We start from the raw sequence: 69,849 nt of genomic DNA, 5'->3' as shown, positions 1-69,849 counted from the left end.
CACAAACAGCACCAGAGGGATGGCCGTGTCCCATGCCAACTGTCTGCCTGCATGAAATAGAGGAAGGATAGTTTGTAAAGAGATAGGATGACCACATGAAAAAGAAACAACTCCGTAGCTGCAGAGTGTCCCCAAATCCCTACTCCAATAGTAACAGCATGATGCCTCAGGCAAGTCAGGGGTATCTTTGAGCCTTAGTTTTCTCTATAGCGAGCATAGCATTCTCTGCCTTTGAGGACTATAATAAGATCATGGGTAGCAATGGTCTCCTCATCTGTCCTAAATCATCTTCAAAGAACAGAAGGAAGGGAGAGGGAGTGAAAACAAAAGACAGATGTGTCTCCCAAAGCCAAGGGTAAGGATGGGACACATGGGTAGAAGTGAGAGGTGCTTGCTGAGGGGCAGGGTGTCTTCTTCAAGGATATGCTATAAAACCTCATGGAATTGGGTTCTATTCAGTGCTGCTAGCAGAAGCTACTGTACAGACAGCCTCTTAGCGTATGATCCAGCCTGACTGACATGTTGTTGTCCTCTTCCCTCTGTCCTCCACAGCCTCACTGAGCAACCTAGGCTCAGCACATCAGTCCTAGTCCCAGTGTCCTTATCTAGGAATGATTTGTTGAGCTCTTTTGACCCCAAGGCAGAGGATAGGGCTCCAGACAGGCTTGAGGCTGCTAAGAAGAAAGGGTTTACAACTTCCCTCATACCATACCTAGCCTATCTTGATATCACTTCAGAGAATTTTCTGGAATGTGCTTCCCTGCTAAAGATAGGTTTGAGGACTCACATCCAAGTGCTGACACTATAATTTCCAGTGCGATGGTTGAAGGTAGGACTTTGGGAGCTCATTAATCATGAAGGGGGAGTCCCTGGGTGAGATTAGTGCTCCTTTAGTATGGTTCTCCCTGGGCTTCAACGTGATCCACAGCTCTCATATTCTTAGAGAAAAAGACGTGAGAGCAATGAGCGTGCTCTCTTCCATGTAAAGATATACCTTGGTGAACATCTGCAGGTTGGAAATGCACCAAGACCAGACCATTCTGGCACACTGATCTCAGATTTGAGAGAAATAAATTTGTATTGTTTAAACCATCTACTCTTTGATGGTTTGTTATAGTAACCCCGGCATCCTCTACTCCAACAGAGAGCATGGTAATTAATATCCAACTTGGCCCAAGTGTGAAAAAAAAAACCTTTTTGATTGAAAAATATGTCCATGCCGGGCGGTGGTGGCGCACGCCTTTAATCCCAGCACTTGGGAGGCAGAGGCAGGCGGATTTCTGAGTTCAAGAGTTCGAGGCTAGCCTGGTCTACAGAGTGAGTTCCAGGACAGCCAGGGCCACACAGAGAAACCCTGTCTCAAAAAAACAAAAAAACAAAACAAAAAAAAAACAAAAAAAACAACAAAAAAAAATATGTCCAAGATAGAATGTTTGCTGCCACCCATTAATGGAACAGAGGAGCCTGGCCCTCCTCTTCCTTCTTCCTTATCTCCATGATTCTCTGCTCCACCCTCCAGAACACAAAGGGATTTGATGTGAAGGCTTGGTGGGACTGGAAGTTAATTGCAGAGATGTTTGTGACTATTAGAAAAGATGCCCCCCTCCCTCCCTCCCCCCTTCCCTCCCCCCCCTCCCCCCCCCCGTGTGTGTGTGTGTGTGTGTGTGTGTGTGTGTGTGTGTGTGTGTGTGAGAGAGAGAGAGAGAGAGAGAGAGAGAGAGATCGATCCTGGGGATATTTCGAATAGGTGCTAGGATGAAAGCAGTAAAAGGTATCCCTAAGGCCATGTTGACAGGAAAAGCTAACATACCGTTCAGAATAAGAGCAAGGCATTTTCCCAATGGATAAAGGCTTTTGATGTCTAAAGGTTAGGTTATGGGGGTCACAGACCCAACAGGAGCCTTCACACTGATAAAATCCACTGCACATGACTTGGATGTCAGTTGGGAAGGGGAACAACAACTTCTGGAAACTTCCTGGCCATACTCAGTGCCAGCCATAATCCTACCTACCATATGACACAGGTCAAGTTGTTTGCCTTCTCTATGACTGTTTCTTAGGCTGCACACTGGAGGTTTCCTGTGTAGGTCAGTTGAAACACAGCTCCTCACAGTATGTCTATGTGCCTCTCTCTGATGAGAATAATGTCACATATTTAAATATGTAATGAGATTTAAGTATATTTACACATCTGATTTTACAGATATTACTTAGAGTAAGAAATAAAGAAGAATAAAAATTTTTTGAGACAAGATCTCATGTATCTCAGTTGGCCTTGAATTCACTAAGTAGCTTCACTAAGTAGCTAAAAATGGCCTCCGGCCTCTGTCCCCTAAGTGCTGGCATTGTAGGCAAGGCCTCACTATGCCAGGGTTATGTGATACTGAGGGCTAGATCTAAGACCTTATAAATGGTAAGTAAGAACCCTGCCAATTGAGCTATATAACCAGACCTTAAATTAAGTTCTAAAGAGAAGTGAGCAGGGCACAGTGATACACACTTGTAATACCTAGTTCTTGGGAAATGGAGACAAAAGAACCAGGGCTTCAAGGTCACCCTGCCTACATATAGAATGTAAGACCAGCCTGAGCTGTGTGAGACTGTTACAAAATGAAACTTACAAAATAAGACAAAACCCATAAGCCTAAAAGAAAAGCTTTTAAAATGTTAAAGTAACTCATTTGTTGGGGGAAAAATAACAAGCAAAGGTTAGGGACATAGCTCATTTAGTCCAATGCTTACACTGCTTGCATAAATCACTAGGTAAATCCCTACCACTGCATAAAACAGTCAGGAAAGTGCACACTAGTAATCCCAGCACTCAGAGGAAGTCTAAAGCCAGCTTGGGATACATGAATCCCTTCCTTAAAACAAAATAAGACAAACAAAAAATAGCAAGCAACCACAGAGCAGGTAGCACACTGATAACAAAATCTAACAACAAGGCTTGTGGAATCCAGACCTGGATTCATCCTAGTGCCTCTCTGCCATGGGCACACACCCAGACCCACCACCACGTCTGTGCCTGTGTGCATGTGCGTGAACATACATTCGCCCTCCTTTTGTCCCCCAACTGTACCTGATTACCAGGAAATTTTCTATATCCATGATCTCATTTGATTTTCAAAATGAATCTGAGATTGTTTTTTTTAAACAACCTTGCAGAGAAAACCAAGGTTCAAACTCTTGAGTCACCAAGACTGCAGGAAAGGCAAACTCAGTCTTTCTAACGTGCTTCTCAAAGCAGGCATTCTGCTGACTTGTCCACCCTCCCACTTTTTCCAAAATGAGTGTCTACATGTTGTATGCATGGACCCTCCCTCTCACACACACTCTCTTGCTTGAAAAACATTGAGTGGAATTGAATACTGACCACTCACTCTATCTTATCCTCATATACTCAGAAGTGTTGTTACAGTTGGTGGGGGGAGGGATTTGGGGACACATACGGGTGCAGTAGTGGTGATAGCGTCCCCAGGCAATGGCTGCACTGCCACAGATGCTGGCCAGTGCTGTTGCAAATCCCTGGAAACCATGAACCTGGCAGCCCTCTGAACCATGTGGCCAGCGCCTATGGGAAACAATGAGCAAGATGACCCTCCCCTCCATCCCTCCCAACCCCCACACCTGCCCAGGGGAACCTAGAAGTTTCCTGGATATTAGTCCTGCTCATACAGGGAGGATGTTATTATCAAAGTCTTCCCACTGTGGAACTGAGGTCTTAGAGTTTACGTTGGTGGGCTAAAAAAGATCTATCTACTGGATGCAGGATAAAAGGACGCAGGTCTTTTAGGTTCAGTGACTCTTTGAAACCACCAGTGCACCAAAGGGTCTTTCTGAATGATCATACGCCTCCATTGCAGAAGGGGAAACTGAGGCCAAGAGAAAAATTACTGATCCATAGTAGCACAACAGATGAAGGCAAAGTTAGAGGAAAAACTCCCAAATCTCTAGATTCTCAGCAGGTAGTGCTAGTTCATAGAGAGGAAGAATGGTTACTGATTCAGGCCCCAAAGGCAACTTTGCAGGCCACATGACAAGACCCTGGTGTGCACATGACATATTAGATGCTGATCTAAACCCTGTTTGCTTTAACAAGCATTTATTTAGGGCTTATCAGGCAGTATTAGTTCATGTTATTTGTAAATAATTAAACCAATACATCTAACAACATGTGTGAATTAGGTTATAATATGTAATTGACATAAGTATCCCAGGATTGGAAATAATGGAGAAGAGACGCAAGGCTAGACCACCTGAATACAGGGCTCGGGCTCTGAATCCTTCTAGCCCACTGTCTCTTTGGTCAGGTCTGAGCAGCTCCTGCATTCCAGATATTGGCTATTTCTTCAGCAATAATCAGACATTGCAGTTTAACTTAGTCTGCCTAATCTCTGACCTTGGGATGGTTTTCTATAGGTAGAAAGAAAGACTCTGGTCTGCTTGCCCATGACTCTAAGGTGAAGCCCCTAGCAAGACCCCAGAGGCTGGGGAAGGGGAAGGGGGAGCGGGAGGTACTGGTACCGGAGGAGGCTTGATACAGCAGCAACAAGGGCATTCAGGCTGATCCCAGTGTCTGCCAGGGCCAGGCTCAGTACCAGCAGGTTGATGGGAGTCTGCAGATCTGGAGTCTTGCAGAAAGAGAAGATGGTCAGGCCATTGAGGCTGATGCCAGAGAGTGCTGAAAGGAAGGGTGAGGGCTGGTATCAAGGCTGGTGAGACCCATATGGTGTCAGGAGCAGGGTCTGGGGTTGATGGAGTTCCAGTAACCTTCCAGAATCCACATCAGTGAGTGACCTCTCAGCACAGCTTTTTGAATGCTGCTCTGGTGGGATGACCCTCAGGTACTAAAACCTGCTCACTACCTACTGCCCATCTAACAGAAATGTAGAAGACTACACAGCCCAGTGTGGCCCATGCTGCGACAGTCACTGACAAGTGCTGAACAAACAGGTGCCAGGTACCCCGAAGATCACTTTACATGGATTCTTTCATTCAGTCTTCTCCCCATGCCTCAGAGATGCTAGACAGCATGCTCTAAGTGCAGTTAGCAGGTAGCAGGGCTGGGGACAATCTCGTCTTTCAGACTTTAAAATGCCGTCTTCAAAGGCTGCGGGACAATGTCGGGGATGGCTCTGGAAAAGAGGATCCAACTTAGGGCCCAGGGGTAACTCAGGACACCAGGCAATGTGAAACTGCAGGAGAGGTTCTCCAGCAGGAGACCTGACCTCGAATTTCAGCTTGACCACTCCCTTGCTGTTCCTTGAACTTTCTTTACCTTGGTTTCTTGTTTCAAAGCTGAAGAACAAGAGTTGGGCCTGATGGCCACATTACTCAAGAAGATGAGGCAAGAGGATTAAAAGTCCAAAGTCAGCCTGTATAACCCACCTCAAAACTAAAATGTAAACACAGGAGTAAGGATGTAATTAGTGGTAGAGAACTTAACCTAGCTTGCACACAGTCCTATCTCACAGCCTCAGTAACATCCTGCTCTCACTAGAAAAGGGGAAAATGATGGAGAGGGAAAGATTTCTCCTTTAAAACTGTGGAGGCCAATGCATGGAAAAGGATTCAGAAAAAAAGAGAAGCATATGCACAGACATAAATTAAAATTTCACAGCATATTAGAGGACCAGATATTAGGGTAAGTTTCAGTGGTTCTCAGAAAACGGGGCCCACTCAATGGTGTCCACGATCTTCAGAACAGTCCTGGTGGCTGTCACTTCTTCCATATTGTCAGTTTTCACCAAGTGAAAGAATGTACAGATTACTTTTCTGGGCTTGATCTGAATAAAGACTGCACCCCATCAGCCTGGAATCAGAACTAACCGTTTCTGCACTCACTAAGCATCTTAGTGAGTCTAGCTTGAGGCAGGTATCTCTTGGGCCTAAGTTGCTGCTGCTGGAGAAGTGCCTTTGGTGATAGGAATAGACCAGGTAGAAGTAGTGGCAGATGTAGGCAGAAGGGGCAGAAGGATAATGAACTTAAATTCCCTGTATGTCTATTTAGACAATTATTTTATACCAACAATTGTACTTAGCCTCTGCAGACACCCATTTATAATGACATGGCTCTTAGAGTCGGAGAGATGAAATAACTTGATCAAGTTCCACAGAGAGCAGGTGGATGAGTTGTCTGTCTCTGGAGACTTCTGAGGCCTGGTTTTATACGAGATTCTTAGCAAAATCTCTTAGGAGTAGAATAAATTTTTCTCTTGACTTGGGGGATATGAAAAACCTAGACTGGGCCCAGTCACCTCCTGAGCAGATAGCATCTGTCCAAGCCAGTCTCCCCCCCACCCTCTCTCTGACTTCTCTCTCTTGACTCCTATGCAGCATACTACATCCTATGGGGGCTGTCATGAGAAGACCTCCTGGATCCAGACACAGAGGAGAGGCAGCCAAGATGACATGAAACCCAGTCTTCTGCCCACTCTATAGTTGTGGTGTGGGTTGTGGGAACCACTGGGACCTTGGTTCACCCAATGTCTCACCTTCCATCAGCAGGACTGTTCCTACAGCCAGTACCTCGAGTTCCCCAAAACCAGCAGGCAGGGCCCTGGTTGCTGCCATCCTTGGGCTCCCTCTGTCAGCTACCCAGCTCTTTTCTGGCTCTCTGAAGCCAGGTTCCTCCTTTTAAATGGTCACTCCACTTGCTGGCACATGGAGATTATTTTGGTGGACTAAGAACTCCTTCTTTATTTCTTACCCTTCTAAGTCTTCCTCTTGGCTCCCATAGAAGGAATCCATTCAGTAGATGGATAGTGCAGCCTTTGTGAAGCTGGAATGAGCTCTATCTCGTTCATTTCAGCCCACTAGGCAGGATTAAGGTCTCGGATCCAAATGGTGTGCGAGTGAAAGCTGAATTGGGAAAGGGTTGCATAACTAAGGGAGGGAAGTGGAAGAAAGGATTTGAGCTGCAGCTGTCCCTGAGAATTGGACAGTAGCCAGGTCCTTCTATGTGCACAGTTGCTGACAAGCTGCCAGTGTGTGTGTGCATGTGTTCCTGTGAGTGTGTGTGTGAGTGTGCGTTGTGTGTTCATTCACAGGCTCATAGACACATGCAGGCAAGAATTTGTGGGGAGGATGAGGTTTGTGAACACCTGCTGTCTTCAAACAAATGTTGCCTAGGACCTGACCCTCAGCTTCTGGTACCGAGTCTGCCGTGACGGGCTGTCTGCTCTGCAATGCTGCTATTGAATCGTTTTTCTATTCAACTGAGGCATTTTCACTCCATGTCTTATTTTAGTCAAGTGCTGGTTGAAATCCATCTTGGATTTAGACTTTAGGGCTTCACTTCCTGTCTCACATACAGCTGTTGGGCTACACAGTCATAAAATATCCCCCAGGATAAAGAATGGCTTGCATTCTTTTTGAAAGTACCTCATGACCCACTAAGAACTTCAGCTTCTATAAACAAGGTCTTGGTACAACCTTTGTACTGGCTCATGCTGAAATACACAACAGGAAACAATGATCTATGTAATGACTAATTTTCAAATGGAAAAACCAAGTTCCAGAGGGTTATTAGCAAAAGAGCTCAGGACTATTAAAGTTAGGGACTGCACTAATGGATGACCATCCAAAGACTCCTAAAAACAACCGCACGGATGAGATGCCAGTACATCTTTTTTTCAGACGAGGACATTGGAGAGAAGTTGTTTACAAATCAGTCCAAGGCCATGTAGCGAGCGGTGGGCAGAATTGCAACAATGCCTCTCCTTCCATCATGTAGGCCCTGGTACCTCCCATTGCTCCCTGTCTTAGGTAGAGTTTCCATTGCTGTGAGCAGATGCCATGACTAAGGCAACTCTTTTTTTTTTTTTTTAAGGTTTTTTGAGACAGGGTTTCTCTGTGTAGCCCTGGCTGTCCTGGAACTCACTCTGTAGACCAAGCTGGCCTCAAACTCAGAAATCTGCCTGCCTCTGCCTCTCAAGTGCTAGGATTAAAGGCGTGCACCACCACTGCCCAGCAAGGCAATTCTTATAAAACACAATTTATTTAATGAGGGCTGGCTTACACGTTCAGAGTTTCAGTCCATTATCATCAAGATATGAGTGTGAGAGAGTCCAACCAGGCATGGTGCTGGGGTCACTGAGAGTTCTCCATCTTGTTCTGAAGGCAGATTTGTCTCAAATGGCTAGGAGAAAAATCACAAAGCACTTCCCCACAGTGACACACTTCCTCCAATAAGTCCATACCTCCTAATAGTACCACTTCCTGGGCCAAGCATATTCAACCACTACATTCCACTCTTTGGCCTCCATAGACTTTTTCAAACACATATGTCTATGAGGGCCATACCTAGCCATAGCATCATGCAAAATACATTTATTCCCAACTTCAAAAGTCCCCATAGTCTATGACATTCCCAATAATGTTAAAAGTCTAAAGGTCAAAATCTTTTCTGAGATTCATTCAATCACTTAACTGTAATCCCCTATAAAGTCAAATCAAAAAATGGATCATGTACCTCAAATATCACAGTATATACATTGCCACTCTAAAATGTCATTGTGAGGAGATACTGAACCAAACAAGACCAAAAAAATAAAAATAAAAAGTAACTAGAGAAACTCCAAACTTTTCATCTCCATTTCTGATGTCAAAGTGCTTCTCAGATCTCCAGTTCTATTCATTCATTTTTTTGACTGTAACAAACTTCTTTCTCTCGCTCTGGTTCCACTCTCTGTTAGCAGCTTTCCTCAGCAGGTATCCCATAGTTCTGGCATCTCTTAAAGTCTTGAGCTCTTCAATGAAACTTCAGCATTACAGCCTCTTGTCCCAGTGTCTAGGAACCACATATGATCTTCTGGGCTCCTCCAAAGGGCTTCAGTCACATCCAGCTCTGCTCGTTGTAACACTCCAAGGTCTGGTTGACTCCACTCCATTGGTGCTTCTGTTCTTGGTGGTCATCCCATTGTACTGGCATCTCTAACATACTGGGGTTTTTCACTGCAACTTGACTTCACCAACAGCCTCTCATAGGCTTCCTTTATGCTGTCAAACCTCAATTTCTTTGCATGATCCCTTCAGTCCTACATGGTCAACTGCAAGCTGCCACTTCACCAGTGACCTTCCATGGCCTCTTACAATTCCAAACCTCAGCTGCTCTCCATGACCTCTTCATGTCTTCAAAATCAGTACTACCTGGGTGACTCTTACACATTACCAAGTCCTGCTGCAGCACAAGGTCCAACTTGGTTATCTCTGGAACACAACTACTTTGTGCACTCAGGAAACATTTCCCAGAAGATTCACCTCAGTGATGCTGCTCTCTTATTAATCACAGATAATTTCTTAGCTCCAGCTAATGAGCATCAATTGTCCCAGTAATTTAAGGCATTAATTACATGGCTTTCTAAATCCAAAGTCCCCAAATCCACATTCCTCCAAACAAAAGCATGGTCAGGCCTACCACAGTGATACCTCAGGCCCTGGTACCCACTTCTGTCTTAGTTAGGGTTTCCATTGCTGTAAAGAGATACCATGAGCAAGACAACCCTTATAAAAAATAACATTTACTTGGAGCTGGCTTACAAGCTCAGATGGTCAGTCTATTAGAATCAAGGTGGGAGCATGGCAGAGTCTGGGCAGGCATGGTGCTGGAGGAGCTGATAGTTCTCCATTTTGTTCTAAAGGCAGACAGAAGACGGTCTCGAACATGGCTAGGAGGAGGGTCTCAAAGCCCACCCCCACAGTGACATACTTCCTACAACAAGGCCACACCTACTCCAACAAGGCCACATCTTCTTATAGTGCCACTCCATGGGCCAAGCACATAAACACCAACCTCTGATTCCCTCTAAAAAGCAATTCCTTCTATTCTGAAGATGTCCAGGTCACAAATCTTCCCTTTTCTCAATACCTACTTAAGTATGAACTTAATGATTCCTAGAGTCCAAAGTTCCAGCTATATCCTCCAGGACTTTCCCTGCTCTTTTCTGATTTCTAACCTGCTGGTTAACACCTGCAGCTGTCTTTCCCATGCCCATAAGATCACCAAAGACATCAGGAAACAAGAGAAGGGACAAGGTTAGGAATAACATATAAGGTCAGCTAGATAAAGTCATAGTGGAGACATTCCAGACAAGAGGGAAGGACAGCCTGGGTGTAGCAGCATGTAGAGAAGACTTTGATTTATAGAGGAAAGTAACAGGTACTGTCCTAGCACTGAGATAACACTATTGGTAGGATACGAAGAGAAGATATGAGAAGTATCATCTTTCAAAAGCTAATATTGTCCAACATGCTTGTCATTGAATTAGGCACTGTATGTATATGCCCTGGGTCTCTGTCTGAGGGTTATTTAGACTGCAACAAAACACCATGACCAAAGCAACTTGTTGAGGAAAAGAGTTTATTTGGCTTATACTTCAACACTACTATTCATCATCAAAGGAAGTCAGGATAGAAACTTAAACAGAGCAGGAACCTGGAGGCAAGAACTGATGCAGAAGCCATGGAAGGGTGCTGCTTGCTGGCTTGCCCCATATGGCATTCTCAGCCTGATTTCTTATAGATTCCAGAACTACCAGCCCAGGGATGGCACCTCCCACAATGGGCTGGACACTTCCCCATCAATCACTAACTTTAAAATGCCATACAGGCTTGTGTACAGCCCAGTTTTATAGAGGCATTATCTCAGTTGGGATTTCCTCCTCTCAGACTTCAGTTTGTGTCAACTTGACATAAAAATATCCAGCACAGTCCCCAGGCATCTTCCTTGGCTGGATCTAAACAATCTAGGCTTGACCAACCTCCTGACTGTAGAACCTACTGGAATCCAGAGGACCAAGTATTCTGAGACAGCAGATAAAGCCAGCAAATGGAAGACTTAAGGAAGTCTAGTATTCAGTCCTGTCTGGCATCTTGAGAAGGTATTTTGCAAGATGGGGTTAGATAAGAGAAAACAAATTCTCCAAAAACTCTGTAAGATCTACAGCTAGGACCCTGCCTAGTATATGATACTTGAGGAGGGGAGACCTCTCTTCTCTTGCAATGATTCCTTTTGTTTTCAGTGTGAGTGGAAACTCCTCAAAAGGTCACCCATTGACATCCCAGGGTTCTCTCACTGGGTGCCCATGGGGCACTGAGGGAACGCAGATGTTTGTCTATGTTCATGAGAATATGTGGACACCTCTAATGTCTCCCTTCAATGTCAGAACCTTCCCAGCTTCTCTGTGAACAAGTGCCAGAAATGGACAGTTTTCAGAAAGGTTCTGTCCCCATGATAGTCAAGGATGGGCAAGCCTGGGCTAATTTTCACCAGTACTGCAGGTGGAAAAGCTTTGTTTCCTTTTGTGCCTGATGATCTGAGCTCTGAATACAGGTGTCAGGCCCAGAAGCATGGACTCGTTCTAATGCCTCCACCACCTTCAGAAGGCCTTGCTTCATGCCACTCTTCCTTTTTAGAGCCTATCATAGGGCACAATCTTTAGAGGGTCTTATTTAGAGGCCACAGTTCTGTTTCCATTTTTTCCTGAGCCTAGCACCCCAAGCACACAGATTTATTACCCCTGACTTGGTTGAAAAGGAGTTCTTTGCAAACAGACAGCTCATTCAGCCAGTCACTAGTCACTTGCCTCTGGGTAGCTGCCCATCTGCCTTATCTTGCTGTGCCCCAGCTTCTTCTGGCCTGGGGTGGTTGCCATAGAGGGATTCTCTCCCTCCCCTCAAGATTGGGTGATTCAGGCAGCAATAAGCTGCTGAGTGCTGGAGCTGGGGCTCCCTCCCTAATCCCCAGCCTGTGTTTATCCCACAGCCTTGGATGGGGGTTGCTGAGTGATGAGCAAGTGGGTAGCTGCTGGACTTACTGGACAAGCAGGACAGAGCAATCCTGGGTCAGGCCCCTGCCTGGGCCCAAGAGGAGCCAGAAGTCATGTGGGTGGCCCTGGGCATGCTCTGGCTCCTGGTACTTGGGGGACCTCACCAGGCCTGGAGCTTCTGCCCTTCTCAATGCAGCTGCAGTCTGCACATCCTGAGTGATGGCAGCAAGGCCAGGTATGACACTAACTAATGTGGGGGTGGGTCACCAAGCATTCTTAGGTCCATCGGCTAGTCAGGGTTGGGAGGGGTTGGATACCCAGCAATTGTCCACAAACAAGTCTCAGGCTCTCTCTTGACATGCTGGATCTGGGACCGTTGAAACCTGAGATGGAGAGAAAGCAGTCTGTTCTGGGTCATCCTCAGGATGTGGGGAGTTTACTCTGCCCAGGAGGGTATGGGACATGCACCTGCCAGGTTCCAGATGTTCTTCGTGAGCCTTCCTTCATGTTTTTTTGTAGGGAGAGGCCCTCCTTTAAGGTCCAGAAGTTTCTTCCTTGACTCCTTTGTTCTCTGTTTGCTTTCTTCCTTTGTCTTTGTATCTCCCAGCTTCTTCTTCTCAGGCATCTCCCACGCTCATGCCTGACCTCCACAACACACAGTCATATTCAGGTGATTTTTTTGCCTCCTAACTCATGGTGGGATACCTGTCCCCATACTCCATGGACTTCCCCTACTTCCAGCTCCCTCAGCCCAGTTCTGGATTTTCCCTCCTGCTTTCTTCTCCTCTTCACGGATCTTTGATGTCAAAGCCACAGTGGTTGGTAGACGTTGCTTTTCTCGTGTTGCTCATTCTTCCACTTGCCAGCTAACTTTAAGGCACCTTTTTAAAAACTTCTTTTGCTTAGTCATTGGGAAACTTGTTTTCTAACTTGCACAAGGACTTCAGTCAGGGCTTTTCCTACCAATTTTCCAACCTCCTGGAATCTGTCATCCTTTCTTCTTTATCTTACGTGAATCCTGGAGAACCACGGATGTTTTCTGATCATGGAAATAATACTATTGGAACTACCCATTTCCCATGATCCTAGTAATGCTGGGTGGATCGGGCATGATGACTGCTGATAAGGAAGCAGAACCCCCAGAAAAAAAAAATACCTTGTATATTCTAGAGAAAAGAAAGCATCCCATCTTTGATATGTTTGATGATTTAACTCATATGGAAAGTAAATTTCCCATTAAGTAAGACAGGCTGGTACATAATCAGCCTGGGAACTGGCTGATGACTAAGGATAGTATGGTGTGATTGGTTTTTGTCACCTTGGTCACAAAGGTGACACTATCCTCAGAGAGCAAATGCCTTGAAGTCACATGCCATTGGTGATGGAACCAGTGCCAGAATCCATGGACCTAATTGTTAGACTCTGGAAATTCTGCCATGGGTGGGAAACAGGAAAATCAGTCATCCTTTGAGGGCAGTGAGACCATGAGAGGCTGTAGGCAAGCCCAAAATCTCTAGTCGCCAAAGGCATGGACTGTACACTGAGATCAAGGCTCCTTTTGTATGTAAGATGCCTTCCTCAGATCCAGCTCTGACTTTTCAGAGTGTCATCCTAATACCTTTCTGGTTTACATTCTGATCCTTAACATAGTATGTGCTCCTCTGGGGATTACAGTTGCAGATGTGTGTGCTGGGAGGTGGCTGGTAGGAGCGATATGTGCGTCTAAATAGATGTTTCCTCCTTTCTCTTAGTGCCCAGTTTTTTAGCCTCTTAAAACCCTTTAAGTCCTCCCTTGGCCACCCTCCATCCCTGTTTAGGAACAATTTCCCTATCAGTTTCCTTCCTTTACCTGAATCCAAACCTTCTTCCTTGTTGACATCTGTATTAGGGTCCTTCGTCCTTGGCTAGATTATCAACAGTGGTGGACAGGCACTGTGATTTTGTTCTGGAGGGCTCTCTCTCTTCGAGTTCCGGAGCTCATCTATGAGACACCACAGTTGGTGTCTGTGTTAACAGGCAGATCTGGGAACTCATAAGGGAAGGATCTTTGCTCAAATATTGCCCATTTCTGTGACTAGGACAGTGGTGTGCAGCGACCCTGACTTGACTCTGCCCCCAGCTTCGATTCCTCCAGACACCTGCAGACTGCGCTTAGAAAGAACAGCCATCCGCAGGGTGCCAGGAGAGACCTTCAAGCCTCTCAGTCGCCTGGAGCAGCTATGGCTACCCTACAATGCTCTCAGTGAGCTTAGTGCCCTCATGCTCAGGGGCCTGAGACGCCTACGAGAGCTACGGCTGCCTGGGAACCGCCTGGTCACTTTCCCCTGGGCTGCACTCAGGGACACTCCACAACTGCAGCTGCTGGACCTGCAGGCCAATCGTCTCTCGACCTTGCCACCTGAGGCTGCACACTTCCTGGAGAACCTTACTTTCCTGGACCTCTCCAACAACCAGCTGATGAGGCTTCCGGAGGAGCTACTAGACACGTGGGCTCACCTGAAGACCGGGCCCTTCCTTTCCGGCCATCATGCCAAGCTTATCTTAGGTAATCAAGGCAGCATCTTTCACCAGAAGCCACTCAGGTCATCCTGGGATCTTGGGCAACTCTCTAAGCTCTTTCAGTCTGAATGACATCATTCTCACCTTCTACACCTGAGGGAAGATGGAATCATGCTAGCATTAATCGTAGGTTTATCAAGAAAAATAGAGACAGCTCATACTCCAGCATTAGAAATAAGAAATCTGAGACTCGAGAGGTCTCCAGTCACACAACCAGTGTGTGGCCCTGTTAAACTCAGTTTCCCAGTTCAGGATGGGATGAGTTAGTAAAATATATCAGCTAGACCCCTTTTCTCTTCTATCCCTCATTAAAACAAAGTTTTACCAAATAAACAAGCAAGCCTTTGCCGCCCAGGACACCTGCTTGCTCATGGAGCTAACAGACACAGTGTAATTGGAAAAGACTGGAAAAGCCATTAGAAACAAAACAAAGAGGCTAATGATTACTTTGTTCCTTTTCCTACTCTAATCTCTTCTCTCAAGGGCAGCTACAAATGATCACATTTATTTATAAGTTAATTATCTTTTACAAGAGATTTACATGTGCATACAAATACACACACACACAGACACACAAAGAAAAGCTGTGTGGTGTTACAATGTTTTATTTGTTTGCCACCACATGTTTCTGGTGCCCTCACAAGCCAGAAGAGGGTGTTGTGTCCCCTGTACCTGGAGTTACAGGTGGCTGTGGGCCTCCATGTGGGTGCCAGATTTTCTGGAAGAGCATCAAGTGCTCTTAACCAGAGAGCCATCTCCAGCCCCAGGTGTTAAATTTTTAAAAAGCATATTGTATGCATTAATTGGCACCAACTTTTTCATCCAAACAATACATCTCAGAGATCTAAGTAACTGCAAATGAGACAAGCCCATGTATTAAATATTTCACAGTAAAGCAGCCACCCACCCCAAGGCCTTTACATTGTTTCCACTGACTCAGTAACACCTTTGGTGCCACAAAAAGTATTCTCAGCGTGTATTCTTTCATTTAATTAATTAGTTAAGTTTTTACATCCTGATCACAGTTCCCTCCTCCTCTGAGTCCCTCCTCCCACCTCCCCACTCTACCCTTCATCCACTCTTCTTCCATTTCTCTTCAGAAAAGTGCAGGCCTCCCATGGATATCATCCAACCATGGCATATTAAGTTGCAGTAGACATTTCCTCTTTTATTAAGTCTAGACAAGCCAATTTAGTAGGAGGAAGGTTCCCAAGGATAGGCAACAGAGACAGAGACAACCACTGCTCCCACTGTTAAGAATCCCACAAGAACACCCAGCTACACAACTCTAACATATGTACAGAGAACCTGAGTCAATCCCATGCAGGCTCCCTGGTTGAAGGTTCAGTTTCTGTGAGCCCCTATGGGCTAAATAAAGTTAGCTTATTCTCTGGTTTTTTTTCTTTGTTATTTTGTGTGTGTGTGTGTGTGTACGTGTGTGTGTGATGTCCTTGACCTCTCTGTCAGCCACGTATCCTTACTATATGTGTGCAAATGTCTCTGAAGGCTAGAAGGTGAAGAGTGAGTCTGCCAGATAAAACACTACATATGTTAAATTTTACAATCAATTTGATTGCTTCTAAAAAGGCTGGTATAATCTTCAGTCTTCGTCACTTGAATGTGAGACCAACCATTCGTATGGTCACTAAGTAAGGTTGTTTTGCATATCTATGTGTATGTGGCACGTGTGTTTGCATGCTTACATGTGTATGGGCATATGTGTGTGCAGGTACCCATGCATGTGTGTAGCAACCTGAAGTTGATGTCAATTATCTTCCATAATCTCCATTTTGATTATTGAGGCAGGTTCTCCCTCTGAATGGAGAGATCACTGATTCAGCTAGTCTAACTACAGCTTGCCCTAGAAATTTCCTGCCTTTGCCTTTGTAGTGCTAGGAATACAGCCTTCTGCAATGCCTGCCTGACTTTTATATGTATTAGAAAATCCAAACTCTGGCCCTCGTGCTCATCCAGATAGTTTTAGTCACCAAGCCAGTGAGTACGTTTGAGTGACTGTGCATCCTTGATACTGTGAGTCCTTTAAACAAATGAAGAAAGGAATTGTGAGGGAAACCAATGCTGTCACTGAGAATGAAAAACAAGTCTCAGGTCATATATCTGGCAAGCCAAGGAGTGACTCTGAGTGGGAAAACTGCCTCATCTTCCCAGAGGCGAAATGGAGCTGGTCCTGAAGACCTAAGGCTAACCTCTTGCTTATTCTCACTTCTACAGGGCTTCAGGACAACCCCTGGGTGTGTGATTGTCGGCTCTATGATCTGGTTCATCTCCTAGATGGCTGGGTTTCAAACCTGATCTTCATTGAGTCTAGACTGAGGTGTGCCAGCCCACGCAGCCTGGCTGGAGTGGCCTTCAGCCAGCTGGAGCTGAGAAAGTGTCAGAGCCCAGAGCTCCGTCCAGGGGTGACCAGCATCATATCCCCTTTGGGTAGCACAGTACTGTTACGTTGTGGAGCAACTGGGATCCCAGGACCTGAGATGAGCTGGAGGAGGGCCAACGGACGACCACTCAATGGCACAGGTGTGTGAGCAAAAGACTTCTGTGTTGAGTGCTGGATTGATACAGCTGAGTTAGCTTCCCAAATGAAGAATGGGCAGTATTAGCAGGAACTGGTGCAATCCAGGCTGGGCTCTCATCTGCATAAATATAATTGGATAAAATGTGCTCATATGCTGGACATCACTTATAACAATGGCTCTCAATCCATCCTGTTATAGCTCATTAGCTATTTTATTATCAGAAACGCCCATGTTGGGAGCAAGACAAAGTTGACTTTTAGCGAGAAAATAACCCTAGTTTACTTAACATTGTAGCAAGTTTTTCTTTTTAAAATAGTAACTCAGAATCATCAGGAATAATTAATGATGGAATTGCCATATGATCTTCATATGGGTCCAATCTTATGTCCATCATGACATTGAAAGCAGGTAAGGTTGGGCATGGTGATCTGTGTCTTATAACCCTAGCATTTGGGAGGCAGGAAGATTAGAAGTTCAAGGGCAATCTTAGCTACATTAGGGGTTAGTAGACTGAACTATATGGGACTGTCTCTTGGAACCATCCCAACTCTTAGCCAAGACAAAGCTGTAAAAGACAACTGGATTACCTTTGTTCATTAAAAAAATGCCGAGAGGTAAATGCTCACCCCACGTCGCACAGCTCACATATGAAGAAGCTGGGACTCTAGTCAACCTGGGTCTGGCTTCATAGTGTGTGTGAAATATCTATTCTGGCTGAGTTGTGTGGGCAGAGGGATCATCTCTCTTATGGTGGCAGCAGGGACAAGGATGACAGCCATATACAGGCAGAAGATAAGTTGAGGAGAAATAATTTCTTGCATCTAACTGGCAAATTTCACATCATACCCAGCTTTCCTCTGTCTCCCTCAACAAGACTGACAAGTGTTGCCCTAGAGTAGGGAGTTTGGACTAGTTTGCAAATCAGTGTAAAAGGCTCCACTGTGTAAAAACACAAAGGTGAAGGTGCTCGTGAGACATGTCTGCTGGGGTATGCAGGGGTGAGCATAGCACTTCCAGATTATCCTCTGCCTCATGCTCACTCCTGAACCTACCTACCCCCAGTGCACTTGCTTGCTTCCCTGAAGGGACACCTTTGCAACTCTCTAGGACCTGAAGGATAAACTTTGGGCACCTCAGGCTTAGAAAGTAATTTATTCTTAGGCAGTTTGTTCTTTAGTAAGGTGGGCCTTGAATGACTCAATATTTCAGTGCACGCCAGTATTTTCTTGAGATGACTGGTATTCACTACAGTGTATGTAGACCAGGAGCTGTGACCTTGGCCTCAGAAGAGAGGCTGTGAAGACAACACATTGACTCCTCCATATCTGCCTTTTCTTTCCTTAGTACACCAGGAAATCTCCAGTGATGGCTCAAGTTGGACTTTGCTGGATCTGCCTGTTGTGTCTCTCTTTGACTCTGGGGACTATATCTGCCAAGCCAAGAACTTTCTGGGAGCTTCTGAAACTCTTATCTCCTTGATTGTCACTGAGCCACAGACTTCTACAGAATATAGTGGGATTCCAGGGGTCCTGTGGGCAAGGACAGGGGATGGGGAAGAAGCTGCTGCTTACAACAACAAGATGGTGGCTAGGCATGTTCCTCATATTCCCGAGCATGTAGCCCTGGCTACCAAGCCCTCAATGCCCAGCATAAAGGAAGAGTTGGCTCTCCAGAACTTTCAGATGGATGTCCCAGGAGAGTTCTCCAGAGAGCCTTCAGAACACCAGGAGTCACAGATGGTCAGGTCTCTCAAGGTGGTAGGAGATACTTACCACAGTGTGTCTTTGGTGTGGAAGGCCCCTCAAGCTGGGAACAAAACTGCCTTTAGTGTCCTTTATGCAGTCTTTGGGCAGCGAGACATGCGAAGGGTGACTGTGGAGCCTGGGAAGACGAGTGTCACTATCGAGGGACTGGCTCCAAAGACCAAGTATGTGGCATGTGTCTGTGTGCGGGGCCTGGTGCCTACAAAGGAACAGTGTGTCATCTTCTCTACTGATGAGGTGGTGGATGCAGAGGGCACCCAGCGACTCATCAACATGGTGGTGATCAGCGTGGCCGCCATCATCGCTCTGCCTCCCACTCTGCTGGTTTGCTGCGGGGCTCTCCGAAGACGCTGCCACAAGTGCCGGGCTGGGAGCTCTGCAGAGGCGTCAGGGGCCTATGTTAATCTGGAAAGACTGGGCCACAGTGAGGACGGCTCAGAGGAGCTGTCCAGGAGCAGCTTCAGCGAGGCAGATAGACTTCTCTCAGCGCGTTCCAGCCTGGACTCCCAGGTCTTGGGTGTCAGGGGCGGCAGACGCATCAATGAGTACTTCTGCTGAGTCTGAGTCCCCACTCACACCTGCCCTCCCTCTTCGGTCTCATATTTTTTTACACCTGACTGTGTGCTCAGCCACCCTGACCATTTGGGTACTGGGCTACTTGTACATTTACATCAACAATAGTTAATGCAGTGTTTTAAGCACTTACTGTGTGCCACCAAGCAGCCAAAGTACTTCATAGTTATTTACTCTCTTAACTTTCATAATAACCATTCACAGCAAGCATCATTTTTCACTCCTGGAGAAGAAACAGGTGTTCAGTATTTTGCCTGTATCAGTCAGTTTCTGCTGTCTAACAAGTAAAAGCAAAAACTCTCTGGTATGCAGCATTTAGAAATGTATTTTTACACTATGTGTCTGTAGGTTGACTGGCATGGCTCTGCTACGTGTGTTCCATTGGGCCTCAGAGGTGGAGAGCAACAATGGCTAGCGGGGGCAGACTTTTCTCAGATGACGTAAGAGGGAAGAGCAAAATCCTGCAATGTCTGTGAATGTCTTTGTGTGAGACTGGCACGTTGCTGCTGCTCATGCCCATATTGTACCTGCCAAAGACAGTCTCATGGCCAAAGGCAACATTAACAAGACAAGCAGAGATACTAATCCTCTGAAGATGATGATGGGAGACAAAACATTTTCGAAACAAATTTACTATATGGCCCGCTATAGTACTGCCATGGGGAAGTGGCAGCTCTAGCTTTGGACCAGGCAGTTGGACAGTTGGTTCTACTGAAAAGTCCTTACCACCCTCTATACAGTTTCATCATGCTTGCACTTATACCAGCTCATGCACACATGCACACAGTTTCTCTATACATTAGTCATGTTTTTGAACACATGTGCCCCCTCATTGAATTCTAATTGGGGTTCTTGGAGATAATCTTGGAGAAATTCTTGGAGAATTTATTTGTATTAAATTCTGAAGACTACTGCTCTTTTGTTCTCAGTATGCCAGACTGGAGAGAGCCAAGAGGCTTCTACAACAGAGGGCACCATCACAGTCAGTCTTGTCTCACACCCAGCCCATCCCCGCGGAGGACCCTTTGCAATGTTTTCTAAAATATAAGTGGTTTTGGAGAGCATCTAGAAGCGATTCTGCTCACCCAGCAGGCAATTAGGAGGAGAATTCTTGCTAAGTTTCTCCTAAGGCAGAGACTGCTGAGATGCTTGTGCACAGGAGTGAGTGAATGTTTCCACTGAAAACTCCATGTATTACTTGCCTACAGAGAAGATGGGTATCAAGTCCTTTGGAGTTTCACAGTCAGAAGTGATCCAAGGAAATTATTTAACTAGTACCACAAGAGATAATTGAAATCATGTGAATGCTGACTAGATATAAATCTTCTTCCTATTTCCAAAGGACCTACATGCCCCTAACAGCCCATTCTGGAGGTTAAGATTTTTGATTTTGCAGAGAAGGAAACTAAGATGCAAGTATATGTATAGAAGAGAGAAATGAGTTGTCTTGGAATCCATGTCTTTGACAACTTTTTGGATGCTATGCCTTTACTCATTATTGATCTTTGAAGTGTAGTCCACAGAAGGCTCACTATGAAAAATGAATTTTTGGCAGCCACTGAAACATGGAATCAGAACCACAAGAACACACATGCACATGAACATTAGAGTCACCAAACTTGATATTTTTCTGTCACCTCCCTGAAGGTTGTATATGATTATAACTTATGGGTCATCACCATTAGCAAGAAAATCTATTTGGTTGGACAGTAATGGCCTTGTCTTCACAGGGGATCAGCTTCTTTTTTTTTGGTAAACAAAACTAGATAGTGAATATTACAAGCTCTGTCATTGCTAATGGAATGAACAAAAAGCAATATAGACTACAGGTGAGTTAATGAGCTTGGATGTCATCCAATAAAATGTTTACAAAAATAGATAATAAACTGGAAGCAACATCCAATTAGCTTTATTGTACTTTGTGAAAGAAAAATCAGGAACTTGAAAGCAGACAATAAAACTAGTATACCCAATATGGACCAAGAGACAGAGAGGAAAAAGGAGAGGAGAAAGAGGAAAAAAATAGAGATGGGATCAAATTTTCCAGCAATCTAAGAGGGCTGCCTTCAGGGTGTGGATGATCACTGCTTCCAAGATGCCTGGACTCTTAATGGCCATGTATCAACTTTCTTTCCTGTGTTCTGTCTTCCCTGAGTTTTCTCTTGTAGGGAAGAGTCAGTCTGGAGTGTTCTCATGGGTATTTATGTTACTAAAACAAACTCCTCTGACAAATCAATAAATAAACAGTATCTAGTTTACATACTAATCTTCCAGTGTAACTCATTCCCTGAAAACTGAATGTTCTTTGAATAGCCTAGAATTCCTCATCTTTCTGTACTAAGGCTAGCTGCCATCTGTGCTACAGTGATCCTGAGGTACACTGCCACTGAGTGGCTAGTTTAAGAGTTGCAAGTCAATGTCAGTTTACATGGTTTCATGGCATCTCCATCATATATTTGCCAGACTACAGCATGATCGTATTCCTCCTCCCTATACAGATGGTTTGTCCAAACTCATTTATTTTCAGTTGCCTTTCCTGGTTGTAGGATACAAACAGACAAAACCAAGTTATGTGCTGGAAAGAGGATCTAAGTTGTCATACTGGACTCTTAATCAAGAGACCAAATGAGTTTGTTCAGAGGGATGGAGTTGAATCTACTGAAGGCATTCATCAATTCTCAGGCACTGTATTTTGTTTACTTGCAACAGCATGGTAGGTAGGGCATATCCAGCTTATGCTATGGCATCAGCTTTCACATTTCAGCGGCTTAGCACATCATGACTCATTCCTGCTCCAGCAGTCTGCTCATTGACTGAGAGCGGAATGATGGAGGGAGGGCTCTGCTTCAGGTACTCAAAGACCTAGGCTATGAGAAACTCCACCATCTGGAATATCAATAGTTACCTCAACAAGAAAAAACAAAACACAACTAGAGAAGCATGGAGGGGATTTTCAAATATTATGACTTCTAGCATCTCAGTAGTAAAAATCAGATCATATAGCTTGAATATTTCAAGGGGCTTTGAAATATGGTCTGCATTTCTCTCACTGGTATACTACACAGCATGAGTGGTCAAGGGACCATCTCAGAGACTGTTGGCAAAAGACAGAAGGGGAAAAGTCTCTATCTAGGGAAAAGGGAAGATATCTGTCTGCTACCTAGTACCACACCCAGTTTTCTATCTGCTCTAAGCTGTCTCAAATTGACTTATTTGGGGAGTAAATGGCACTTTTCAACTGGATGGGATATTCTTTTATTGAAAGTACATTCAGATAAAACAGGAATCATCTCCCAGAAGTAATTTACATTTATACCATAATCACACAGTAATTCTTCTCCAATAATTATGTCTTTAGAGAATGATACAGTTCAAATCCTAAAAGCCTCTTTCAGGAGGGGAGATGAAGATGAAATCTTATCTCTCTTTTGATGTCAGAGTCTCATGACTTTTATGATTACATTTTTTCCAGTTATTTAAGCTAAACAAGACTAACCAAGTAAGTATATTACTCAGGGTTTTCTAGAGGAACCGAACTTATTGGTGAATCTATATTTATATCCATAGTATGTATATCTATGTATAGCTGTCTAGATGTGATATATACCTATCTATATCAATCTAGATATATATACTTATCTATATCTATCTAGATATAGGTATATATTTAGATATATACCTATCTATTCATATCTATCTAGATACAGAAAAGCTCTAAGACAACATTGAAAGTGAGTAGGTCTGAATTTATACTAAGTAGGGCATGGTGTAGACAGAGAAGATATTTTAGGAAAGGAAGAAGATTTTTAGTTTTGGGCTGTCATATATAGGTATAAGAGGAAAGAAAGGAATTTACTCGTGCCTTCAGATAGCCATCCACTGAATTTCAGGGTCCCATGAAGTAAGCCTACTTTGTGGGAAACTTGGCAAAGGATTCTGGAGCAAACTTCTTTCAGTGTTGATTCTTTGTGGACAAACTGGCCAGAAATTGATGTCTCCCCCAGCCCATACCTGCGTGTGTGCTGCTTTGGGAAGGACATTGCTTTGTGCAAGCTCTCCTTGCAGTTGAGTGTCACCTCCTCATCATTTGAAAGAAGATAACGAGAGCCACACATCTCCCCATCTCACACAGACTTTGTGCATGCCACAGCACACTCCTTGTTTGAATTTTTTACCTTGAAAGTAACCGCAAGGATCTATCCAAATGTTGACTTAGATTACCTAGGAATGCCAGAAAATGCATCTGGTATGAGTGGGAAGCCTGGGATGTAAGCAGCTTAGCTGGTGACCCATTTCCGCCTTGCTGGTTAGCTACTAAGCGGATTTTTAGTCACTGAAGCCTTTTGTGAGGTATAATGTATATCATGAATCTTACAAGAACTCATAGAACTTTGGCATTTTCTTGATGTGCCCTCATTTATTAAGAAAGGCAATATGTCCATTCATCTAGACTCTGTCACATAGAGGGGATGAATTATGGGGCAGCTACTGTCCTGGGTACTTTGTTTTAATTAATCTAAATATTTCCTGTACAAACTGTGAGATGTTTGTTGATATTTCTTGTTCTACAGAAGAGACACAGAGGCTCACAGGTTAGAAGATATTTCCCAAACAGCCAGACTCAAAAGCAGAAGCACAAAGAAGACTAAATGAGGCAATATCTATAGCATTTATTTTCTTACACTGTTGTGCCTAGCAAACATAACTTGCAGTGAACAAACAATAAACAGTGGATGTGTGAAGAGTGATAGAGAAGTATCTTGTCATAGATGACATTTATAAGCCTGACACTTGCTCTTTATGGTATGATGCAGTGTTTTAGAAAAGTCAAGGAAAAGACATATCATTAAGCTTCTTGCCTTAGTCCCAAAAGCTTTGTCCTTATGCTTATAAGCTTCCATATTGGAAAGACACCCTGATGTTTCTCCAATTCTAGTGATAAGAATTGCAGAAGCATCTGTCTTAATGAAGTAAAAGTATGACTAAACACATCACCCATAGTGCTGTCAGACAGCAAGCAAGAAAAACAATCATAGGATTGTTTTGTTGCTCATTATCTGCTTTCACTTCAAGAAAATAATTGGAAATTGGGTTTTCAGGATTCCCTGGATTCTTTGTAAGAAGCTGAGAGAAGGTAGAAGCAAAATAGAGCTTGATGTCTGATGTATGTTTCTCTTTCCAACCTCAAGAACCACAGCTTTCTCTCTTTGATTAAGAGACACAACTTCCCGACATGGGCTTTTCCTGAGCCTGGGAGCTGGGCTGTAACAGACCTCGGGGCATTCAGGGCTTTAGTGCTGCTGTGCTGACCTACATCTTTATGGATTATCAATAATAGGATTTGCTATTCAGAAGCTGAGACCATACCTACCCAAACCACACAAAGTATTGCCTACAGATAAATATGGCTTTTGTTTTTTACTGTTTCTTACAAGTTCTGGTCTCTTGGGTTATGCATGCAGCACAGCCGTTCTGTCTGCCAGAGTGTACCTGCTCAGAGGAGAGTTTTGGCAGGTGTGCTGTGCTGACAGGATTCTAGAGGGTGATGTGGGGGTGGAGGAGATTTTCTTTTAAAATTATATGGAGCAACAGAGGCTTAGAGTCTGTGGGAAATCAGCTAAATCTGCATGGAATTCATTTTAGTTGGTTCTGGAGTTTACTGAGCAGAGCATTTTTACCAAAAGCAATCTCTTTTATTTTAAGTTCATTATTTTTTATTAAATCCCCATGTCTAATGACAGGATCCACAAAATACCACTTATAGGTTCCTTAATGCTTATTAAAGTTTTTCTGCTTTCTTATGCAGGAGCCTTCAGTGCATGTCTATGTCTTTGGGAAAGATTCCAGACAACTTTCCTGAAGAACTCAAGCAAGTGAGAATTGAAAACTCACCCTTATTTGAACTTCCCCAGGGGTCTTTCAGCAACATGAGCACTTTGGAATACCTTTGGCTCAACTTTAACAATGTCACTGTGATCCACCTAGGGGCCCTGGAGGACCTGCCAGAGCTGAGAGAGCTGAGGCTGGAGGGGAACAAACTCCGTTCAGTACCTTGGACAGCATTCCGTGCCACCCCTCTCCTGCGAGTTTTGGATCTCAAACACAACAGGATTGATGCACTCCCTGAACTGGCTCTTCAGTTCCTAGCCAACCTGACATATCTTGACATATCCTCCAATAGGCTGACAGTTGTATCCAAGGGTGTCTTCTTGAACTGGCCAGCCTATCAGAAACGGCAGCAGCTTGGTTGTAGAGCTGAGATTCTCTCCAATATGGTATTGTCGTTGCACAATAATCCCTGGCTATGTGACTGCCGTTTAAGGGGGCTTGCTCAGTTTGTCAAGTCCATTGGTCCCCCTTTCATCCTGGTGAATTCTTACCTGATATGCCAGGGTCCAGTCTCTAAGGCAGGGCAGCTTTTACATGAGACAGAGCTCGGAGTTTGTATGAGTCCAAATATCTCCACCCCTAGTGCCAATGTCACTATCCAGGTAGGAAAGAATGTGACCCTGCAATGTTTGGCACAAGCCAGTCCCTCACCAACTGTTGCATGGAAGTATCCCCTGAGCACGTGGAGAGAATTTGATGGTAAGCCACATGTACTTTCTGTATATATATATGGGGGCAGTGTAGAGGTCTGTTAGGACTCTTTCTCAGTACTATGCCTGTCACAACGGATGGGTGCTGGTAAGATTGGCATATATGTGCATTAACTCCATAGAACAGAAAAGGGTCCAAGGTAGCATTCCATGATCAGCAATGTTTAAAGTGGGTACATGTAGATCTCACATATAAATAGATATATTGGATCTGATGATCTCCTATAGTATATAAATAATAGAATTACAAATGAGCAACTATATTGTTTTAGGACCTTCTGGATTAAAAGCACAATTTTAACATTTTAGAATCCTAAAATTTCTGGCTAGAACTTACTGTAGTAAGTGTTATTTATCTCCTAGACTTGCCTTACCTGAATTACATGGGGTGCTACTACAATACGATTTGTAAGGCCCTGCTCCAGAGATTTGAACTCAGTGAGTTCAGGGCCAACAGTATGTATTGTTACATATGGATTTCTTCTGTGTTGCCCTTGAGTGATTCTCCATAACTTAAGGATAGCAAGTCCTACATATCAAATGAATATTTACTTTCTATTATCATGTTAGCCAGACAATACTAGCTCAAAATTATAGGCCCTAGAGAGATTAAATGACTTTAGGAACCCATAACTGGGGCCTGATTTCTTGGCACCAAGAAAGGCACTTCATTTCTAGGAGGAGGTCTTAGCATTTTTTAAAGCCATGCAAGGGTTCCCAGGAGCATGTTGGAGATGGAAGGACATCTGTAGTGTCTTAACTCTTCCTCTGTCTAAAACAGTTGAAATGGAATAATATTTGAGGGATTCAACCAAGCCAGTTTCCATAGATGATGATGAGCCTCTAGGAGGTTTTAAAAATATACAACTGACTGAAGTTTTTCCTTTTCCCATTATTTTGATCTTACTGTATTGGCAAGGTGTTAAATGCTAACAGCAGAGAAAGATAGATTTTTTCATTTTTTTTCTTTTAAAATCAAGAAATTAGTTGGGGAGTGGTGGCAAACACCTTTGATCCCCAGCACTTGGGAGGCAGAGGCAAGCAGATCTCTGAGTTTGAGGCTAGAATGCTCAAACTAGTGAGATACAGGACAGCAAGGGCTGTCTCTTAAAAAAATAAAACAAGAAGAGAAGAAAAAGAAGAGAAGGAGAAGGAGAGGGGAGGAAGAGGGAAGGAGGAAGGGAGAAAGGAGGAAAGGAGGGAGGGAAGGAGCAATGCTCTATCATCACTATTTTCAAAAATTTTATTTATATATTTTATGTGTATGGTGTCTTACTCAGAGTTGCTATTGCTGTGACAAAACACCATGATCAAACAACTTGGGGAAGAAAGTGTTTACCTGGCTTATGCTTCATCATCACTGTACTGTTTATCATTGAACAAAGGACAGGAACCTCAAGGCAGAAGCTGATGGATGGAGGAATGCTGCTTACTAGCTTGGTCCACAGAGCTTTCTGCGCCTGCTTCCTTAAAGAAAGAGGACAACCACCCTAGCGGTGGCCCCACCCCTCATCTATCACTAATTAATATAATGTGCTATAGGCCTGACTGCTATATAGCCTGATCTTATGAAAATATATTCTTAGTTGAGGCTCCCTCTTCTCCAATGATTCTAGCTTGTGTCACTTTGACCTAAAACTAGCCTGCCCAATGAGTGTTTTACCTTCATGTATGTTTGGGCATCCCATACATGCCTAGTGCCTGCAGTGGCCAGAAAAGTATATTGGATACCTTGAAACTGGAGTGCTACCATGTGGGTGCTGAGAGTCAAACCAGGGTCCTCTGTATGAGCAGCCAGTATCCTTAACTGCTGAGAAATCTTGCCAGCCCACTATAATCACTCTTGATACTGTGTTATATCTAGAAATAATGACAGGTAAGGCTTACTGACACTTTTCTATAAAACTTGTAGAGTGCATGTTATCTAATTTTCTTGACAAGGAAATTGAGGCTAAGAGAAATTAAGTATTTTGCCCAGTGTAGTGTATTTGAAAGAGGGGAACCTAGGTATTTGATTTCCAGGTTCTGAGGAACTGCACATCTGTGAGGTAAGAGCTCCTTTGGAGCCCACAATATCTCTTAATCACACCATTTTGAAGTCTTCTTAAGCCAGAGTATCAGGTTCAGTAAGGCCAAAGTGGGCACAACTAATACTAAAAGAATATGGCCTCCTTAGATAGAAGAATGGACTCCACGTAATTGCTACCTCTGAACAAGCATGGATAAGTTAATCACCTGCTTCAACACTCAGCATCTTAGAGCAAATTAAATATTTATAGAGTTTCAAGAAAGATAATCCCTGACACAAGGAACATACTTAATAAATAATAATCATCCTTCAAACATAAGACCTAGCATTGCTAGAAGTTTCCAGCTCTCTATCAAAGAAATGCACAGCTGTTTTGTTGTTCTTTTCACCCAGCGTTGGCCTCGACAGTTGCAGAAGATATCATTCTGTCCCAGCTTATCATCCCAGCAGCTCAACTGGTAGACGGTGGTAATTATACTTGCATGGCCTTCAACTCCATCGGCAGAAGCTCCCTTGTTATCTCACTCTACATCCAGCCAGCACACGCCATGCCTGGATTGAATTCCCTTTCCACCTCTTCAGAGAGCAGTGCCTATGTTGACCTACGGGTGGTCAAGCAGATGGTGCATGGGATCTTGCTGGAGTGGCTCACAGTGTCCAACCTCCCTGAGGAACAATGGTTCACCCTCTATATTGCATCTGATGAAGCTCTAAGGAAGAAGGTGGTCCACATAGGCCCTGGAATAAACACATATGCCGTGGATGACCTCCTCCCTGCTACAAAATATAAAGCATGCCTCAGCCTGAGGAATCAGCCTCCAGGCCAGGGCCAGTGTGTAGTCTTTGTAACAGGCAAAGACACTGGTGGGCTAGAGGGTCGTGAGCACCTCTTGCACATCACTGTGGTCTTGTGTGCTGTGCTCCTGGCCCTGCCTGTGGGTGCTTATGTCTGGGTATCCCAGGGTCCGTACAACTGCAATGAGTGGTATTTGCGCTGTTGCCCTCTTCACAGGAAAATCCTAAGATGCCCACAACCAGTGCCACAGTGCCAGGATAGCTCTTTCAAAGATCTTTCAGCTGTCTATAAGGATGGTGAAAGTCACAGAGTCATAGAGGAAGACGTGGAGGTAGAAAAGGAGGATATCAGTTAACAACCCACCATGGCATGGAAATGAATAGACCTCCAGAAACTTAACTCAACTTTCCATGATAGCACAACTTGGTTGCATTCATTTATCAAACAAATATTTCTTGAGCAGCCACTGTATTCTAATTAAGGTACTTGATGAAGACAGTTCAGAAATAAGAAAGGGAACACAGTATAAGCAATGGAGCTCTGACTTATTAAACTGATATTTTTATATATTTGATAGTGGCTAGAAATTAATAAATATTACTCTTATATATACAAGATTTACACAGAACATTTCATATGCAATATCCTGCAAAAGAAAGTGGGATAGTCCTTATTGTAGGTAAAGAAACTTGATCTCAGAAAGTTCGATGATTTACCCATCACTTATCTATCCAGTGACAGGGCACTGGTCTAAAGAGGATGGATCCTGTTATTTTGCAAACACGCCAGAGACTGGCCTTACTACGGCCACTGTCCTCATGTTGATGTATTGAGAATCAATGGCAGTTGAAATGATGCTTTAAATTGATGGCAACATTTGTATTGAACTTAATCACCCTTCATTTCTTTAGGTTCTTATCTTTTTCTTTGAGGAAGAAGAATTAAACCTTTTAAAATGGAAATTCCCTATTTGTGCTGGATAGTTTTATGTCAAATTGACACAAGCCAAAGTCATATGACTAGAGGAAACTTCAAAAAAAAAAAAACTGCCTCCATAAGATTGGGGCTGTAGGGCACTTTTTGAATTAGTGATTGATGGGGGGAGGTCCAGCCCATTGTGGGAGGTGCTATCCCTGGACTGGTGGTCCTGCGTTCTATAAGTAAGCAGGCTGAGCAGGCCATGTGGATGTAGAGCAAGCCAGTAAGCAGCATCCTTTCATGACCTCTGCATCAGCTCCTGTCTCCAGGTCCCTTCCCTGTTTAAGTTTCTGTCCTGTTTTCCTTCAACAATGTACTGTGATACAGAAGTGTAAGCCAAATAAACCCTTTCTTTTCCAACTTTCTTATTGGTCATGGTGTTTCAGTGAAGCAATGGAAATTCTAATTAAGACACTATTGTACCAAAAGTAGAAAAAAATCACATTCCTCCCCTTCTGATAACTTCAATAAATTTTAACATTTTCTAGTCTTATTTTGTCTGATCTTTGCCTGACCCTGTGTACAAATATATTGTGTGTGAGTGTATATGTATGTGTATGTATATGTGTGTGTAAGATAGATAGATAGATAGATAGATAGATAGATAGATAGATAGATAGATTGTACTTTAAAGCTAATTCCAAGCTTCTCACTAGTTTACCTGGAATACTTTACTGTTTCACAGAAGAAGTTTAAAATAATATAACCACAAGATTATTGTCACTCCCTACAAACCTATATTTTTATATATATACTTAGTATGTGCATATATAACAACACACATGATAGAGTAAGAATCTGTTATTGAGAAATGCTTGCTGGTACATTTTTAAAGGCAAGTATCTGGAGAGAGGGGAAATCATGCTGCTATTGGCCTCTTTATAATTCCATCTGTAGGAGTAACAAAAGTTAGGTGTGGAGGATGCAGTCATCGCAAAGGGGACTAGGATTAGCATAAAGGTGAGGTAAGGTGTAATGACCTTGGTGATGGCTTGGGAGAGAAAGACAGGAAGAAGGCAGAGCCATGGAAAAGGAGAAAGTCTAGGAGTGAGAATCAGGAACATGTTGATGAGCTGTGTCCAGCTGCCTATATGAACTTAGAAAATTGAGGAGGAAGAATGAGGTCTAGATAGGACTTCTTGAAATAGGGTATTTTTAAAGACTCTTGAGTTACCCCTTGGAAAGTCCCAAATATTCACATTACACATGGTCATGGGCTTATGGTTGCTGTTAACAGTTTCAACATTAGAATTGTAGAAAAACAATACACATCTAGTAGAAACAAAACTGAATTTGAATGTTGGGGTTTTTTCCCCCGAGTTAGTGATATGCACTGTGATTCTCCCTAGACATGCTGGGATTCCAGGCAATGACTGGAAGAGAAACAGCTGAGATCACAGTATTCTGTGTTGCTAAGGTTGTTTGGATGCTGTGCTTAGTTAAGTAACGGGTATTTAAAAAACAGCTTTAGCTTAGAATTTCTAGTATATTTCTCAACACATGATGATTTTATTGGGGATGCAATCTCATTGTAAGTCCAGAAGCATCTACATATGTGATGTCATGACATCTATGCTGATCTCCTTCACTTCTTTTGCTTAATTCCTGTTTAAAGGATTCTTATAGCCTTATGTCTCATTGTCATATTTGGGACATGTTATGCTCAAAACAACTTAGAATTTGGACCATGTATCTTAGTTACTGTTCTATTGCTGTGAAGAGACAACATGACTTATAGAAGAAAACATTTCATCTAGGGCTTGCTCACAGCTTCAAAGGGTTAGTCCATTATCATCACAGTGGGAATCAGACAGGCATGGAACCAGAACAGTAGCATTAAGCTTTACATCCTGATCTGCAGACATCAGAGAGTGAGAGTGAGAGAGAAAATGAGAGGCAGGGGTGGGGTGGTAAGGAAACTGGACCTAGCATGGACTTTTGAAACCTCAAGCTCACACCCAGTGATATATTTCCTTCAACAAGACCATACCTCCTAACCCTTCCTAAACAGTTCAGTAATTGTGGACTAAGCATGCAAATACATGAGCCTATGTGGGCCATTCTCATTGAAACCACCACACCATGTAAGTGTGCAAGTGTGCGTGTTGGGGATAAAATCCGAGGCCTCACCTCACACATGCTAGACAAGAACAATAACATTGAGATGTAGAGTAAGTTCCAGACCGTGTAATTTTAAAGTAATTTTTAGTAGAAAGCCATCTTTAGTTCCAGAAACTTTAAGGATATTTTTTCTTTCTTCTTCTGTCTTATTGGAGCCTGTCTACCTCATAGACAGAGAACAATCTGGCATAGATGAAAGACTCTAAACATGTATGAGCACAAACACAGCTGAATACATTGTTGCATAATGACAAGTGACTGAACCTCATTCAGCCAAAGAAGTCCATTAGTATGGTTTTGTAATGGCATGCAAGCATCTTCAACACCAGCTCCAATACTCCATGCCTTAATTATTTCTAACTCTCCTAAAGGGAACTCCATGTGTCCATATATCTGGTGGATATATCTGCCTTGGTCCTCATGTAGCACCTTCTCTCTAATTTCTGCCCATTTGTCCATGGCTGGATTCTTGATAACCATCATAAAAGAGTAATTGCTTGCTAACTGATTCCTACATCTATGACAGGCTAGCTGGATTCTCTCAAAGCTCTCATTGTCACAAACATGGAATCTACAGTCTCAACTACTTGGAAAGCTGAGACAAGAGGATTATTAGAGTCCATGAGTTCAGGACTACTTTGATTAACACAACAGGATCCTGTCTCAAAACACAACATCAACAACAAAACATCTTGGTTCATGTAGAAAGAATTCTTACAGGTCTTAAGAAACAAGGACAGTAATCTCATCAGCACCTTTTGACACATTTGCCAGCTTGACTCTGAAGGAGAGCAATGAAGTCCCACTTATTTTTTGGTGACATCTTGTCAGTTCTTCCTTAGAGAGAAGAGTATGCCAAAGTACAGGCCACACATTTCAGATAGACGATATATGTGGGCCACCACAAGCCATCCTCAAATGTATCCTATACAACTAAGAATAGCAACTGAACTTTTATCAGTAGCTACAAAGCAGACACTAGGTGTTGGCATATATTATCTCTTGCTGTTTTCAGAGCAATAAGACTTTGCACCCTGTACTGATGAGAAAAGTGAGACCCAGACAGCCTTCATCTTTTGCACAAAGTCACACATAAGTAATAAAACCTGAGTTCAAGTTATAACACTGTCAATCTGTGAAAACACCTTATTAGTTCATAAAATTAGAAAACCTGAGTTTAGAGGTACCTGGGGAGATCGCTCAGTCAGTAAAGTGTTTGCTATATAAGCAGGAAACCTGACTTTGATCTCCAGAACCACATCTTAAAAATCAAGCTGGCATTATGGAGCATGCTTGCAATCCCAGAAAGTTGCAGATACACTGTTCACTAGAGCTTGCTGGCCAGCTAGTCTAGTGGAATGGGCAAACTTCAGGTAAAAGCAAAAGACCCTATTTCGATAAACAAAGTAGATAGTAACTCAGAGAGACATCTGCAGACTGACCTTTCCATGTTCATGGATACCACCCATCCCATGTTGTACCTACTTTTAAGATTTTTCACGAGTAGAGTAGCTTGGAACAGATAACAGCAGACCAAATGGTTCCATGAGGGGAGGTTTATTAAGAGAGAGAGAGAGAGAGAGGGGGGGGGGGGGGGGGGGGAGGGGAGAGAGAGGGAGGCGAGAGGGAGAGGAGAGGCCCGCCATGACCACATGGAGAGAAGGGGAAGGGAAGGGGGGAGGGGAGAGGGCAACCTGCAGGCGTGGGACCGAGGGAGCAAGAGAGGAGCAAGAGAGAGAGAGAGAGTAGGAGGCAGGCAGCCCCTTTTATAGTGGGCAGGCCTACCCAGCTGTTGCCAGGTAACTGTGGGGAGGAGCATACCTGGCTGCTTCCAGGTAACTGTGGAGGTGGAGTTTGACAGAATACTAACACCTGCGTTCACACATAAGAATACACACATACATGAACACACACATACATGTGAGTCCAACCTCACAAGGCAGGAAAAATGGCTTCTGATCACTTAGCATCACTACTACTGATTGGGCATAGGACTAATTCTCCAATCATAGACTTTAGAAAGGGGAGGCCATTCCCATTTGCTGTTGCTGCCTTCTTCCTACCTACTTGGAAACCTAACATCAAGCTAGACTATAGGTCTGGGCCTATCTTAGTGTCCCAGAGTAAGCTGCCCTTCAGCTTGCCACATCCTAACTCTGTAAGACTTGGCAAGCCTCACCCCACTGACAGTGTCTCCTCCAGTACTGACCACATTTACTGATCTTATTGTTTGGTCTATCCTCCTTTCTCCCTGTAGGCTCAAGTTGGCTACCACCCCCTTTCCCCTTCCACGGTCAGTTCCAAGAGTGGCTCTCCTTGGGTCAAGTTCCTGAGTCTCTCCATAAAGCCCACCCTCCTGCTAAGGACCACAGTGCTGAGCTGAACTTCCAGTCCAGAGGTCTTCACTCCCCGTTCCCAAAGATGAACTGCTTTTCTGGCTGTTGCATCCACACAAGGCCTTATAAAACCTGTCCCTGATGGGCTCCCCTAGGAGTCATTTATCCATGCTCCAGACCTATTTCTTTCTTCAAGCAATCCTGACTGGACTCTTCTTGGTTGGGGAAAAAAATGGAGAATTTAAGTCTAGAACAAACATGTGGTAATTAAGATGTAGGCAGACAATTTAGACAAAATGATGCAAAATCCTTCAGGGTCAGAATGGAGGTCAGGAGCAACATCACCCACTGAAGTAGACATGAGTCAAGGATATTGGTCTCCACAAATCAATAAACATAAATACAAAAGGACCAGGAGGTCATCTTAACCTTTGAATAATAGATTTTATTTACCATTTACAGAAGAGATTAACAGCACGAATCTTATAGGATGCTGAACTCCCTGTAGTGGCAAACACAGCTCAGCACTTTCCTGGCTAGACTTTTAGCAAGTTAGTGCCTGTCCCTCAATACTGTGTGGGCCAGTGACTACAGACCTTCAGATGAGAACACCTCCAAACAGACTGGGGTGGGGGCAGGGGGAATCAAGAAAACCACATGTTCATACAATCTGATCACATCAGTAACCGTGGAATTCGAGAGAGCTTCATAGAGTATACATATCTAGATTTCCTTAATATTTTCTCAAAGAACACCAGAATCCTTCACTTTGCAGGATTTCCCTCCTCAAGATTATCACATATGAACAAGATACATCTCATCAAGAGAAAAAGAGTGTGGAACAGGAGCTCTCAGACCAGATCCCTGCCACTGATTCACTGTTGGCAAGGAGACAATAACCCTAGGGAAACCTCATTTTCCTGTCTCAGCCAAACAGATGGGACTGGAGTTTACTGCCTGATTCTGGTTCTTTGTGGCAATGACATGGGGGAGAAGGGCAAACAGAAAGAAAGTCGTGTGAGTCAAGGGAAAGCCATTATCAGACTGTGGCTATTCCCAACCTCAGCATAGTCCCTCTTGGGTGCTAATACTTTCTGCATGAGATGTAGCCAGAGAACTGGCTTCCAACAAATACTTTGTAATCCTGCTTTGTGCTAGTTTAAAGCCCTCAGGATCGCTGTTTTTTGGGGGTTTCTTTCTTCATCTTACAGACAAGGAAGATGACAATAAGAGTTTAAACAGTATCTCTAAGGTCACGTGATGTGAGAAGAGTTGGATCAAAATGGAAGCTTTCCCTGAACTCAAGCCTGGAATCTACCTACCACCTTGCCCTGTCTCTTTAAGGGAGGCTGGAGATTTCTATTCTCAATCTAGAAAGAGTTCTCCTTACACTTACCCTCTGGGAGCACAGTATTATCTAGATGCTAATTCTATTGTTCATTGGCTTTGGGCACAGTCAGCAGGAGCTTTCAGAGCATTTTGGCCCTTTCCTTGCCTGTATTTGCATCTCTATATCCCACAAAGCTTTCAACTTTCAACTGTAGTTGAGAACAAACCTCCATTAACTTGCTTGTTGGCTGAAGCTTGGGGATCCAGATTCTTGCCAGTCTTGTTACTTGTGGCCAGGGGTCCTACTTCTCAATTAAGGATGACAAGGCCCCAGGAGGACTCCAGTGACTGTGGGGTCTAGGGTTGGTGGGTAGAAACACACAGACTTGACTCCTTGTGGGCTTCTAGTCTCTGAAGAATAGAAAGCATTATAGCTGTGCCAAGGATTTGGGCAATAGGTTTGTATTTGCTAATTGCATCTCACAGTCTGAGGCATCTCTTGCCCAAAGCCCTTTGCAGAGCCCTGTATACAGTGTTACAACAAAATAAGGATGACCTTGAAGGTCAGAACTGGGGAAAGGGAAGAGAAAAATCATGGGACACACTCTAGACATAAGCCTTGTTGCCTAAACTCTTCTTCTCAAACTTTTGCTTGAGCTCTGATACCAAAGAAGACTGAACAGGGCCTCCCAGGGACTTAGAGGTGGGTAACTGTTGGGATGGCTGTGGGGTGAGGGATCCAGAGACAGTAGGCACTGTCTGTTGGACCACCATACTGGATGCCATTTTGGGAGGTGGCGGGAGAGCTGGAGCTCTTGGGGGAACCGTGACTCCCAGGCTGCTGTTATTGCAGTTCTCATTGGGAGGATCCTCTTTGAGTATAAACTTGGTAGCAGCCTTGGCCCTCCTGAATTTGAGCCACTCTATTCGAACTGTGTGGGGTGCAGGGCTGGGCCTTCTACGGAGCACACGCCGCACAGGCAGGACCTTGTTAGACTTCTTGTTACGCCAGAAGGTGGCTGTGGAGATGAGGACAGTTATGGCCACAACAATGGCCATGACACCAGCCAGTACACCCACGGCCTTCATGGGATTGTCCTTGGTCTGAATCAGGAATGCAGCCATGGAGCCTCTGGACAGCCTCTGGAAGAGAAAGCCACCCCTCATATTCAACTGCTTCATTCTATCCCCTGAGAAAGAGTGGTTGTGTGAGCTTCCCTAAACCTGACAGGTTTAGCATCCTGCCCCAAGGCACCCCTTTGAGAACCTCAGGAAAACTAAACCACAACAGACCACAATAACCTCCTTCATACTCCAAACTCCTACTTTCATGGAGTGTTCTCTTTAAGTAGCAGAATATTGCTTGTCTTTGATTACAGGGAGATTCATAAACCCAAATGAACCAGGGACCTCATACATGATGGATTCCTGCCAAACACTGAGCTGAGAACTGCACATAATGAGTGATTTCACTTCTACCTTTCAACATGAAAAAGGTAATGGAGGCTTAGATAGCCCAGAGTCACACCATTAGTTAATACTGTAACCAGAATCTCAACTTGATTCCCAAGCCTGTGGATTTGATTTCACAGAAAGTCTTTGATAGAACTCAGTATCCTGCAGAAGTTGTTCTCTGGCCCCCTTTCCTGACCACAGCGTCATACTCACCTCTGTGTCTGTGATGTCGATCTTGAGTAAGGCTGTTGTACTGAAAGATGGGGAGCCTCGGTCCTTGGCCTGAACCTGCAAGGACCATGAGTAGTCTCCGCTGGATGTGATGTTGCGTAGGGCCTCCAAGGAGCGGATGGAATTCTTGAGCCTGATTTCTCCTGTGTGTTCATCAATATCAAACACGTTGACTGGCTCTGCACGAGTAATGGAGTAGTCTACTAAGTTATTTGGCTCCTCTGCATCCTGGTCTGTGGCCTGAGAGAGAAACAGAGGAGGGAGGACACTTGGAAAGATATTTGTGCACATTGGCTAAACCAGTATACATAGTGGGGCTTTCTCAGTTGATGATAAAGAATTCAGATGCTATTTGCAGTAGATAGAGATGGTGAAGGAGCAACTATGTGCTACTCTGACCCGTGGTCCATGTTAGGCCCTACTCTGTGTTATGTGGCTTCACTCCAAGAATAAGTCTATGGAGTGGGTGTTGGCAGCTCATTGTATATGCAAGGATGAAAGCTTGGATGCCAAGTGGCTGGTCCATGATGAGGTGGAAGGGGGATATCTGTCATTGAAAGCAAGTCTGCTGGAATTCAGAAAGCATGCCTTTTCTGCATTGAAAAGATAGTGTACTGTGGGAATGCTTTGAAGGCAAGCAGATCAATTCCGTGAATTCAGGAAAGCCCAACATTCAAGCCCTCTGAACCTCAGGTGATGGCTTTCTTCTTAGAGTTTTCTAGTTAGGATGGAGAAGAAACTATGTAAAATGTCATGTAGTCTATTGCCCTTAGCAGGATATGTTGAAGCTAAATTCCTATGGCCCAGGCAGGGGTGCTCAGCTGCCTTTAATACCTACCTCAATTTTCAGTGGGGTCCCCAGGACCATTATCTTCTCCTGGACACTCTGTACAAACTGGGGGTAGTGGTCATTGACATCCAACAGAGTGACAAACACCTCAGCCAGGCTGTACCTCCCATCCATGTCTTCTGCTTTCACATAAAAGTTATACCTCGAAGTGCCCTCAGCATCCAGGCTAGCCCAGGGCTGAGTGTAGATAAGCCCAGTGGATGGGTGAATCAAGAATCTACCAGGCATGGAAAGGAGAAAACACGGGAACTCATGTACACTTGTACATTCATGCTCATGCCTCTACATACATGCCCCCCCCCACACACACACAAGTGCCTGCAGTAGTAAGATGTATCCAAAAGTCCTCATTGAGACATTGGGCAACGTCTCTAAGGACCCCACCTGCTCCTCCCCATCCATAGGATCTGACTCTAGGAGGTAGATCTAGGTGTTGACTATTGAGGTCAACAACCCAAATCTCAGCCTGTACTCCTTAACCCTGACCTGCCACTTCTCCCCAAAGTCCCAGGCTATCCCTGATCACTTGTCTTCTGAGACTACTACATATACTCCAGGCTATGACCACAACCTTTCCCTTTTCCAGTCACCTCAGTAATGTGTCCCTTATTGTTACCTCAGAATCGTCATGGCTTCCTTCCATTCCTTGCCCCTCTATCCTTTACTCTGGGATGCTTACCTCCCTAGTTTAGCTCCTATTCTTCCCCAAGTTATTCCTGCCATAAGCAAAGACTCCTTTCACCCAAAGGCTCATAAACTCCTTGCCTGCAGTATCTACTTACAGATCTACTATCTACTTACAGATCTAGATCTACTTACAGGTCTGAGCCGGTCCCATAGATAGAATACTGGACTTTTCCCCATGGTCCTGTATCTGGATCCACAGCCTGGAAGACAAAAAGCCCCTAATGACCTTGGCACTGCAGTGAGGCAAGTGGTAGTTTTTGTAGCTGAAGGCAGCTTGCAATGGAAAGCTGGCAGAGCCTGGGTTATATCCAGCAGGAGAGGAAGCAGCCTGAAGTCTGCTCTATACTCAGTTTTCTTCAGGGAGGTATTAAATGAAATGTGAGAGCACCCAAGAAGTTCATATCCAGAAGACTGTTATTTGTCTTTCATAAATGATGGGGAGAGAGGGATGGGCTTCAGGCCTTGTGCTTGGAGTTTGCACATACTTCCTCATTATGACTAGCAGTTATAGAAGCGTAGCCGCTTGTATAACTCATGGCAAAGGTGAGGAGGTACTCCTTCATGAATAGATTATGAGACTGTACCTTCTGCCATGGTACAAGACCCTTCCCTCATCTGGCCCCTGCTACATAAGAAGCGAGGAAGACACAGACTATCATGAGACGAAGAATCAGAGATGAAGAGGAGGTGAGGAGCCTGCTCAAGATCACACCTAATGACTGTAAACCTTGGGAGCCAGACCCCAACCTACTGTGACAGCCACCACGTTGGAGCCCCCTGGAGCATTCTCTGGGATCCTGGCAATGTAGTAGTGTGAGGTGAACTTGGGGACATTATCATTGGTGTCCAGAAGCTGAATCACAATGTCTGCTGTGGAACTGAACTTCTCCGGGGTGTTCACTTCAATGGCCAGGAGCTGAAGAAAGATTCAAAAACACACTTGTCTTGGTGGGCAGTCACCCCTCCACACCAGGAGCTCCCTGCTACCTGTCACCTCATGACCATGTGCTCAGCATCTGCTCATCTTTCCATCTTTGTTGCTTTTGTGTTGTTTATTTATTTTTAGTTTTTTGAGTCAGGGACTTACTATATACTCCAGCCTGAAATTTACAAAACTTTCTTTCTCAGACTCCTAAGTGCTAAGATTGCAGGCACATGCCACCATACCCAGTGTGCAATGTTTTCTTTTTTTGGCTTCTGGTGGGCTATCTCTGCCACTATCTTCACAGTCTTCTGGCTCTTGGTGGGCTATCCTTGCCAATATCTCTACAGTCTTGTATCATCCCTCCTTTGACAGTCTCAATGCTAGTGTTCTTATCATTCTCGCTTGTACTTAGGCCTGGTGTTGCTATTGTTTTCTTGATCTACAGATCTACATACTCCTTTGTAATCCAAATTCCAGAAATCAACTGTTCTCATTAATTCCTCCAGATATAAACCAGTGTGATTTTATCATGTTTTCTCTCCAAAGGAAATTCTAGGTAAGAATTAACTTGGCTTGACTAGCCACGGTAGCACATGCCTATTATCCCAGGACTCAAGATGCAGAGGCAGGAGGATTGTGAGTTTGAGGTCAGACTGGGCTACAGGGTGAGCTCCAGGTCAGCCTCGGCTATATGACAAAGCTCTGTCAGAAAAACAACAACAACAGCAACAACAAAACAAAATAAAAAACTCACAAGCAAAACCAGCAAGGAAAAAGCATGAGTTAACTGGATGGCATTAAAGTCCTCAATAACTTAGGGAGAATTTGCATTTTTCAGGCCAGGAACAGCTTTCTATCTTTGGTTTCCTTAGATTCCTCTGTGAAAGCTTGAATTTTTGGTTAAGGGTTGGATAGTTCTCATTAAGATTATTCTTGAAAATGTTGTATTAGTTCCCTTTGCAGAAGTGTCTTTTACCCCATCATATTCACATTTCCTGCCCCCTCCTCTCACTCCCCACCTCCCCCTCTTACTCCATCAGAAAATGGCTGGGTTTAGAGCTCTGACATGTGCTGTGATTTTGCTTTATTTATGAGCCGTTCAATAGATTCTCTTAGATTTTTCTAAGAAAACAATCATGTGATTTCTAGAAGACAATACTCCTTTCATCTTCTCCTTTCTAACATTTGCAGCTCTTATTTCCTTTATCTGAAAATGATGTCATTCCAAACATCGAGCTAAATTGTCTTTGTGACAGCAGTCATTTATGTTTATTCCCAACTTCAAACAAAGCTTTTAGAATCTCACTTTTTATCCTGATTTTGGCTATATACCTTGTGAGTGTATAGAATTTTAAGTAATGATGAGTTAAATAATATTATTGAACTACTTGTTTTTCCTTTTCATTATTACTTCCGAGTTAATATATGATAGACATTATTGATATATATTCATAGTTTTGCATAATTATAAATGACATCAAAGGAGTATACTTCCCTACTTCTGTTCAGGTTGTTACTGGAACAGATGACAAATGCAATGACACATGAGAAACCCTGTGTTTTGTAGTCACATGGTTTCTCTCCATCTTTTATCATAGCATACTATATTGGCAGTGTATTCTTGACTCCCCAGTCCTTACATTCCTGAGCCAGTGATGATTTAGAAACTGGCACCTCAGTAAGGACAAGGTCATGAGCAGTTTGCAGAAGCTGCATGTGGGGTTATCTTCACCCTCATCCTCAACCTACCTCCTATTGTTCACATGTCCATAGGATGGTCAGAGACTCTGGGGGCCCGGTAAGTAGAACTATTCAGGGATGGATATGACAATGATACCTCACTTTGATTTCAGACAGTGGTGTGAGCTAGCCTTCTCCCAACCCATCTTCCCATTCAAGGCAGTGCGATGCATAACCTACCTTGAAGGTTAACAGCTTAGACTTTTCAAAGTCAATGGCAGCTGAGTTTTCCACTATGATAGTCACTTGGGCTTCATTCAGGACTGTCTGTGGCACCACTCGGAAGATGCCTCCAGGTCCCACCAGCCGTAAGTTGAATTTGGCATTGGCTCCCTGGGCAATAGAGTTTGAAGAGAGGAAATAGAAGATAAAGGAGAATAGACAAGTGCTATAGATTTGTGCTAGGTGTAAAGCCCCTAAATGCCCTTTATCCTAAGCACTGTGTAATCTTTCTTTGTAAAGGTGAGTTGATGAAGGGTCAGACTTAGCAGGGCATGAAAATTAAGCAAGGTAAGAAATTAATAAGGCACAGTTCTGTGCTGAGCACTGGAGGAGGCAGAGACATTTACAGACAGATGTGCAATTGAAAGGTCAGATGCAGAGGACCTTTTCTTTGACTGGCTTTTACTTTGTAACTATTTATATATGTCTAAGCAAATAGTATGGGATTGATTACCATCCCTCCACTAGTTACACCACAGTGTTTTATTCATTCCATGACTTGCCTAGGCCCTCTCACTGAAACCTATGGGACACATGGGACACAGACCCAGTCAATCTCAAGGGTATAAACACACACCTGGTCAGAATCATTGACAGTGATCTTGAGTCCACGGAGGATCTCTCCCTGTGGTGGGTGCTCAAACATAGATAGTTCAAACTTGTTCTGGGGCCCACTCTCCCCATAGAAGGTTGGCGGGTGGTTGTTGAGGTCCACGATCCTGATGGTCACTGGGACTGTGGCCTGAGCAGCTGAGCTTCCTGGAGAGTTGACCTCTGTCACCTATGATGGGGACAGATGGCTATAGCTGTGTGGCAGGCAGGCTGTTACTGGTCCTAAAAATTTTCCATCCTGGTGCTCATTCCCTTGTAATTCCTCGCTTTAAGTGTAACTTGGCCTGACAACTTGCTTTTGACTGACAGCATGATTAGATTACAAGAGATTATAATTCCATTTTGTTAGCAGAGTCTCTTTCCCAAGGCTTTTGTGGAACAGGTAGCTATGCTAAAGAGGCTATGGATGGGATAAGGAACTACCTGTACCCCAAAGGCAACAGCCATCAAGTAACCAAGTCATACGAAAAACCAAGTGAGCAGAAAGCCAGTCCATGCCCACCTCCACCTTCAATGAGATCCCACCCCTGACTATCTGACAGCAGCTATGTCAATGACCTTGAAATCTAAGATCCAGTCAAGCTGGACCTAGACTCTCTACTCCTGCACACTGTTAGATATGAATATATTCTGTCTTAAGCCACTAAATTTCAGATGATTTCTCAGGAAGCATTGCTGATACAGACTATAAAGTCAAGACTGAGTGTTCATAGGCAACCCATGAAACTTGTGTCAAATATCCCTTTTTGTGGGCCTTGAGTAGTCATAGGTACCCCAATAAACATACGATGAACATCCCTTTTCTAGGGCCTCCTTCCTCTGTTGGATAAGGATATTCTACTTCTAAAAAGATATTCTAAAGCAGTGTCCTTCAACACTCCTAATGCTGCAACCCTTTAATGCACTTCCTTATGTTGTGGTGATCTCCCAACCATAAAATTATTGTCACTGTTACTTCCTAATTGTAATTTTGCTACTGTTATGAATCATAATGTAAATACCTGCGGTTTCCAATGGTCTTTTGAGAGCTGTGACCCACAGGCTGAGAACTGCTACTCTAAAGTGACCCTTCCAGACCCCATGCCACACCTGTCTGTAGCCTACTTCTCCTCAGCAAAGTCTGAATGCCATCCCTCCATCCTACCCCACTCAGTCCTCACCCATCCCCACATAGAGTTTTCACACAGGCTTCCCCACTGCACCCGGCACTGCCACTTTAGCTTCAGAGGGCTCAGCACCCTAGGTTATGTGGCTCAGTTCTTGGCAAGTTCTCATTGACTTCTTCAGTCCCTGATGTCTCCTCCACCTGTTCCCACATTCTCCTCGTCTCGCTTAGCCTCTGATGCTCTACAGATGTGGATTTTACCAACAGCTCCTCTCTTGACACAACCATCCCCTCGGGGGGAATATCTCATTCCCTCCATGCCTGTCCTACTTTTGCTTCAGTTGCTGTCACAGAACACTCTAGCTAAAAGAAACCTGGGAGAGAACGGGGTTTGTTCCTGCTCACTGTTTCAGGAACTGTTTGTTAATCACAGCCGAGAAGTTCCAGAAGTAGGAGCTTACGGTAGCTGGTTATATCCTGTTCACAGTCAAGAGCCTAAGGAATGTACGTGTTCGAGTTGCTGGCATGCTCCTGCTTAAAGCACATCTAGCTTTCTCTCCTTGAACCGAGTCAGGGCTAGGTTCATGACGTGCTCCCTCTGCATTCTCAGTAACCTTGCTTGTATTCCTGTTCCTCTATACAACTCTTTCCTGCAGCCTGATGCAGGTGCTCTTTGGAAGAACATTTCACTCCCTCCCCAGACTGAGCCCTTGGCACTCATCACATTTGCTTCTCTCTAGGACTGAATGGAGAGTGGATGGGACAAGACAAACTAGTGGAGTGTCACCTGTACATGAAGCTCATACACCTCTCTTCGGAGCTGGGCCGGGCTCTGAAGGACGGAGATGGCTCCAGATGTCTCATTAATTTCAAAGATTCCATCACTCTCTGTCACAGAAAAATGTCCTTCAGTTTAGCATAACATCATAGGCAGGGGGGTCATATCACATATTCCTCTGGTATCTCGTGGGGGAGAAGGGCTTCTCATAGATTGTAATACTGTCAATCATATGTGTTGCCAATGAGGAAACTGAGCCTCAGAGAGGCCAAGTAACTTGTTTAAGGTCCTTCAGCCAGTACAGAAGTACAGATCTGGATTTGAACATTTTTACTGCTCTCAGTATCTATCTCATGTCCTTTTTCTTATACAGTTGTGTGTGTGTGTGTGTGTGTGTGTGTGTGTGTGTGTGTGTGTGCTTAAGAAAAGGGGAACCGGGCTGGAGAGATGGCTCAGTGGTTAAGAGCTCTGACTGCTCTTCCAGAGGTCCTGAGTTCAATCCCCAGCAACCACATGGTGGCTCACAACCATCTGTAATGGTGTATCTGAAGATGGTGTGCTCATATACATTAAATAAATAAATAAATCTTTAAAAAAAAAAAGAAAAGGGGAACCAGAAGACCTAAACAGAGAAGGAGATAAGAAAAGGAAGATGGTGATGAAAGGGGAGTGGAAGGAGGGAAGAGAAGACAGAAACCAGACTGAAGAAGGCACAGGAGATGGAGGATGTAACGGAGAGGTGAAGACGGGGCATGGAGTGAGTGTACTTTAACTGGGAGATGGTTTCAGAGGTGAGGGTGAGGGAAGACACCTGGAAAAGGGGCCCATGCATGGGTGATGGGTGGTCATGGGCATGTTTTGATTTGAACTCCTGTGTACCAGTGTGTCTTAGGGAAATTACAGCTGTAAATGCATTTAGGATCTGACCTGATCTCCCGGAGGGTTTTGGACCTCACCCTAGGGACATTGTTGGTACTTGGCAACAGTCCAGGTATATTAAGAGACCATTTCAGACTCATCTGACTTAGTAAAAATCACGAAGTAGTCAATACGTATTAGCCCCTCTGAACCTCAGTTTTCAACACACAGGCCTGGTGCTATGGAAATGCCACAGCATCACTGTATCTAATGCATCCGATTATCTGTCCCAGTCAAAAAGAGTGAGAACAAAACACATCAATTCTGAAAGTGTGAGAAATGTTACTACGCATGTCATTGATAACTATGTCCAGGGCAAAGAGAATGCATATGTCTGTTAGAAGCCTGTGGTGCTCTCTCTCACTGGATGTAATGACAAGCAGGGATAGAGAAAAGTTGTCATCCGAGGGGAATAATGCCATCCCCTGCCCCAGCTTCCTGTCATTCTGCTCTTGTAAGTGAGGAAGCAAGAATCCAGTTGTCCAGAACAGAGCTGTGGCACAGAATTACCCTCACTTACCGTTCAGGAGCCTATAAAGGATGTGATTGGGTTTGCCTCGATCTCCATCTATGGCAACCACTGTCAGCACCTCCGAGCCCTTGGAGAACAGAAACCACTGTCTGAGGTTGATGGTGAGGTGGGTGTCTCCCCTAACCCAACACTGCTGCTTCATGGACAGGAGGTATCGTCCCACCCAGGAAAAAAGCTAGGCTTTGGGTGGCTCCATAAGGTGACCTTGCCGTGTCCTGCTTAGGGCTTTCTGCATCTGGCCTCCCAGGGCTGAAGGAACCACCTGAGTGAGCTTCACTACTCTCTACCCCCAGGATCAAACCATGAGTTTCCAGAAACTCTTGGCCTCCTAACTAACTTCTAGCCATCTACTCTGAGGGGCGACTGGTGGTGAGTCCAGTCATCCTCAGGGTAATCCCAGGGAGGCACATAAGAAACACTGGCTAAGAGATGCATCCACTCACCGGAAGGGTGTCCTCATACACATAACCATAGTAGGGTGTACCCACGAAGATAGGGGCCATGTCCTGAACATCTTCCACATTGATGGTGACAGTGGTGGTAGCTGAGAACACTACGTCAGCCCCTCGAAGCCTGCCCCCACCATCCTAGGGAAAGAATTGGTCCAGAGAAGGAGGGTAAAAACAAGCTGTCCCCAGGGTGACAAGCTCCACTTGAATGGGACTCCCGCCTCCCAGATTGTGAAGCCAGCTGGACCCTTTCAGTGCCTATTTGTTCTTGGGTCTCTGGAGACCATTTTCCTTTCTCAGTGTTGTTGCCCATGCCAAAGCAATGGTGCATGGAAGCTTTAAGCCAAGTGTCTGTCAGGTTTCTTCAGATACAGGCTTAATTAACTCTCCAGGTACATTAACTGTGATTAGTGATTAGGAGGAACCAGACCTAAATTCCTACTCCAAGCTGAAAACCAAACCTCAGGCTATTCCTAAGAATTTCCCATATGTCCAGTCTATTCTGGGGACCATAGGATCCCAGAAATATGACATGGGCCTTCCTCTGTTTAAGAGTAAGGGAAGTGATCAACTAGCAGGTAGAGTGGTGCCCAGCCTCCTGGTACAGACTGTAGGAGGGTGGCCTACAGAAAAGCAGTGATCTGAAAGGGGGCTGGTGCAGAAGAATCCAGCAGGCCTAATAGGGCAGGGGGTTTTCCTTCTCTCTGGTTCAAGAGGCTTGGCTGAGCATCTGCTAACTCCCAACTTCTTACTATGTGCTTCATAAATTTAATGAGTCTTCGTTAAGCTTCAGCAATGGGAACATAAGGAAACTAAGTTCCGAGAGGGTAGCTGGTCACACAGCAAGGAAGAGCAGCATGAGCCAGTGAAGAGCAGCATGAGCCAGTCTGACCAGCAAGACAGAAATAGTATAGCTTGTTAGAGAAACACAAATCTCTGTGTCATGGCTACCTCCTCTATGAAGGGACTTAATGTTTAAGTTTCTAAGGAGTTGTGTGATAACTCCCAGAAGGAAATGTGGCCTCTCTAGCCTAACAACACCAGCCTTCCTGGAAAACATGTTCAGGCAGAAGAGATTCAAAGCAGTTGCCTCCTGGTCCCCCTTTGCCCACATTAAGTCTCCTGCTCTTGAAAATACACACTCCTTCGTAGAACCTCACTGTGCTCCAACCTAGCAAAGTTACCACTGGAAGTTCCCCTTGTATTTTCCTTTGTTACCTTGGCAACCACAGTGATGAAATGAGCCTTCGACTTCTCATAGTCCAATGTGGCCCCAGCCTGGAGTTGTAGCACCCCGCTGTGACGGTCTATGGTGAACTTGGAGGAGTGTAGGTTCTGTAAAGTTGGGACCAGCTGAACTCATGGAGGAAACAGGCCACACCAAGTGCTCTTTCTCTGACTACTGAAGAAGGCATTGGTCTTCCTTACAGAAACTCTGGCTTTCAGGCTTAGATTCCATGTTCAAGACCCCTGTCTGAACTTGAGGTTTTCCTTTACCAGTTTTCCTCAGGCTTCCTACCCCTTCAGTTGAAAGCATCTTATTCCCTCCCAGAAAATCATGTTGGCTCATAGCAGGAAGAAACATTCAAAGGGTGTTCTAACTTGGTTGAAGCTAGAGATTAATTGTGGTAGCAAAAGAGAGAGAGAGCTGGGGACCTTCAAACCACACCAGGTAACTGTCTGTGATGAATATATGTAGTGTCTGACAGGAGATGGTGAATAACCAGGCTATAAAAAAGCACTTGCCTCTGGCAAGGTGCTTGGGGCCTCTTCCAGTTGGGGAGGATCAGGAAATAGGTTCCAAAAACTGTAATGGGAGAGTTACATGTTTAATCCTCCTGATGGTTGACTAAGCAAACCAATGTTTCTCATTCCCATCTTAAACCTGAGAAAGCTGAAGTAGAAGAGTTAAGGAATGCATTGGAGGAGTATGAGTGGGCAGCATGTGTTTGTGGGGCTCCTCTCTAACTCCGATGAGTTCATAAGCTTTCTCTAGACCTTGTAGGTTTAACCATGAGTCTGTATTACTTTGAGAATTCTGAGAGCAATTGACCAAATATGGAAAGAAGAGGAGGAAGTGCTGCATAAATACAGCAGCCATGCTGGGCAGTGGTGGCGCACGCCTTTAATCACAGCACTTGGGAGACAGAGGCAGGTGGATTTCTGAGTTCGAGGCCAGCCTGGTCTACAGAGTGAGTTCTAGGATAACTAGGGCTATACAGATAAACCCTGTCTCAAAAAAAAGACAAACAAACACAAAAACAAAACAAAAAACAAAACACGGATGCCATGTGTGTGAGGGTGGACAGCTGCTCTTAGGAGACCAGGAGAAGGCAGAAGCTCAAGGGAGAAGCCTCCATCTTTACCAACACAGCAAGAATGGATGGGAGTGAGGGCGGGGTCATCCAGCTCTCTTTTTGGCACAGTTTCTTCTCATCCTTTTCCTATTCACTATTTCAGTCCTAAATGGACTTCTTGTATCCTGTGTGGCTACTAAATGTCCAGGATTTCTTTAAGGAAAGGGGTGGAGAAAGTAGAGAGCTGAGGGTTCCAGAAGCCTAGAGAGGGGGCTGGGTCAATTCTGAGGAAGCCAAGATCAGGCTATAAGGGGAAGTGGTCTTCTGTTTCTTTCTGCTCTTGGCACCTGTGAAGTACCCTGGAGAACAGAGGCACTAGTGGGCATATGGAGGTTAGCTGGTGAGGAAGTGGAAGACACCCAGGTGCCCTCTCCATCCCAAGGCCCCGGTTGCATCCTGTGTGTCCCATCTTACCTTAAGGAAGTAGGTGACACTGCCTCCAGAGCCTGTATCCTTGTCCTCTGCATGGACTTTAAAGATGCTGCTCCCAGCAGGTGTGTTCTGAAGGGTCACACACAGAGAAATGTCAGTGTCAGTGACAAGATGGTAGGGGAGGCAGAGGCATGCGGGCCATGGGACTGAAGGGGTCGTGACTGACTGAAGAGTAGTGAGGGGCAGTGACAAAGTACCCAACAAGAATGGAGAGGGACAGAGACAACAGGCCTGAGGGAAAGGAGGAAAGACAAGAAGTCAGGATGTCCTCAAAAAGAGAGTGAGAAGGAAAAGGTAGGCCCCTAAGATATAAAGGATTGAAAAGAAAATATTAATTTATAAACAAAGAAAAGCTCCTATTTAGGATCATAAACACCGAGATATTCAGGATCATCAGAGAACACCGACATGGTTAATAGCAAGAATGGAGTATCTTCCCCCACTGACTTAACTTAGAAAGCATGTTTCTGAGGCGTGTGTATGTGTGTGTGAGAGAGTGCATGCACTCGAACACTTGTATGAAGGTCAGAGGACAACTTGCAGGAGCTGATACTCTCTTACCACCTTGTAGGTCTTGGGGATCAAACTCAAATCATGGAGCTTGTTGGCGAGTGCCTCTACCCAGTAATCTATGTGAGTGCCCCCTTCATAACTGTTAAAGAAGAGACAGCTGTTCTCTTGCATCATAGAGCAGAGGACAAACAAGGTGACCTTTTAGTTTTTTTCTTTTGGAAACAAAAGAAATAAGTGACTTCTTCCAGATGGTGTGGGTTTAATTCCCAGCACCCATATGGGAGTTCACAATCATCTGTAACACTGGCCTTTTGGGGCACTGTGCACGTGTAGTGCACATATACATTCAGGGGAAATACTATGCTAATAAAAATAAATAACAAAAATTTTTAAAAGAGTTTATATGCATGACTCAGTACAGTAACTTCAAATTTTTTACTCTTTCTTAAAAATTCTTTTTGTACTAGGGAGTTAGAGCCCCAAGCATTACTGGCTAGTTTTATGTCACTGGACTTTACTCCCAGTCTGGAGACAAAATGATCTTAACTGGAGACAGGAGGATCAGAATTCAAGGTCATCCTTACTACATAGCAAAGCTATCTCAAAAACAAAAGAGCCAAAAGGCTTTTGGTTTTGGTGACACCTTTTGGTGGCATTCTTAATTTTCAAGAAATAAGACTACAGATATGCATCACCACATCCAGCTTGAAAGCAATCACAATTAAAGGGGGAAAACATGTCTGCATTCAGCTAGAAAAATATCTGTGTGTATTATAGCATTAGGTCTTGCAAAGAACCTGGGATTAGTTCCCAACATCCACATGACAACCAAGAATCATCTCGAAGTCCAGTTTCAGGAGACTTGACCCTTCTTCTGGCCTATGAAGGCACTATGTGGTGCATATGTGAGCACATGTACATAAAATAATAAGTAAATATTTCTAAAAGCTGTGCTTAAAGGTTGATGTTTTATGGAAGTAGAAATGTAAAGCTTAAGAATCGAACTCTAGCCGGGCGGTGGTGGCGCACGCCTTTAATCCCAGCACTTGGGAGGCAGAGGCAGGCAGATTTCTGAGTTCGAGGCCAGCCTGGTCTACCGAGTGAGTTCCAGGACAGCCAGGGCTATACAGAGAAACCCTGTCTCGAAAAACAAAAAACAAACAACAACAACAAAAAAAGAATCGAACTCTAAGGGAATCCTTGGTTCTCTCTGTGTCTGACGGGCTGTTCACTTGGTAAAAGCTATGAAAATGTTGCTGATGACCTAAGCTTCCCACTGGAGGAATGGGATGCTCCTGATATAGGGAAATGAAAATCAGGATACAGGAAGCATATTATGTCACAATTATGTTAAAAAAAGGTGTAAAGACTATATATAGAAAAATACTAAAAAGAAATACACTAAAATTTAGAGAGGCCTCAAAGTAGAGGGCTTTGAAAATGCATTTAACATTTCTACAATAACTGTGTATTTATAATTACAGTGAAAATAGCAAATGTGTGCAGTGAGTAATGGACAGGTGTGCTATAAACTCAGGGCCCTGTCCCCTGCATAAGTCACAGGGCGGCCTTAGGGTCGGGCCGTGGGCCCACATAGGAGCTTCATCCCTTCCCAGAAATCTCTCACTCACCTCTGGAACCCGGATGATGTAAGGCTCCTGGATAAACCTGGGTGCTTCATCATTGGCATCTGTCACCAATATCACAACCTTCTCTGCCACCTGCAGAGTAAAAGGATCAGAAGTTGGGGCAGGGAGACCATTTTGGGAATAAAAATAATGGCCTCTAATGCACCCAGTTGTATGTTTCTTCTCTCTCCCTCCGTTCCTTTCTCCCTTCCTTTGTTTATTCAAGCAGCAAATACTGTTAAGAGGCCCCTTAATGACAAGCACTTTCACTGTAGAGACAGAACTATTTGATGGGATATTTTCAGGGACCACAGTGGCTTAGATACAGGCAGAAATCAGTGCATAGAGATAGCATTTTGAATGACAATGTAATATATGAATCCTGAGAGCAATGCCCTAAAAAGAGCCACCCGAGGCAGTCTGTGCCTATAGCCTGTGCCAACATGTCCTTCATGCCAAATGCTACACCCACAGGCCCTGCAAAGAGTCTGAATTGTAGTGGTGGACAGCTGGGAGCCAGCGGGATAGGAGGTGTCAACCCTGTAGTGACTTGGCCAGGATGAAGAGGCAGAAGTGAGCCAGGAAGACAAGGTCAATGTGCAAAGGCGAGAGGAGAGGGACACAGGGAGTTCAAAGTACAGGAGATGTTGGATGGATGGATGACAGGATGGATGGAGAGAAGGGTTGGGAGAAGCAGATGGTACCTGACAGGGAAGCCTTGCAGGGCGACTTGGATTTCATCCTGGGGGAGGTGAGGGCCAGCTGTCAGTGCTTTCACAACTGGAGGGCCGCCAGACTTAGGTTTCACAGTGAAAGCCATGACAGCACTTTAAATGCAGATTGGGAGGTCAGGGAGCCCCTGGGAACTGTTGTAATCATGTCACCATTGAAGTGGCTGGCAGTAAGTAGTGGTTGGGGGTGTGTGTGTGTGTGAAGAAGAACACCTGGCACTCAGGGGCCAAGAGCCAGTGGCAGACAGGGAATGAGTAGACGGATTTGAGAAGATGCTAGCTGTAGGAAGTGAAGCTCAGCAGTCTTCATCTTTACGTGTCTCTTTCCTTCCTTCACCTGTGATCTCACTATGCCCCTCAGATGTGAGTGCTTTGAGTAGGCCTTCACTGGCCTGGCCTGGCTTTTATCAGGGAGTCACACAAATAGGACCTCACTGTCCTGGCCTTGCTTTGATCAGGGAGTCACACAGCTGAACCATGCCCTATTCAGGCCTGAACACTATGAGGAAGACCGACTCACCAGGTTCAGGCCATCGGAAATGCTGATGACGGCTTCAATCTCATCTTCCCTCTGTGAGGCAAAGGCATTGAGTGAGTGTCTAGATTCTGAAAAGCTGAGAGCAGTTTAGACATGAGGCTTTGCTAAGCTGTAGCCCCATCAGAAAAGGCTGTTTTAGGGAGCCCAGGAGCTGAACAGCTGAACAAACTAGTGAGAGTATACAAGGCCTATGAAGCTCCTTCTTGCCAGGCTTGAGACCTTATCTGGGAAGGCTCTGTGTGTTCAGCATTCATTCCCTTTTCTTTTTTTTGTTTTCTTTTTTTTTTGTTTGTTTGTTTTTGTTTTTTTCGAGACAGGGTTTCTCTGTGTAGCCCTGGCTGTCCTGGAACTCACTCTGTAGACCAGGCTGGCCTCGAACTCAGAAATCCGCCTGCCTCTGCCTCCCAAGTGCTGGGATTAAAGGCGTGTGGCACCACTGCCCGGGGTGTCCAGCATTCTCATAGATCCAGTGGGTTGCTTGTGTCCCCAATGAATGTTGTCCTGATAGAGAGATGGGAGGGACAACCCTGCTGGACCCAAGAGAGGAGTCCTCTTCACTACTCTTCTCCTTTCCCCTCCCATATCTCTCCACACCTCTCCACACCCTCAGATTTGGCAACGGTCCATGTTCATGATGTCACAAATGTTTCCTAGGGTTTGGTGAGATCTCAGGATGTTACTAGACCCACACATCTGCAGAACAGTGTGCTGGCAGCCATCTGCCTTTACCACAAAGTCCTCAACAAAGTGCTGAGCTCTCTTTCCCCACAGCCTCTCTTCTGTTCCCTCTGCTGATCTGTGGTTAGTAGGTTTTACTGTGGAACCAGAAACAGCAGTAGCTCCACAGCCAGGGTCCAGCTATGTTCACAAGTGTAGGGAAAGGAAATCCAAGCTCCACCTTTCCAGGGTTCAGAAGAGCCCAAAATCAGGGTTGTTTTCCAAAGTCTGATGCATTCTTTCAGTTTCTTTCTAGCCCAGCCTGTGGTGCTCCCTGAGATTTGTGGGGGCTCCTCCAAGTTCAGGTTTAAAAACTGGATCTAAAGAGGGCTATTTCAGAAATATATATATATATATATATATATATATATATATATATTAGTTAAACGTGTTTAATGATAAGCAAAGCTAACAGATGCCATTAAAAGGATTATCACTATTCACACCAGAAGACAGAAGAACGAGGAAGTCTTCGTAATGTGAAACAATCTAGAGGCAGAGTTGCAGTATAGGGATCACCCCTTCCCTACGCCTTCTTCCACAGGGAGCAACACAGAGGTGTCTAAACACTATCAAGCAGTTGCCCAATTTCCCCCTCTTCTTATTTATACCTACCTCTCTGTCCAGTTCTTCCACCAGAGTGATGTTTCCAAAATTGGGATCAACAGAAAAGACACTTCTAGTGCTGGGGTCAAAGCTGATATGGTAGGAAATAGGGTCTCCCTCAGGGTCAGTCCCATTTAGGGTGTACACACGAGAACCTGGAAGGAGACAAAGGGAATATCGGAACCCGGTGACCCAACTTTTACTGAAAATAGTGATACTCAAAGATAAGAGAGTCAACTATCAATATTCAGTGCCAAGGGGACAGCCCCCAGCAGGGGCTCACCCAGGCTGACTGCTTCCTACTTATCTTTATTCCTCCATCATCTGATGTTCTCATCAGCCTCATTACAGAGTGTGACCTGTAGTACAGCCTTTGGAGGAGGTGTCTAACCATAGTGACCTTCCCTCTGCCTGGAATGAATTCTCTCCCAGAAGTTGGAACTAAAGGGGTCCCTGGGATCAGGAGCTAAGTGGAGTAAGGCACAGACAACCTGAGGAGGGGGTTGACTGCCTCTCAATGAGGGGACTGGCTCTTCAGAGATTTCTGAATGTAAGCACTTCTGTTCCCAGAAGTGCTTTATCTAGCTCTCTTCCCAGGAGCTAGATAAATCATGACAAGGTAAAGTACAGAGTGTGAGACATTCCTCTCAACTCCCACCCCTCTGCACATCTCTGCTGGTTGGAAGTTCTTAGCTGGTTCTAAATCCTAGATATAGTAGGCTTGTGGAAGCAAATATGTTTGCTTGTTCAAGGTCACATCCTAAGGAGCACCAAATTTCTGAGGGAGCCAGCCAACCTTATCTTTGGTAGACTACTGATCTCCACGAGGGGTCCTGTTTAAGTCACCGTGGCAGCAGTGACCTCCTTTCTTGCCATTACCCTGGGGCCTTCAGAGCATAAACAGGGTACCCACGGGAGCCAACACCGTGTAGCATGGGCATACCGTAGGCTCTGGAGGAGTCACGAGTGAGTGGTGAACACAGGAGATCAGTTTGCCCTCTGGGGAAACTCCCTCTGGGAGACCTGGAATGGCTGCTATGGCCAAGCTACTTTCTTACCTACAGGAGTGTCTTCTGGGAGACTGAACAGGGCCATGTTCCCGTTGGTGCTGCCCACTCCATTGTCAAAGAAGTGAGGGGCAAAGTTGGCCTGGGCTAGGAAAAGAATGAAGACAAAAGGACAAACAGACGCCCTGAGGGAGCTTAACCCCAGCAAAGTCGCCTGACTGGGCCCAGCTAATAAACAGGAGGGACTTGTCTCCCTTCAAGGAACTCTTCCCTGCGGCACTTGGGGAAGGTATACTTGGACTAAGTTCAAGCTTTTCAGGGACACATTTTAAGGCAGGCACCTAGAAACAAGCGGAAGGACAATCCCACCCCATCAAAGAGCTTAGAGAGAGGCAGTGCATCAAGCCAGCCAAGGTCACACATCTTGCCTTGCCTCAGGCACCCAGTACAGTAGCCCCCTTGCTTCCCGCGGTGAGTTTGAAGGAGCCAAAACAGAGCCGGGCGTCTCGGGATGCTGGCTGTAAGTCTCTGGAGAAGCGCCCAAGGGATGTCCCATCGTTCTGCCTCGCGGCGGGAAGCCTGCCCCCTTCTCGAGGTCTGCGACTGGACGCTGCAGTCTCTGTCCCCGCGTTCCCCTGGGGAACACCAACACTCACCCTCCCGAACCCTCGCCACTCACCTAGGTAAATGCGCAGCAGCCCCAGGACCAGGGCGGCCAGTGGGTCCCGCTTCATGTCTCCACGGAAGGGTCGAAAGCCTGGCCACTGCCGAGGCCGGGTGCTGGACCTCGGAGCATGCCCTGGGCGCGGGAGGAGAGCAGAGGCGACGTTGTGGGTGACGGTGGCGGCAGTGGCTGGAGGGAGGGAGCGAGCGCGGGTGGTGCGAGGGTGCTAAGCGGATGACAGCGCTCTCGGATCTGCACAGCTGGATGGCTCTGGTCAGGTTACTAATGAGACCAATTACCGGGACCAACTTAGAGCCGGCGGGCGGGAGGGCGTGACAAGACTACCTCCCTCCTACCACGCCCTCTCTGCCCTAGCAACCCAGGAGCACCAGGTGCAGAGGTGGAGCTTTGCACAGAGACACTGTGTGCCTGCCCCAGACTACTTTGAGCAAGCCATAAGAAATTCAGGGTTTCCTGTAGTTTGGTGTGGCTCTGGCTGCGCAGGGATTTTTCTGATTTGTTTACCTTGTTTTGTGGCTTTCAGGGGGTCAAGACCTCTTTGATCAAAGCATTCATGGAAATTAAATAAGGAGTAGAAAAATAGCTCTTTCAGGACGGAGGGGTAGGCACTGAGAGAAAAAAAAAGGAGGATGGGAGGCGGCATTGCCTTGCTAATTCGTTCTTTAGATCTGAGTGAGACCAAAAGAACAAGGGTAGAGAGGGTGGTGTCCGGAATGGTGTAGGAACGCAGGAAAGTCCAAGACTCTTCCTAGATTAAATCCTCCTTCTTCTCTAACACTGGAGTATGAGCAGAGATATATCCCTTGCACCCTCCTTCTTTTGGGCCATTTATCAGTTGGGGTGAGGTATTTCCACCAATTTGAGTGATAACTTGAAACCAGGTTGCTTTCAAAGCTGCCCTTGGGATTCTGTACCCTTAGACAAAGTAGACCCATTGTAAGTTCCCTGAAGGTCCCAGAATCCTGCCTCTCGGGTACTTCATGGGAGCAGAGCTCCTATACCCCTTGGGCCAAGCCTCCTTGAGCAACTCAGGTATTCAGAGAGCCATAGGAGGAGCTGAATCAGTACACCAAGAAAATGGAAAGTTTTGGGTATTCTGATTAAAAGCCTTTGTGTGGATTCTTCTGGGTTTTTGGCTGAGAATGAGTACAGGAAATCACACAAGTATTTCTGCAGCTTTGCTTTTCAAGATGTGAGTACAAAGTCAGGTCCTACACAGAGAGTGGGAGACAGGTTTGCTGGAGAATACTCAGACTTAAGGGTTCCTGAAGCAGGTGTCTTGCTGATGTGCTGAGACCTGGTTCTCTCTGCACCTTTTCCACCATCTCCTCCCTAAGAGGCTCCTTCAGGCCTTTGACTTCTGTGCTCTCAGCTCATTCTAACAAGGCACTTAGACTGGAGAGGGACAGAGATGTGTTAGCCATTGAGTGTGTGTGTGTGTGTGTGTGTGTGTATGTGTGTGTACTCACCCTCAACTGTGTATCTCATTTAATCTTCACTGTTTTCCTGGCTTGATTGCCTGTGGTTTACAGGGGAAAGCTCTAAAATCAAGAGAAGGCAAGTCACTTTCCTAGGCTCACCCAACCAATGAGGGCTAGAGACTGGAGTCTCATCGGATTTGGGCTGGCTTTCAAATTGAAACTCTCTGTAGTTTAGGTACCTAGTCACATAGCTATTGAAGCTTTAGATTGCCCACTCCAGTCCATAACTGTAATTTTCCTTAAAGAGACTGGCCTGCTCACATATGTACAAGCTCTGCCAGAGGGCTGGCCATTCATCTGCATTTGCCTATGACTTGGGTTTCACAGAAAACAAGACTTTTCAATACTAACATCAGGCAAGTATCCGGTAACTGTCATGGGTAGGTGGCTGCCCTAGATGTGGCCCTGCCCTTAGAACACATACAAACAGCAGCTCTTCCTGGTGGCTCTGATTGTGCACCACAATCTTCTCTCTTCCTTTCTTGAGACAGGGTTTCCTTGGGTCACCCTGGCTGTCCTGGAACTTACTCTGTAGACAAGGCTGGCCTTGAACTCACAGAGATCTGCCTGCCTCTGCTTCCCAAGTCCCTCGATTAAAGGCATGCATGCTTACCACCTGGTTTATGCACCATAATCTTGACCTTTTGGTCTAGATAGTCTGGTGACTACCTGGAGGGCTTGGTTTGATGTCCCTGGAAGATGAACTCAAGGATTGGTCCTTACCTTGTAACCCTGGGCAGGTTCACATACATCACTTACACTGATTGCCACATGCCCATCACCCTTTAGGATGACTCATGAGCTTTTTATCTTCCTCGGCCTTCCTGCATGACCTCTGGCATGCCTTTCCTAATTAGGTCATCTTTAATTCAGGTTCTGACAGCTCTTCTTCTCTTGGATTTATAGTGGCTGGTCCAGTTGTCAATAAATAAGACTTTGAATGTCGTCTGCCTGCCTGACACGGATGTGTGTTCCCGGTGTTCTCAGCCTTCCTAATGCCGTGACCATTTAGTACAGTTCCTCATGTTGTAGTGACCTCCCACCATATTTTGTTGCTACTTCATAGCTATAATTTTGCTACTGTTACGAATTATAGTGTAAATTTTTTTGGAGATAGAGGTTTGTGAAAGGAGGATGCGGCGTGCAGCCTCGCCGATAAGGAGAACGCCACACTCAGGATTCTTCTGACAGCAATTTATTGTACAGCTCTTTTAGATGGCAGTGAGGCGAGGGACGCCAAGCCCCAAAAACCTGTGGCTTATATAGAGCCTTAGGAGACGTGCCACACACTCATTGGCTCTTATGATATCGCCAAATTAGCATACTGGTTTTCACACCTTGCGCAGGCGCACATTCAAGCAAGGCTCTCAAGAAGAACCAGGAAGCAGGAAACCGGCGCCATGTTGCAATGGCGAACGCGGCTCCTAACAGGAGGAGTCGCAACCCACAGATAAAGAACCACCGTGCAAGAGTTTGCTAAGCCACAGTCTCTTTCTCTCATACATTTTTACACAGTTATCTACAACACAAAAATGGGTTCAACTCCTGTTTGTAGACACACTTGTATACACACACACATACACACACAAACACATTCATAAATATATACAACATCTACATGTAAATTTACTCATCTACAAGTAATATTTTTTGGTTTTGTTTTTTTGTTTGTTTATTTGCTTGCTTGCTTAAGACAGGGTATACTTTTCCCTTTCCTCTGGCCCACAACACAATTGTTGACCTGTGCTCTGATTCTCAAATCTTCATGCCTCTACATCATCCCAATACATATAGGGCCATGTACACCCTATACACTTACATACCACACCAACACATACCACGTAAGTGTAATAAACACATCCCAGCATACACAGTGCCTCTCTCATACAGAACACATTCCTCTCTAGATGACATTCTCCCACTGAATCCATGTCTCGGGTACTTGTCTTCTTTGCTTTACTCTTACCTGCCACCTACAGTTCTTCACCTTCTGCTAACAACACAGCAATGTGATGTAGGACTCTCAGATGTCAGAAGATCTTGTTCTTTGAGAATTAGAGCCCTGTGAAGGATCTGGTCACTGTTTTCCTTGGGAATGGGTAGAGGGGGGAGTGGGTGAGTGAATGACTGAGTGAGTGAGTAAATGGTTATGAAAGGGAGGTGGAAAGTTGGTTCACAAGAAGATACAGGCTCTGAATTGCCTGGGAATGGCTGTCTCAAAGGATGCTCTGTCTATGAGCCTTGCACTTCATGGTCCTGGTGTTCTCACTGAGGCCTGGGAGTAATGCAGGAATGAGTGCTTCTCACCTTGCCGGGAGGATCCGATTAGAGGGAGCTTTACTGAGACAAACCTCTTAGAACTGAACCACCTGTCTCCTCTGAGCTCTGTGCTCATTGTGGATAGAAACACTGCTTCTGGTTGATGTGTTTCCTGGGTCTTTCTGAGCCAAGCACTTTGTAGAGACCTATATCTGTCTGCTTGCTGTCATTCTTCCTGTCATTTCTATTGTATAGAAAATTGAACAGTCAAGCCTAAGTCATACAGAAAAACCTGGGCCGGGCTAGGCTCTGCTGTGTGGGACCCAAACACATAAATACTGTCCCTTTTCCTGACTGGTCAGGTTATTCTGTGACGAAGGAGTGGGCTCTGAGTTTTTGCCGACACTTTCTTTTTAGCCTAACATTGTATCTCAGGCCATGATACTTTCTCAGACAAGGAAGCTCCAGGAATAGTGTGTATGCTGATTTATGATTTATTATTTTTGGTGTTCTCCTGGTGATTACATTAGGAAGTTACAGGAGTTGGTTCAGAGACCACTGGCTAAATGCTAGGGGTTTGGGGCTGTCTGAGGGTTCCCAAAATGCTGTACTCTTGGCTAATCACACAGATGTCTTGTTACTTTTGCACTCTAGTCAACTTGGAATTCTCTGGATCTGTAGTTTCCACAAGTGGAATCTTGGACTTTTACTCTGCAGGAGCCATGAAGACTTGTGGGCTGATCCTGGATCATAGTGACTCTGAAGGTTGGTGGCACCTTTGGAATGAGGACTTGGGATACTGCAATCCTTCCAGCTGTCTGAAGTGAAGCATTCTGGTATCACAGCTCAATGGCTGTGAAGGTTGGCAAGGGGCAAGTCAATGCTTCTGGTGTCTCCACATCTGGGCATCATCTGGGTGGAGGCACGCTTCGGGAGGTTCTATATCTGTGGGAGAGCCCCAGGCACCACCCATAACTTGGGTGGTAGCTTCCTTCTGCATGGTCTGCAGTGTCTTGTATAGTTTCCTGGGCGTGAGTCACAGCAGACATGAAGAAGGGGCATGGGAAGGCAAAGTGAAGAGAGTAGAACATGGGTGGAGAGAGGAGAAAGACACAATTAATACTCATGCTTACACCTAAAAATTTAATGAAATCAAAATAAAGGAATCTTACTGCCCACTCTGGAACCTAAATGGGCCATTCCCAGCATCAATTAAAATAACACTGAGCTAGTGTTATTTGAACTAGAGTGGAAAGGGTTATAAGTAATGGTGATACGATTATTTTCCTCTATGTTTCAAGTTTACTTTCTATCTGCATTGTGATATGGAAATTAATGGCATGAAATCTGGAGATGTATTGCTTGGACTCAAAGCCTACAGTACTCACTAGCCTTCAACTGACTTGACCTTCAACAAGTTACTTTACCTTATCTTCTCTGTTGTTTGGCCCTGCATCCTAAAAAAAACAACACCAGCAACAGTAATGGTATCTAATGTTTAGGATACTACAAGTGTTAGTGAATGTAAATACTTATTATGTAAAGCAATACTTATTGATCCTCATACAATCATCACCAATTAGACTCCATCACCCTATCCCAAACATGCAAACAAGCAAATGAATGTGATTGGCTAAGATGAAAGACTGATCTATCTGATACGCAAACTCACTGCAAACTATACGTACTGCTTTGGGTTACCCAGGGTGAGGATGGCTTATGGTGCAGAGGAGGCTAATGAAGAGAATTGCAAGGATCAGAAGACGGGGAATCGTTTCCTCTGATTGGACTCCTGGGCAGTAAGGCTGCCAGCTCTGGCCACTGCCTTCTTTCTAGTGTTTATTGTTCTGGTCTATATGTTATACATCTACTCTGGTGTTGCTATTTTGAAATCCTCAAGTAACCCCTCTTTCCCAGTGGGTAATCTTTATCACTTCAGTTAAGCTGCTTGTAAAGACAGAGGCAGCTGCATGGTAAGGGAACAGGCTCTGCTGCCTTCCACCCTAAGTCTGGCCTGAGTTAACTCATTTTGTTGAGCTTTGAAACAGAGAGTGTGGTGCAAATCCTTAGGATCTGGGCTTGTCTCAAGGATCAGGAGTTTCTCTATGTGGCTTCCCAAGAGGTTCCCCTGGTGACCTGGTAACACATGGAAAGAAGATGCCCTGACAAAGGCTCATAACTTTGATCTGGTGGGATCTAAAAAGCTATGAGTCTGACCACAGCTATGAGCACTGACCATGAGGTCAGTGTTTAAGCCCCTCGGTAGCTGCCAACTGTGTCAGCGTATTGAGTATTCCTTTCAAAAGTGCTGCCTGGACAGTACTCCTAAGCAGATCACCCTACAGTTTATAAAACCATTTTAAGAAAGCTCTATCCCACTTCTCCCAGTCAGCTGCTAAGTGCAGTCATTTCAGCCTGCTATTCATTTATCATGTCAATTTTCAAAAGGGTTTTTGTTACTTCAGCATAGAATCCCAAGCCTTGCACATTGGGTCATTTCGTAGGCTTAGCCCAGCAAGTGGACACAAAGCTGAGCTTGGGAAAGGTTTTGGAATGAGTGGCAGTCACTCTGAGTGCCTAATTTCCCTTCCTGTAGAAAGTGGAGCAGGCACTCCTGCCTGTGAACCCCAGTACAGGAGACTAGATGACAGGAACAGGAAACACTCTGAAATTCTGCGCTGGATTGCCCAATTCCCTGATTCATCTTCTCATTCCTTCTCTCTGGATCTCAGGTCTGTCCTGGAAGACGCTGGGTGGAAGCACCAGGCCTGGACAAGCATGTGCTTTGGGTTAGTGCTGCGTGATCAGCAATAGTAAAAAGTCAAGAGAGAAAAGAGACGCTGGAGGAAGGAGAGGTATACACACACACACACACACACATGCATGCACACACACCAATGTACGCACTCACACACACACCACATATACACAAACACACACATGTACATAGAAACATATAAAAATACCAGGTACACAACGCCTATGTGTTATGTAACTCCATACACAAAGATACATAATACACATAGGTTCTTGAGTGAGTGCTGCTGCCCTGGAAACCCATCCTCCTCCACTATGACAGGAAGACAGGTTCACAGGGTGTCATGGACTTGGCCTGATGCCAAGTGTTCTGTGGACATCATCCTACTGATTTCTCAACAGCAAGCAAGCTGGATCCTGCAGCCACACACTTTCTACAGAGGAGGAGAATGCTCCGGAGCACAAAGCCAAGATGTGGTGGACCTCAGACTCCACCTTGAGGACACTTTCCTTCCAGGAAAATTTATTCTGACATTCTGTGGGAAACTTCCCTCCAGAGATGAGGTAGCCAGTTACAGTGCTAAAGACCTACAGAGCCTGGTGTTTACATGGTAAGGGTCCAGTAAAGATGCTTGCTTCAGTCTTCTTGTTCTAAGTTGCTCATGAATTCTGCCATGGAATTTTTGAAACATATGCTCAAAAGGAAATCCTGATTCAACATAGGATAGGTGACTTAGTTCATTCTCCTATAGTATTGTATGCTCAACAAAAGGCTGCTCTTGTGTTGAACACAAAAAGTGTACCTAGCCACATTCTACATTTCTAGGAGCTGTATGTAGAGTGTGGTGTGTTTATCCATCCCCCTCTGTACATGTGTATTTATGTGTGTGTCATTTAGATATATGTTTGTGTATATGTGATGTGCATATTTGTATGTAGTTATGTATGTATATTTGTGTGTAGGCATGAATTTGTATGTTAATATGTGTATAGTGTTTGTGTCTATACATGTAATAGGTGGTATTTGTATGTATTTGTGTGTCCATAACCCTAAACCTGTGATATCTGTGTGTGTCAATAATGTGGTGTGTGTAGGTTTGTGAGTGTAATGTGAATGCTTTTGTGTAATTATGTGGTGTGCATGTGTCTGCATGCATGTACTTGCCTATGCATCTGTGTGGTTGTGGAGGTATGTGAGTACGTGTAGTGTGTGCTCACACATGCACACTCCTCCTTCCCTCATTTCCTCTTTTCTCTTCTGCCTTTGTGCATCTGTGCAGGGGAGACGCTAGCAGCAAGGACAGGTTCCTGCAAGCCCTCAGTAGGGAGCTGGCACCTCTCTCCCCTACATTTGCACTTTATTTCACAAGCTGCTGTGGGAGCAGAGTTGCTGGCAGCCAGTGCTCATCCTCCACCTTCCCTAGGCGGATGCCTCACACTTGGTTATTCACGAGATACGTGCGAGAGAAGCAGTTATTTTTACCCAGCCCTGACAGGGTGTGATGGCAGTGTGGAGGAGGGGCTGTCAGCCTTTCAGGGGTAGTGAGGTTTGAGCTATCCTGTCTTCCTCATTTTTTTTTCCCGATGCATTTACATCAAAGTTTCCTCTTGGAAGACAGGACTCTTGGTAACTGGTCATGGGCTTCAGGTGCCTCAGCCTGGAGGAACAAGGGGAGCTGTCGTCTTGGACTAGCAAGAATTTGCACTGGGTCTGTCGAGAGCTAAGACACAGGTCCTAAGTTGAAGTTGGACCTCTCTGGCTTGAGTTCTGTAGCCTTTTTACAGGGCTCTGACTGTCCTAAGGATTCTGTACAAAAATCACAAAAGTCCAGCATCCACCCTGGGACAGCAACTCAGAGCTTCAGTCTGCTGCTGGCTTGGAGTCCTGATGCTGCAATCTGTGAGCTTTGGATCTGGACTTGGGACTTTCTACCTCACTACTACCCACTCTCTGGTTTTCCAGATTTGGGAGAGGGCAGCTTGGCTCTTGCAGGCTCATGGGGATCATGGATCCCAGCCTGGTGTCACGACTGAGCCTCAGAGTCTCTGTCTACATCTTTGGGTGCAGCCTTATCTTCTACCAAGCTGTCATTCTCTGCATCCACATACTCCACTCGCTGGCTGGAGATCAGCTTGCAGGTTCTGCTTCAGGTTTATAGGTGGGCTATGGTTTGCAGATGCTCTGGGCCCCTCTGTCATGTAGCTCCTCTGTCTCTCCTCCTCCTGCTTGCTCACACCAGAACTTCATACTTGCTGTTTCTTTGATCTCTCTTCTATTCTCTATCATCTGCATTCTGTCTCATAATCTTTCCATAAGGTCTCCCATTCAGAGATGGGTACTTTCCCACATCTCTCCTCTCTTCCTATCCTTTTTTTTTTCCTTCCAGTGGAATATAAACTCAGGGCCCTGAGCTTTCTAGGCAAGCACTCTTCCACTGACTGAGCCACATCCCCAGCCCTTGAGCCATGAATTCATTGTGTATCTCTAGCTGGTCGCAAGAGTCACATTCATCTTGTGTTAGCCTCTCTAATTCTGGGATTACTATGTGCTACCATGCCTGGCCCCTGTACTTATATATTTTTTCTTGACAGAAAGTGTTTATCTTTAAATGATTAAATTATTGCCTCTTCAGGGAACTCTAAACTCTATGTGCCTGAGATTGAATTTGGTCCCTTTGTACTAGCACTTGAAACCAGGTGTCAACTGGCTGGTCCCATGGCCGCCCTAGAAATCCTCCCACTTCCAAATCAGACAGGATGGGGTCACTTTACCTTGCTGTGTTGTCAGCTTGGATCTAGAAGATAGGCTACAACAGGGCCTGAGTTTTGAGGACTTGGAAGGATGCCTTCTCCCTGAGAAGAAAAGGAATACAGAGCCTTGTTTAGTGGGCCAGGGCCACCATGGGCCAGTCTGTATAAGAATGACTTTGGAGAACTTCTACTCACAAGACCCAGAGTTTAACCATAATTATTAAAAGCTGGGCAATGGTGGCACATGTCTTTAGGTTCAACATTTAGCAAGCAGAGACTGGCACATCTGTGAGGTCGAGGGCACCCTGATCTACAGACAGGACAGGGTCTAGGACAGACAGGGTTACACAGAGAAACCCTGTGTTAAAAAACAAATCAAGCTGGGCAGTGGTGGCGCACGCCTTTAATCCCAGCACTTGGGAGGCAGAGGCAGGCGGATTTCTGAGTTCGAGGCCAGCCTGGTCTACAGAGTGAGTTCCAGGACAGCCAGGGCTACACAGAGAAACCCTGTCTCAAAAAACAAACAAACAAACAAAAAAACAAAAACAAACCAAAAATCAAAACAAACCACAACAAAAAGAGAATAATTGTTTTAAAAACAAACAAACAACCACCTACAACAACAACAGCAACAAAACCAGGATGAGGTTGTCGAAGGAAGGCAGAGGTAGCCTATGTTTTGTGGCTTTCCAGAGATAAAGTCAATCTTGGAGGTCACTGTACCCTTCCTCATGATGCTTTGAAAAAACCTTAGCCCTGTGGAGAAATGTCTTTGTGCTTAGACATTAATTCTGACTGGCAATCCAGATCTGTAGTCTAAGAAAAACATCCCAAATACAGAAAACAATTTAGATACACAAAGTTTTTGAGACTGTACATTTAATATAGTCTGTCTGAGCACATGAATTCATGAACACTCATAGGATGTTAAGTCATACACATATATATCTATTGAATAATGCTACACCCTGAAGCTGCAGAATACAATCCTAAAGGGGTGGGGGTTAAGGTCAAAGACACCATTCTTTCCCATTGGATTTCTATTAGAATCATACTGGTGACTTTGAAACTGTCCAAAAATAAAGCTCTGATAAATGGCAATGCTGTGGGCTGTGTTGAAGAAACCAACTGTTGTCTTCCTTATAGAAGGTGCATTTTCACCATAGAAACGTGAGCAGCAACAACCAACCAACCAACCAACCAAAACCAAAAGCAAATACTTCCTGTAACCCGACTACTCAGGAAGGATCCTGTACAGGACTGAAGTCAATCATCAGTATTTTGGGTGATTAAGTAATATTGTGAGGGGTGTTTTTTTTTAAATCCTTTATGTCCACTAATTGTTAAAATCATCATAAGTATTGATATAAAAAAGTAAATATAGCGTTAAGTAAGAGAAAAAGACTCCAATACTCAGCTTTTAGAATGAAGAAAGGCAATAGGGGGGTGGGGAGCTGACTCAGGCTTTAAGGACACTTGCTGTTCTTCCTGAGGACCCAAATCTGGTTCCAAGAATTCAAGTCCAGTGGCTCACAACCACCTGTCACTTCATAGCAGGAAGTCCAGCACCCACTTCTGGCCCTTGAAGGCATCCACACACATGTGGCATCTCCACATACAGTCACATAAATAAAATAATAAGTCTCAAAGGCAGCAGGTTTAAATATTCTTCTCTACAAAGATGAAAAGACCATGTATGTTCCCATATGTATATCCTTCTATTGTACATAACCCCTTTCCTTCTGTACATGGAGCTTTCTGTGTAGAAGCATTTGAAATACTCGAGTTTAGATGGCCAGTTGTTCATTTACATTGTCCTAAATGTGACACAGGTGGCAATAGTGGCCGCCTGACTTTCCAGATAAGAATGACTCCGGTTAGTAACTAGCTAGTGGTTTCGTGCTTGTATGGTAAGTATGCAACTTCATATAGTTGTCAGGTCCAAAGGAAACTCCACTCCCCCAAATTCTGGTGCATGTTTTCCTCAACCAAAGGAGCCATTTCCTTATTAATTTCAGAAGAGACAAATGGCTCTCTGTGGAGCATGATAGCACACCAAAGTGCACACAGGCCTCCAGGACTTCTCAGGAGAACAACTTATGGCTCTTCTCAATTCTTCTCATTCTGTCCTTCTATCCTCAACTTTTACAAACCATGGGATTCTCTTCCCCAGCTTTTCATTCCCATATAACCATGACATTTCAGCCATGTGTGCTCTCTTTTGTCTTCCTCTCTTGGACCTCTCTTTCTTTGTTTCCTTTGCCTGAATTTTTGTCTTCCTCCTCTCTTGCCCTTCTTCTTCTTCCTTTTTTCTCTCATGATCAAATTCTGTCTGCTGGCTATGTTCAGTGTACTACTTCCTCTCTCTGCTCTGGACTCTTCCAGATGTCTCTGGCTATACTTACCTCGAATCTACAATATATACCTTCCCTTTAACTGTACCTTGGAGCTGCAATGTCTTCCATTTATATATCTGGTGCCAAAACTCTGTTTACACAAGAGGCCTGCAGTATCTTTGGGAGCAGAAGATGGCACATAAAAGCTCTAAAGCCTGAAGTCCCCAAGCTACTTGTTGGACACTGTAGTGAACAAAATATCTGCATAGTTCTCTCCAGTGTTCAGGACTGTTTGCTGGGACCTGTGTCCCGCTAGTTTCTGTTTGAAACCTTCCCTGACCATGGAATCAATGCTCGTGGATCAGAGCCCAGGGATAGGTTACCTTCTGAGGGGAGAACGCAGAAACAGAGGAGCAGCATGCAGAGCAGACCGGCAAGGGCTAGAAGTCTCATAGTCAAGTAGCTGGAAGCTGGTGTCTCACAGGAGGAAGCGGTGCCACAAAAGATCTCCCTTTGGCCTCTGAAGACATTTATAGGGTGGCAGAAAGAGGCGTTTCCCCATAGGCAAGGCATTCCAGCCCTAGAAGTCTCAAAAGTACAGTGGGCCCCTCCCAACAGGATAATAAACCAGCTCTTCAAGAAGTCAGGAGGATTGGGTGACTCGCTGCATGTACTTCTAAATGTCTAGCCCTGAGAGCTGTTCTGTGTTGGCCTCAGTGGTTAGAAAAAGAAACTCTTGTGCAGTGAAAAGCCCCTGTCCAGGGTTGAACGTTAACTTTTAGAGTGTGCAATAACTCCATCGAATGCAGATCTTCCTGCTCTCTTGTAAGTGGGCTGGGAAAGGGGTCATAAAAGCAAAGGCAAAGGCTCTGAGGAAGCCAAATGGCCTAGGTGTGAATCCTTTCTGACATTTATCAGCGGTGTTATCTTGAACTTATCATTAAATGTCTCTGTGTCTGCTATCCATCTGTGAAGTGGGCCCAGAGCTGCCCGAGGCCATGTTCCAGAAGTCATCTGTCCCAAGCTGAGTACTTATACCATTGTTAAATTATATGGGGACTGAAGTTAGTCCTTGGTGAACAACTGGCAACGTGATTAAATAAAAAGTGTGCTACATGCCAGCCTGAGCGAGGCATGATATCTGAAAGAATCTGACTAGAGGAGAAAGGGAGTGTTTCACAGCCTCAGGAAGCTAGATTGCCCATTCCTTAGACATGGCCTGGACTGGGATGTGATTCTGTGCCTGATCCCAGAGACTGCTGTGCAAAGAAATGACTGCCACACTACATAGTACTATGCTGAATGCCCATAAAGATAATGTACCGTCAGTTGGAGAAGGAAGGAAAGAAGGCTGCTCAGAGATAGAGTAGATAGGGGTTGGTAGGACAGTGGGCCAGTATGGTGAGTCAAGTTGTGGTGGACTTCCTGGACTACAGATGAAAAGGGTAGCCCTGGGTAGACAGATTGTGGACTCTTAGGGGCTCTTTGTCTGTTAGGTCTGCGGTCTCTAAAACACATGGCCTAAGGATAGGGAGTAACAATAGGAAGCTACCTCCCTGTAGGACAGGACAAGCACAGTATTATATGGGTGCCTGTCTTAGTTAGGGTTTTACTGCTGTGAACAAACACCATGACCAAGGCAACCCTTATAAGAACAACTTTTAATTGGGGCTGCCTTACAGGTTCAGAGGTTAAGTCCATCATCAAGCTGGGAGCATGGCAACATCCAGGCAGGCATGGTGTGCTGAAGGAGCTGAGAGTTCTATGGTATCTAGGAGATTGAATTCCAGGGAGCTAAGATGAGAGTTTTCAAACCCATGCCCACAGTGACACACTTCCCCCAACAAGATCACACCTACTCCAACAAGGCCACTCCTCTTAAGAGTGCCACTCCTTCTACCAAGCATATTCAAACCACCACAGTGCCTTAGCAAGTGACAGACTCTGTTCTTGAGGGAAAGAGGAGCCAGGTGATCTCCAGCCTGCGTAGGATAGTATGTGGACAATTGCTACACACTCTACTGAGCCTTTCCTCAACTCTGCTCAAACTCTCAACTTCTGCACCAGTTCCTGTCCTCCTTCCAGACCAAGCTTGTGAATATTCTCTCCCAGGCTTTCCTAACACCTAGTGTGGTGATGTTGATGGTTAGGTCTCAGACTTCTCTTTCCTCCCAGCGTCAAAGTTCTGGGAGACAAATGGCCTAAACTCAGGGAGCAAAAGAAGGGTAAGGCAGACACTGGGCCTGTGGCATCATTATGACTCATGGGCTTCTCTGAGAAGCTGTGAGTGACACAGAGCTCTGTAATGCCTAGGTTGTGCCGAGAGTCCAAGGCACCTGGCCACCTGTGCCCAGGTCAGGCTGTCATTCTGGAGATGGGTGCTAATCCTGAGATTCGATGGCAAAAAACCAATTCCACCATTTTGAGCAAAATTTAATTCAAGTTCTATTAAGTACTAAATATTGAACAAGAGACAGACTTTGGTTAGGACCATTCCCTGGAATTTCTCAGCTTCATGGCTCTCAAGACAATTGTAGGAGTTCATAAAGACCGACTTATAGGCCACTGTACTTTCTCATGAGGCTTTGTTATTTTCCAAGAACTACAACTTCCAGCATCCCAGGAAGTTAACTAGTTGTTAAGCAAATGAAGCTTACAGGTTAATTTTTGGGTAGTACAAAAGCTCGGGCAAGAGGAGGTAAATTAGGAGAGGAGGAACTGGGTACATTATATACATCCATATCAGAACCTAAGGAATGAGAGCCTGAGAAGCATGCAAATGTTCTTCAGCCAAGAGAGCGCAAGGAACATGTGTGGATGGTGTCTCCACAGGAAAGCAATTGACTCTGGCTTAAGAAATATGGAATGTTGGACGGTGGGCCAGCCTGCAGGACCAACACCCCTCCCCCCCCCCCCCCCCGCCGCCGAAATCAGAAAGGTTTCTAGACCCTTCATGTATCATGCTTGTGTAAATACACATGGAACTTGAGATTGTCCTTATGGTGGGATGGCAACTGTCTTTAGTCTTGATAGGCATACACTTCTTGGAATCAAAGAATGGATGGCTGGTTCCTAACCTAGCAGGTCCCATAGAAGGGTGTCACATTGTACCCAACTCTCCAGGATCCTGGCATACAAGTCAGACATCTCTCACCGCTG

At 44.9% G+C, this 69,849-nt stretch overlaps 5 protein-coding genes across 9 annotated transcripts in view; 2 read left to right on the top strand and 3 right to left on the bottom strand.

Annotated features, from left to right (window-relative positions):
• The window catches only part of Rgr (retinal G protein coupled receptor), a 12,080-nt gene extending 5,475 nt beyond the window's left edge, over positions 1-6,605 (bottom strand). Inside the window, exons 1-4 of one of the 4 annotated variants that reach the window (XM_028788038.1) lie at positions 6,495-6,605; positions 4,525-4,681; positions 3,450-3,571; positions 1-47 (exon numbers count right to left, since the gene is read on the bottom strand). The exon at positions 1-47 is cut by the window's left edge and continues 107 nt beyond it. In XM_028788038.1, the coding sequence (XP_028643871.1) occupies positions 1-47; positions 3,450-3,571; positions 4,525-4,681; positions 6,495-6,573 (405 nt within the window). In that variant the 5' untranslated portion in view covers positions 6,574-6,605. Of the gene's footprint in view, positions 48-3,449; positions 3,599-4,524; positions 4,682-6,494 lie in introns of those variants that run through there. The other 3 variants (XM_028788037.1, XM_028788039.1, XM_028788040.1) reach the window with 3 other exon arrangements.
• A 5,181-nt stretch (positions 6,606-11,786) lies between these two features.
• Positions 11,787-21,458, top strand: Lrit1 (leucine rich repeat, Ig-like and transmembrane domains 1). The gene is made up of 4 exons (XM_028788035.1): positions 11,787-12,003; positions 13,847-14,313; positions 16,560-16,865; positions 18,209-21,458. Exons 1-4 carry the CDS (start codon positions 11,882-11,884, stop codon positions 19,183-19,185), a joined length of 1,872 nt encoding a protein of 623 aa, XP_028643868.1. The 5' UTR covers positions 11,787-11,881; the 3' UTR covers positions 19,186-21,458.
• Positions 21,459-24,565: 3,107 nt separating this feature from the next.
• On the top strand, positions 24,566-30,095 carry Lrit2 (leucine rich repeat, Ig-like and transmembrane domains 2). Of its 2 annotated transcripts, none has more exons than XM_028788034.1 (3): positions 24,566-24,585; positions 25,007-25,788; positions 28,222-30,095. In XM_028788034.1, the coding sequence occupies exons 2-3, from the start codon at positions 25,020-25,022 to the stop codon at positions 28,977-28,979; spliced, it is 1,527 nt and encodes a 508-aa protein (XP_028643867.1). In that variant the 5' UTR covers positions 24,566-24,585; positions 25,007-25,019; the 3' UTR covers positions 28,980-30,095. The 2 variants fall into 2 exon arrangements, with proteins under 2 accessions (XP_028643867.1, XP_028643866.1); XM_028788033.1 differs by having other exon boundaries at positions 24,585-24,714.
• A 4,534-nt stretch (positions 30,096-34,629) lies between these two features.
• On the bottom strand, positions 34,630-55,155 carry Cdhr1 (cadherin related family member 1). The gene is made up of 17 exons (XM_028788023.1): positions 54,864-55,155; positions 54,473-54,649; positions 53,424-53,569; positions 52,074-52,124; positions 50,826-50,915; positions 48,664-48,750; positions 47,111-47,227; positions 45,887-46,030; positions 45,432-45,510; positions 44,003-44,103; positions 42,076-42,279; positions 41,457-41,609; positions 39,363-39,527; positions 38,744-38,811; positions 37,913-38,141; positions 37,057-37,314; positions 34,630-36,531 (listed from the first exon to the last, which is right to left on the bottom strand). The coding sequence occupies exons 1-17, from the start codon at positions 55,153-55,155 to the stop codon at positions 35,995-35,997; spliced, it is 2,898 nt and encodes a 965-aa protein (XP_028643856.1). The 3' UTR covers positions 34,630-35,994.
• Positions 55,156-59,785: 4,630 nt separating this feature from the next.
• Positions 59,786-67,143, bottom strand: CUNH10orf99 (chromosome unknown C10orf99 homolog). The gene is made up of 3 exons (XM_028788022.1): positions 67,074-67,143; positions 64,376-64,456; positions 59,786-59,871 (listed from the first exon to the last, which is right to left on the bottom strand). Exons 1-3 carry the CDS (start codon positions 67,141-67,143, stop codon positions 59,786-59,788), a joined length of 237 nt encoding a protein of 78 aa, XP_028643855.1.
• Between the last annotated feature and the right edge of the window lie 2,706 nt (positions 67,144-69,849).

The sequence above is a fragment of the Grammomys surdaster genome, unplaced genomic scaffold, assembly GCF_004785775.1.
Source record: "Grammomys surdaster isolate TR1022 unplaced genomic scaffold, NIH_TR_1.0 125692, whole genome shotgun sequence".
NCBI lineage: Eukaryota > Metazoa > Chordata > Mammalia > Rodentia > Muridae > Grammomys > Grammomys surdaster.
This window is presented reverse-complemented; position numbering and strand designations above follow the sequence as displayed.

Excerpts from the sequence above, each read along its gene's own strand:
- CUNH10orf99 (XM_028788022.1), bottom strand. The coding sequence starts at position 67,143 with ATGAGACTTCTAGCCCTTGCCGGTCTGCTCTGCATGCTGCTCCTCTGT. Across the intron at positions 64,457-67,073 it reads CTGCGTTCTCCCCTCAGAAG|GGAGAAGGCATCCTTCCAAG; the intron begins GTAACCTATCCC and ends TTTTCTTCTCAG. Across the intron at positions 59,872-64,375 it reads CAAGCTGACAACACAGCAAG|GAAACTATACAAGACACTGC; the intron begins GTAAAGTGACCC and ends ACTCACGCCCAG.
- Lrit2 (XM_028788033.1), top strand. The coding sequence starts at position 24,605 with ATGGCTTTTGTTTTTTACTGTTTCTTACAAGTTCTGGTCTCTTGGGTT. Across the intron at positions 24,715-25,006 it reads TCAGAGGAGAGTTTTGGCAG|GAGCCTTCAGTGCATGTCTA; the intron begins GTGTGCTGTGCT and ends TTTCTTATGCAG. Across the intron at positions 25,789-28,221 it reads CACGTGGAGAGAATTTGATG|CGTTGGCCTCGACAGTTGCA; the intron begins GTAAGCCACATG and ends CTTTTCACCCAG.
- Lrit1 (XM_028788035.1), top strand. The coding sequence starts at position 11,882 with ATGTGGGTGGCCCTGGGCATGCTCTGGCTCCTGGTACTTGGGGGACCT. Across the intron at positions 14,314-16,559 it reads TCATGCCAAGCTTATCTTAG|GGCTTCAGGACAACCCCTGG; the intron begins GTAATCAAGGCA and ends TCACTTCTACAG. Across the intron at positions 16,866-18,208 it reads ACGACCACTCAATGGCACAG|TACACCAGGAAATCTCCAGT; the intron begins GTGTGTGAGCAA and ends TTCTTTCCTTAG.
- Cdhr1 (XM_028788023.1), bottom strand. The coding sequence starts at position 55,155 with ATGAAGCGGGACCCACTGGCCGCCCTGGTCCTGGGGCTGCTGCGCATT. Across the intron at positions 38,812-39,362 it reads CCAACGTGGTGGCTGTCACA|GCTGTGGATCCAGATACAGG; the intron begins GTAGGTTGGGGT and ends TTTGTCTTCCAG. Across the intron at positions 36,532-37,056 it reads TCGACATCACAGACACAGAG|AGGCTGTCCAGAGGCTCCAT; the intron begins GTGAGTATGACG and ends TTTCTCTTCCAG.